The sequence below is a fragment of the Rhinoraja longicauda genome, chromosome 43, assembly GCF_053455715.1.
Source record: "Rhinoraja longicauda isolate Sanriku21f chromosome 43, sRhiLon1.1, whole genome shotgun sequence".
Classification (NCBI taxonomy): Eukaryota; Metazoa; Chordata; class Chondrichthyes; order Rajiformes; family Arhynchobatidae; genus Rhinoraja; species Rhinoraja longicauda.
The window spans coordinates 2685249-2757337 of record NC_135995.1 but is presented as its reverse complement, the minus strand read 5'-3'; the positions used below and the strand labels follow the sequence as shown (position 1 = coordinate 2757337).

At 47.7% G+C, this 72089-nt stretch overlaps 1 protein-coding gene and 1 pseudogene across 1 annotated transcript; both read right to left on the bottom strand.

The window, feature by feature from the left end:
• Positions 1 to 10613: 10613 nt before the first annotated feature.
• Positions 10614 to 15464, bottom strand: LOC144612146 (protein FAM187B-like; annotated as a pseudogene).
• Positions 15465 to 25339: 9875 nt separating this feature from the next.
• Positions 25340 to 35199, bottom strand: LOC144612145 (sialic acid-binding Ig-like lectin 13). The gene is made up of 7 exons (XM_078431706.1): positions 35097 to 35199; positions 33493 to 33858; positions 31370 to 31663; positions 30387 to 30668; positions 27073 to 27196; positions 25998 to 26046; positions 25340 to 25444 (listed from the first exon to the last, which is right to left on the bottom strand). The coding sequence occupies exons 1-7, from the start codon at positions 35197 to 35199 to the stop codon at positions 25340 to 25342; spliced, it is 1323 nt and encodes a 440-aa protein (XP_078287832.1).
• Between the last annotated feature and the right edge of the window lie 36890 nt (positions 35200 to 72089).

The following is a 72089-nucleotide window of genomic DNA, read 5'->3' as shown; positions in this document are numbered from 1 at the left end:
CTGGACATTAACTCTGACCATCATCGTGCCCCCAGCCGCAGACTCCACACTCGGTGATCCGTGTGTAAACCACACCGTCCTGGATCAGCCCTGGAGGAGCACGGGTTGTACCAACACTGAGTGCACCAGTGGGCAGTGGAAGAATGATGACAACCACAGAGTGGGGTGGTACAGATTTAAGAGGTAAAACAAGGAGATGATTCTATTAGTCAATGATGTTGAGAAAGTATCGGAAATACAGGCCAGTGAGGTAAAATGGATAGAGACCAGGGCGATCAGTGGCAGTAATGTGCCAATGAGAAGATATAGAAACCCTGGGGTCACCAATGAGAGTAATGGACAGTGTGGATCATCAGTGACAGTAATGGACAGTGTGGATACAGGGAGACTGGGATCAACAGTGACAGTAAGGTTACAGGGAGAGTGGGATCATCAATGAGAGGAATGGGACAGGGAGTGGTTTATTATCCAGAACACACACCCAAATGATGAGATGCAATCAGTGCAAATATTATGTGTAAGGATCATTTAAATGGTCAAATAGGGAAAGCACAGAAGAATTTTGGTCCAAATACATGCAAATGGGATTTGACAAAAGAGTGAGCCTGGACATTGTTGGCTGAAGGGCCATTACTGCACTGTACAAGCTGCATGACTCTGAGGGGGCAATAAATGAATGAATCCCTGCGGTGAGTGAATATTGAGAGCGACCCCAATGCCAGTCTCTCTGGGTGAACAAACTCCCTCAGTTCAGGGGCTGACTATCTGATTGTTGTTTCAGTTCCGGCGGATGGAAGATTCCCGAGACTGTTGTTCCCACCCATCACTGCTCTGGGACCAGCCCGGGCTGGTTAAACGGTAGGGTCAGAGTTTGCAACTCTGGGGCTCGGGGATGGCCGGGGAGGGTCAGAAGAGGGGAGAGTGCCTCTGAAAGTGGCATTTCTTTCCACTGCTATGCCGATGACACTCAGCTTTACCTCCCCCTGAAACCCAACAACCAGTCAAATTTAAACAGCCTCTCACACTGCCTTGAGGACATAAAATGTTGGATGGCACAGAACTTCCTCCAATTAAATGAGAGCAAGTCTGAGGTCATCCTATTCGGCCCCCCCGACTCCATCAAATTGATAACAGGCAGTCTTGGAAGCCTATCCTGCCTAGTCAAACCGCATGTCAAAAACCTCGGCATGATATTTGACTCTGCATTAAAATTTGATAAGCAAGTCAATGCTGTGGTAAAAGCCAGCTTCTTCCAACTTCGAACCATAGCTAAAGTCAAACCTTTCCTCAAATTCGACGACACAGAAAAAATCATTCACGCTTTCATTTCCTCCCGCCTAGACTACTGCAACTCCCTATACACTGGGATCAGCCAATCTTCCCTGTCCCGCCTGCAACTGGTCCAAAACGCCGCAGCGAGACTCCTGACGGGTACCCGTAAAAGGGACCACATCACCCCGATTCTGGCCTCTCTCCACTGGCTCCCTGTACGGTTCAGAATCAACTTCAAGCTCCTCCTATTCACGTATAAAGCCCTAAATGGACACTCCCCCCCCTACATCAAAAATCTTCTAACCCCCCCTCTCTAACTCCAGGTCCCTCAGATCGGCCGACTTGGGGCTATTCACTATCCCACGGTCTAGGCTTAAACTCAGGGGTGACCGCGCTTTTGCGGTTGCAGCTCCTAGACTGTGAACAGCATCCCTCTCCCGATCAGAACTGCCCCCTCCATCGACTCCTTTAAGTCCAGGCTCAAAACATATTTCTACTCCCTAGCGTTTGAGGCTCATTGAGGAGGCGCTGTGAACTGTTTGCGTACTACTGTATGTTTTCATTTTTTTTTCTATTGGAACCTAATCAAATGTACAGCACTTTGGTCAACGTGGGTTGTTTTTAAATGTGCTATACAAATAAAATTGACTTGACTTGACTAGATGGGCACTGACAGATGAGGCCCCGCCCCTGATGGGTGCTGACAGATGAAGCCCCGCCCCTGATGGGTGCTGACAGGTGAAGGTCCGCCCAGGATGAGCACTGACAGATGAAGCCCCGCCCATGACGAGCACTGACAGATGAAGCCCCGCCCCTGATGGGCACTGACATGTGTAGCCCTGCCACTGATGGGTGCTGACAGATGAAGCCCTGCCCCTGATGGACACTGACAGATGAAGGCCCGCCCCTGATGGGTGCTGCCAGGTGAAGCCCCGCCCCTTGATGGGCACTGACAGATGAAGCCCCGCCCCTGACACATCGGCACCCATCATTGTGTTTCCCATCATAAGTTCATCAGTGATAGGAGCTGTATCAGTCCAATTGGCCGATCAAATCTCCTCCGCCTTTTAATCGTGGCTGATCTATATCTCCTTCCCAACCCTATTCTCCTGCCTTGTCCCCATAACGCCAGACCCGGCACCCCAGGGTGTCACCACCTGGAGCTGTTCTCAGTGCTGCTGTGGGGAGTGTGGGTGGGGAGGGTGAGGGCAGCAGCTCACCACTGACTGAGGCAGGTCAGACCGGACGGTGGGTTGTGATCACTCTGTTACACCGGCTCCAGATTCACATCCCATGCAGCACTGTGGGACTGGGTACATTTTACAATGTTTATATACCTCATTCCAGGTCCCCATCCCAGCGTGGGAGACGGGGAGGTGACCAGGACAGTCTGGTTCAACTGGCATGGAAAGCACTGTGAGACACAGCATGAGATCAAGGTGGAACCCACACTCTGCTGTAACAAGGTGTATTGTACAGGTACCTCGCAGTTCCCAGTAATGCATCTGAGAGGTTGTTGGGAAAATCCGGCAAGTGCTGAGTCGGCAATTTTCCAAACACTGGTGATCATCTCGGTTCACAGTCCCACACCGACTGTCTGAGCCAAACCACGGGGGCCTGACCCCCACCCCATCACTGACCCCAACACACGTGCAGGATGGCCGCTGTCCCAGCTCACCCACCCACCCATTGCCCCCACCCTGTCACTGGCCCACTCACCCATTGCCCCCACCCTGTCACTGACCCACCCACCCATTACCCCCACCCTGTCACTGACCCACCCACCCATTACCCCCACCCTGTCACTGACCCACCCACCCATTGCCCCCACCCTGTCACTGACCCACCTCACGTGCAAGATGTCCTCTGACCCAGCTCACCGACTCACTCAACAGTTCAACAGAGCTTTATTTGTCATTCGGCCAAGGTACCGAACGAAACTACATAGCAGTCACACAAAAAAGAAAAAGAACACAAGACACATGACCCCAACACAAACATCCATCACAGTGACTCCAAACACCCCCTCACTGTGATGGAGGCAACAAAACTTCCACTCTCTTCCCCACGCCCACGGACAGACAGCACGTCCCCGACCGACCCGCACAGTCCCCGCAAGGCGATGTTAGGTCCCGCGGTCGAGCCGCACCGGGCACTGTTAAGTCCAGCGGCCGAGCCGCACCGGGCACTGTTAAGTCCAGCGGCCGAGCCGCACCGGGCGATGGAAGGCCCCGCGGCTGAGCCGCGAGGAAGAGACCAAAAAAAGAAAGGTTTCCCCCGTCCCCCCCCACCCACCCACCCACACCACCACCCCCCACACATACACAACCAAAAAAAAACCAGAAACATCCCAACACCGACACACAACCAAAAAAAAAGGAAAAAAGACGAACAGACTGCTAGCGAGCCGCAGCCGTTAGGCGCCGCCACTTCCGCTTTTTGCCTCCATCCTTTATGAACAAGACAGTTCCCTCATTCCCCATTCACTCAGGTCCTAGCTGTCCCCTCCTCCCCCCCTCCCCCCCACCACCCCTTTGTAACCGTTCCCTGCCCCCTCCACTTCCGGGAATCAACCAAACCATGCTACTCCTCCCCAGGTCCCAGCTGATGCGTTTATTCCTGTACCCCGGCTGCTCTCTCAACCATCCCCTCCCCTCACCACCAACCGGGAATCAGCCGTCTCAACCCCCGACCCCTCCGGGACCCGCGGTCCCATCCCCTCCCCCTGGATCCATCGATTCCCTCCCACGTCCCATCCCATCCGTCCCTCCCCCCGACCCTCCTCCCACTCCCATCTATGGGTCCCAGTCATCCCGTCCACTCCCCCCACACCTCCCCCAGAACCCAGCTGTCCCCTCAGTCAGAGTCGGTGCCCAGTGTCACCCCGTGTGGTGCCCAGTCAGTCCCGTGGGCCGTGTCTGCTCCGACTGAGAACCACTGCCCTTGGGCATTCCACCATCACCCTCTGCTACCTTTTATTAAGTCCATTAAGTATCTCAATAGTATCCATTCCCTCGAACCCATGCCATCAAACCTTGCAGAATAATCTTCCACACAGCATCTTATTGAATGCCTTGCTGAAGCCCATACAGACTACGTACACTGCCCAATCATTATTCTCCTTTTTTACAGCTTCAGAAACTAAATAAAGTTTGTGGAACATGATCTCCCGCGCACTAAAGCTGTGTTTGCTGTCACTATTCAACCCCTATCTTTTCAAATGCATGTATTTTCTTAACCCTAAGAATCTCCTCAGTAACTTACCTACCACAGATTAGTTAGCTTTCTCGTTCATAGTTCCCAGGTTTTTCTTTGTCCCCCTACTGAAATAAAGAACAGCATCAGCCATCCACCATCTTGCGGCACCTCACTCTGGCTAACAACAATGCCTATCTCTCAGCCGGCTTTCTTCTCCGGCTTCCTCTGTGCTTTGAATATAGCAGATCAGCCTCAGGAGATCTATCTACCTTCATACATGACAACCAGCATCTATCTACCTTCATACATGACAACCGGCATCTATCTACCTTCATACATGACAACCAGCGCCTATTTCAGGCCGCACCGGACGGTGAAAAGTCCGTGGCGGGCCGACCCAAGCCCCGCAATTCGGGGCGGGCGAAGATGCTGCCACTGCCGGAGCTCCCGATGTCGGACCCACCCAGGGCAGGGGCTGCGAGCTTCCGACATCCCCACGGCCGGAGCTTCCACAGGCGAGTCCCAGGTGGAGGCCGTCAGCTCCAGGGGTTTGGCCGATGGTAGGCCGCAGCGTGAACACGGCCCAGAAACAAAAGGCAAAAGGTTGCGTCTCCGTTGGGAAGAGACAATTTTACATTTACAGTTCCCGCCACCCCCCCCCCCCCCCCCCCATAGTACACAACCCCAAAAAAACACATCACATTTACACCACAATCAAGACAAAAAAACAACATAAAAACACAAAGAAAGATGGACTGCAGGTAAGCTGCAGCTGCTAGGGCATCTGTCTCCAACACCAACCCTGGCAACACATGCCAGCCACCTACCACTATCTGTGTAACAACTCACTCCAATAAGAGTTTGCAGGCTACTGCCAAAACCATTGAAGTTCGCCGTACCTCAATTCTAACTTTAACGTGAGGACCAGTTCTGCCCGTTTCCATAATCATGTAAAAACTAATATAACTATGGTCACTGGTCTTAAAGTGCTCCCCAAATGACATCTCAGTCACTTCCCCTGTCCCATTTTCCAAGAGTGAGTCAAACTTTGATCTATCCCAATGGGGGGTCCTTATAAGTCAACTGGAGGACATTTGCTGAACACAGAGAAAGGGCTTCCATCTAAGCCCTTAGCATTTTGGCTCTGCTAGGCCGAGGAGAATGTTGGTGATGAAAATTGAGTGGGTCTGTGGTCGAGGAAGAAGCAGAGGGCTTTAAGACCTTTCTGGTGGGGGAGAGAGGTCCAGTGACTGAACATCCATATTAGAGATGAGGGAGTGGAGGACTGAAAAACGGAAGTCATAGAAGAGACGAAAGGTGTGCAGGGTGTCTTGGACGTAGGTCGGGAGGAATTAGACCAGGGGGGATAGGATGGAGTTGAGGTATGTGGAAAGTAATTCAGTGGGGCAGAAGCAAGCAGTAACAATGGGTGTGCCAGGGCAGTTTTGTTTAGCAGGCAGATAGCCTAAGTGATAAAATCAGAAATGGTCCGTGAGATTAGGACATGGTGCTCATCCCATCGTCCATGGATCAATAGAAGGAGGTGCCTGAGAGCTGTGAATACAGAGAATCAGGCAAAAGACAGGGTTTCAACAGTTAAGGCCAACTGAGGGTATGAGAGAATGTCTCACTCAAGTTGAATGGAGCAGGTTATTTGAGTGAAAAGGAAGATCAGCCAAGAGGGATGTTTTAAAAAGTGTTGACAAAAGCTCATGATATGCACGTCCCTGTTCGAGTGAAGGGTAAGGCAGTCAAATGTAAAGGAGCTTCGCTGACAAGAGAAATTGAGGCATTAGTCTAAAAATAAGAAGAAAGAATGGGATGGGTACAGGCAGCTGGGATCAAGTGTATCCCTGGAGGAGTTTTGGGAACTAAGGAGCAAAGTAAAAAAGGAAACCAGTTGGGTAAAAAGGGGCCAGGAGATAGCTCTGGCAGAAAGCATTAAGGACAATCCCAAGAGATATGATAAATACATAAGTGGGAAATGGGTAACGAGAGAAAGAGTGGGACCCCTCAGGAATCAAAGCGGCCAACTCTGGAGCCACAGGAGATGGGGAAGTTCCTGTATGAGTATTTCTCCTCTGTATTTACTGAGGAGAAAGACAGGAGGACGGAGAAACTTGGGGCAGTCAATGAAAATGGCTTGAGAGCAGTCAGTGTTATGGCCGAAGAGGTGCTGAAGGTACTATCATGTATGAAGGTAGACAAATCTCGAGGGCTTGTTTAGATATATCCGAGGGCATTGTGGGAAACCAATGAGGAAGTTGCGGGGGCACTGGTTGAGATTTACGAGTCGTCTGTTTCCAAGAGAGGTGCTGGAAGACTGGAGGGTGGCAAGTGTTGTGCCTCTATTCAAGAAGGGGATGCCGGGGAAATGCTGGGAACTATAGAAAGGTGAGCTGAACATCTGCAGTTGGAAACGTATTTTTGAGTATTCTGAGGAATATGATAAACAGGCATTTAGATGGGCAAGGGCTGATTAGGGACAGGTTGCAGAGCAGAACAGTCCAACGGGATACATGGGAGTCACGGTGACTTGGTTGTATGGATTCAGAACCAGCTTATTCATAGCAGACAGAGGGTTGTGGCATAAGGGAGATATTCTGGCTGCGTTTCTGTGACCAGTGGAATTTTGCAAGAATCTATGCTGCTGGGACCTCATATATAATATAATATACTTATAATAATAATAATAATAATGCATTACATTTATATAGCGCTTTTCTAAACACTCAAAGACGCTTTACAAGGTTTACTATAACATAGAGAAGAAAATAAATAGACAAATAAGTAAACGAACAGAAAAGGAAAAAGGTGAGGTGACGGTCAGTGGTTGAAGGCAGTGCGGAACAGGTGAGACTTCAGTGATGTTTTGAATGTGGTGAGTGAGGAGGAGTCTCTGATGGTCTGGGGTAGTGAGTTCCAGAGTGTGGGAGCAGCGATGGAGAAATCCCTGTCCCCCCAGGATCTGAGTTTGGTCCGGATGGGGGGGGACAGGAGGTTAGCAGCAGCAGAGCGGAGGGTGCGGGTGGGAGTGTGTCTGTGGAGGAGGTCAGTCAGGTAGGATGGGGCCAGGTTATGGAGGGCTTTGTAGGTCATGAGGAGGATTTTGTACTGGATTCTCTGGGGGATGGGGAGCCACTGGAGCTTGTAAAGGACGGGGGTGATATGGTCACGGATCGGGGAGTGGGTGAGTAAACGGGCAGCGGAGTTTTGGATGTATTGGAGTTTATTGATGATTTTTGAGGGTGAACCATAGGAGGAGGCTGTTGCAGTAGTCCAGACGGGAGGTGATGAAGGCGTGGATGAGGGTTTCTGCAGCTGTGGAGGAGAGGGATGGACGGAGACGGGCGATGTTTTTGAGGTGGAAGAAGGCTGTCTTGGTGATGTGTTTGTCGAAGGAGAGGGTTTGATCAAAGATGATTCCAAGATTCCGGATGTGAGGGGAGGTGGATACTGGGAAACCATCAATATTGAGGGTGAAGTTGTGGGTGGATTTGGTGAGGGTTTTTGGTCCAATGATGTCGATTTCAGATTTGTTGCAGTTGAGTTTGAGGAAATTGGATTGAAGCCAAGATTTTATTTCAGTGATGCAGTTTGTCAGGGTAGAGTGTGTGGTGGTGGAGATTGACTTGGTGGAGATGAGGAGCTGGATATCATCGGCGAAGCAGTGGAACTTGAGACCATGACGGCGGATTAATTGACCAAGGGGGAACAGGTACAGGATGAAGAAGAGGGGGTCGAGAACTGAACCTTGGGGGACATCTTGGGGGAGGGGAGCGGTGGGGGATTTGCAGTTATTAATGGAGATGAACTGGTGCCTGTCGGAGAGGTATGATTTGATCCAGGACAGGGCTGTGCCGGTGATGTTAAAGGTGGTTTCAAGTCGGGTGAGGAGGATGGAGTGATTTATGGTGTCAAAGGCGGCGCTGAGGTCAAGTAGGATGAGAATGTTGAGGTTGCCAGCGTCAGAGGAGAGGAAAAGGTCGTTGGTGATTTTGAGGAGTGCAGTTTCAGTACTGTGGTTGGAGCGGAATCCGGATTGGAATGTTTCATACAGGTTATTGGTAGAGAGGTGATGTTTGAGTTGAGAAGCTACAGCACGTTCCAAAACTTTGGACAGAAAGGGTAGGTTGGAGATTGGTCTGAAGTTGTTTGGGGTGTCAGGGTTGAGTCCAGGTTTTTTCAGAATAGGGGTGACAGCAGCGATTTTGAGGGATGGTGGGACGATGCCAGTGGACAGGGAGGAGTTTATTGTTGCAGTGATAAGTGGAGAGAGAGAGCAGGAAGGCAGGCCTTGACAAAGCTGGAGGGGATGGGGTCCAGAGAGCAGGTGGCAGTTTTCATTCCTGTGAAGAGGTCAGAGAGGTCGGTGGTGGAGACTGGGGAGAACTGAGACAGGGGTTGACAGGATAAGGGGGAGCAGGTGGTTTGAGGGGGAGCAGGTGCATTGGTGGTTAAGGTGCTGTAGATGCTGTCTATTTTGCTTTGGAAGAATGAAAGGAAAGAGGTGCATTTGTCGACTGAATGACTGGGAGATGGTGTCCAGGGGGCTGAGGAGTTTGTTTATTGCAGAGAAGAGTGCTCTTGGGTTTCCGGAGCCAGAGTGAATTATTTGAGAATAATAGGTGAAGTGGGTGCGGGAGAGGGCATCTTTGTAGTGCTGCAGGTGGTCTTTGTAGGCTTGGGAATGAATTGTGAGACCTGTTTTGTTGCGGAGTCTTTCAAGTTGGCGGGCATGGGTTTTCATCATGCGGAGTTCGGGGGTAAACCAGGGAGCAGAGTGGGTGAAGGAAACTGTTTTGGTTTTTATAGGTGCAAGCTGGTCGAGGCAGGAGGAGAGAGTGTGGTTGTAGTAGTCAGTGAGGTCAGAGGGGCTGTGGAGGTCAACGAAGGGAGAGGCGGACATTTTTTCAGAGAGGGAGGATGAGAGCGAGGTAGGTGAAACAGAGTTCAGCTTTCGGAAGTTGATTTTGCGTTTTTGCCTTGGAGTTGGGGTGGGAATGTTGACGGACATGGTGATAGCTAAGTGATCGGAGAGGGTGGGGTCTGAGCCAGAGAGGTGATGTAGATTTAGTCCAGTGGAGCAGACAAGGTCCAGAATGTGCCCACGGTTATGGGTGGGAAAATTGACATGTTGAGTGAGGTTAAAGCAGTTGAGTATTTCAGTGAAGTCAGCGGTTATTGTGGAGTCGGTGGAGTCCATGTGGATGTTGAAATCACCGAGGAGGAGGATTGAGGGGGAGAGAGAACAGAACTGGGTCAGAAAGTCGGAAAAGTCAGAAAGGAATGATGGGTGTGGTTTGGGAGGGCGGTAGACGACTGCCATGACTAATTGTGTGTGACCAGAGAGTTTAAAAGCCAGGTGTTCAAATGAAGGAGCAGATGAGATGAAGATGAGGCTGATCTTGAAGTCCTGTCAGTGTATTACGGCAATCCCACCACCTCGGCCCTCCGAGCGTGGTTTATTGATGTAGGAGTATCCGTTGGGTGTAGTGAGGTTGAGTGAGAGGTAGTCCAGAGGTTGTTGCCAGGTTTCAGTCAGACAGAGGAAGTCCAGTTTATTGTCCAGGATGAAGTCATTCAGAATGTGGCTTTTATTGTTAAGGGACCGGGTGTTGAACAGAGTGAGCTTCATATTGCTTTGTATGGTGTGGATGGACTCGGGTGATTTTGCCAGGGCTTGCAGACAGGGGGCATGCTCGTGTGCGTTGTTGTGATGACGTCATCGACGAGTGGAAGTCCGCTCAGCTGACCAGAGTGCGGGGATGGAGTGACCGGTCTGGGAGTAAACAAACTTGCGACCGGAGCCTCTGTGGATGTATCCGGGTCGTCGTAGAAGTCCGTGGTTTTTGATGGCAGAGATGCATGGCGGAGTGGAGTGGTTGTTGAGTTGGAGCAGCCTCGCGGCGAAGTACCTCAGTGCCATGCCAGGCAGGAGCGAAGGAGCGCAGAGCCCGGAGAAGTTAGCCGGCAGCCGCGGGCTAGCTGACCAAAGCGTCAGGCACAACAGGCTGATCCAGAGCATGGCCTATGAGGAGGACCGAGGAAGCTGAGCAGCCTGAGGGTTAATAGGGAGCTGAGGACGTGCAGGCAGAGGAGGCAGCCGGGCAGCAGCTAGCGTTAGCAGCTAGCGTTAGCAGCTAGCGAGTATCCTGCAGCTCGATGACTGCAGCGGTGGCTAGCAGGGAGCTAGCTAGCTGTCCAGGTAACCCACAGGAGAGCAGTCCAAGCCAGCAAAGACAGGAGTGAGATGTCCAGGGGTGGGTTTGGAGGCAGCGGTGGAAGAGCTGGGCAGATGAAGCCGGGAGGATCTAGCAGAAGGATTAATCCAAGCAGAAGGATTAATCCAAACAGAGAAGATTAATCCAAAAACAGAAAGATTAATCCAAACAGAGAAGTGGTGAGAAGCGGCGAACAAACAACGCCAGCGTCCTCTCACGCCACTACTTTAATATATATATTAAAAACTTGGATGTGGATGGGTAGGAAGTCAGTGTTGTTGGTATGGGAGATTGTGCCTTACAAAATGTAATTGTTATTTCAAGAAGTAACCCAGAAGGTTGGTGATGCAAAACCATAGATGTTGTCTATATGGACTTCAGCAAGACTTTGCATTAGGTTTGGCTTGGTAGGCTACTCTGGAAGCTCAGGTCACATGAGAACCAGGGAGAATTAGCAATCTGGATACAGAATTAACTTCATGGAGGGAAGTGGCTTCATGGAAGGAAGGTGGTGGACGGGTGGTTTTCCAGATTGAAGGGCAATGACTAGTGGTGTGCCTCAGAGATTAGTGCTGGGCTCATTGTTGTTTGTGATTTGTATTTTGTGGTTAACTATATGGATTAAAATGCATAAGATTTGATTGATAAGTTTACATGTGACACTGAAGTATGTTATATTGTAGTTTGAAGACGAGTAACAAAAAATACAGCAAGCTCTTGATCAGCTGGACAAGTGGCCTGAGGAATGGTTCATGGGGTTTAATATAGAAAAGTGCGATGCATTGCATTTTGCCAAAGTCAAACCATGGCAGGGCCTTCACAGTGAATGGTGAGGCCCCGTGGAGGGTTATAGAGCAGAGGGATCGAGTACAGGTGCACAGTTCTCTGAAGATTGTGTCACAGGTAAAGAGGATGGTAAAGAATGCCTTTGGTACATTGACCTACACCAGTCAGTGGTATTTATTCACAAAATGCTGGAGTAACTCAGCAGGTCAGGCAGCATCTCAGGAGAGAAGGAATGGGTGACGTTTCGGGTCGAGACCCTTTTTCAGACTGACGTTCACCAGTCAGTGAATTGAGTTTCGAAGATGGGACACTGTTACAGTCGGTGAGGCCACTTTTGGGGTCCACTTTTCAATTTTAATCACCCTGCCCGAGGAAGGATGTCATTAATCTGGAAAGATGCAGAGAATATGTCTAAGGATGTTGCCAGGACTGGAAAGGTTGGGTTGGCGAGGACTTTATTCCTTGAAGCGGAGAAGGGAGGATCTCACAGAGCTGTACACAATTATGATAGGGTCTTTTTACCCAGAGTAGGGGAATAAAAAAAAACAGAGCCCATAGGTTAAAGTGAGAGAAGCAAGATTTGATCGAATCTGACAGACAGGTTTTTCATTCAGAGGGTGGATATATAGAACAAGCTGCTAAAAGAGGAAGTTGTGTCTGGTACTATAACAACATTTAAAAGGTACACGGATCGAAAAGCTTTAGAGGGATATGGGCCAAACATGTGCAAAAAGAATGAAGGAAGATGAGGCATCTTGACTGGCATAGGTGAGTTGAGCCCAAGAGCCTGTTTCCGTGCTGCATGACTCGGAATCGTTTGCCTTCAATGCGACCCACCAGAGTGCTAGTCCTGTCGCCACCAGTCCAGAACAGCTTCTAAATCAGTTTGTGTGCCAATGCATTTCAGCACAATTGATATTTGATGCAGTCTCGCAGCACTGACAGTGTACTCACTGTCCACCTGAGGTTCCTGTCCACCTCAGGAACTTTTTAAAGAGAGGTTCTACCAATCCCATTCCAAATTTGGAATATTAAATACTCCCCGCTGCATCTTTAATGCAATGTTTGGAATATACATCAGTTCTACCACAGCTCGGTCCCTCAGGTGGAGTATAGGTCTTCCAATGTAGCTGACTTTGTACGTAGCGAATTCAGTGTTGCCAATGCAGGTGTTTTTCACTGCAACCAGGCAAAACGCAACAATGGGCCTGGTAGCATCTCTCGAGGAAAGGAATCAAAAAGGAAATCTGAAGAAGGATCTTGACCCGAAGCATCACCTATTAAGGCAGAGTCGCGTTGCCAGGACACGGGCGTATGCACTGAAGTGCCTGGGCAGGTCAAACGGGGATCGTCGTGTACATTGAACAGCACCAACTCCAACAACAGCGAACGAGGCACCAGCCAGTCCAAAGCAGTCTCTCGACCCCACCACCACCAATCCCCGGCCGTCTCCACGGTGCCCCTCCTCTCCACCGCCCCTTCATCCTTCCCGCACGCCCGCAGGCAGATCTCGCCGTGGCAAGGCCTGTCCCAAGTGCTGTTTGTCAGGCCACAGGGCAAGGTTTCTCCTTCCTCCTGTTCCTCCTCTTCATCCTCTCCGCCTAACGTGGCATAACAGAAGCCCACCCTTTTCCATTTTCCCACTGCCCGCATCGGTCGCAGTCCTGCCAGAGTCCCAAGTGGAAGTGCAGCTGGATGATGCCTTGATCCCAGCATAGAGCCCGGGGAAAACCTCAGGCTTTTGTTCACCTGCGTAGACTAGCTCAACTCCCAGTGGGAGACGTGAATCTGTGATGAGTCCTGCACATCCACTCGGTAAGCGGCCAGGATTTGCAGATGTACAGACCCGGATCAGATGTCTGGGCCTGGGATTAAGTCAAGGAGCCGCCCTATAGGGTGGGGTGAATGCCCAGCTTACCTAGTGGGCCACGGTTGACTCTCACGCCTCGGGGTCCAGCGAAGGTGCAGGGTTCGACTTGAGCTTGGCTGAGGTCGAGATATTGCCAGTAAACTGTGCCTTCCTCTGCTTCGGACAAAGCCGGGCAGTGCATGTTGAGCGGGGTGTGAGACAGGAAAGCTTGGGAGCAGGTGGCCGAGCCTGAACAACGGGCCCCATCCTGCCTCAGGAAACGGGTCAACCACCAGACGGGCCAACAGGCCCAGTATCAGCAGCGGGGACGAGTCTGCACATCTTGCTTCTGTAATGTCGTCACAGCAACTGCAGGCAGGAGCAGGGCTGCTCGTCAACTCAGCAATGGGGCCTGTGACCTCAACAGTGGGGCTCCGTGACCTCAACATTGATGCCGTCACCTGTAAGGAAGAGAAAGCATCACATCATGGGAGGGGCAGTGTGGATGGTGCATTGTGCCACGGGTGGGAACGTGGGAAAGGCAGTGAGGAGGGAATGCTGCTCTGTGGGAGGGGCAGTGAGCAGGGAATGCTGATCTGTGCGAGGGGCAGTGAGGAGGGATCACCACAGTGTGTGGGAGGGGCGATGAGGAGGGAGCACCTTGCTGTCAGAGGGGTGCTGAGGACGAGTTTTCCTAACTTCCCTCTAATTTCACCCGAGCGTTTTCTACATTCTTTTTGGCTTTCTGCACCGTTGAGTTTTCAGTGTCTGACAGAAACTTTGCGTTCACTCACCCTCTGAACGCCGCGTCACTCATGAAGCCCCTCCTGTTTCTTCTCGGAAACATGTTTACTCTGACCCCACTGAACCTCCTCTCCTCTCTCCCAATGCTCTGAAGTGGATTCATTTTCAGCTCATAGTTTCTCCCGACATTTGCACAAGTTTCTCATATTGTCAAATACCTCGGCTCAATTCAGCACTTTTCATCCTATTTACCCAGAACGATGGCAAGTCTTACATTCACTCTTTTCCCCACAGATGTTCTCCCTTCCCCCTAGCTCATTTCCCATCCCTCCTAGCTCTCCTTAGACCCTTCTCTCACCCAGATCCTCATCTCTTCCCCCTTGTGCCCTGCTCACTAAGAACCTGCCCTATCGCACCTTCATAGCCTACTTCCTTCCCCTCTAACACCTTCCCGCACCTCAGTCCCTCCTCCTCACCATTCAGATTCTCCTCGCTTCCCCTCAGAACAAATCAACTCAGACGCTTGTCCCCTCAATCCCTCGCAACTTAGATTCTCCTCCCTATGGTCCCATACAACTCCCATCCTCCTCACAGCTCAGTCCCTCCTCACAGCTCATTCCCTCCTCACAACGCAGTCACTCCTCACAACGTAGTCCCTCCTCGCAGCTCAGTCCATCCTCAAAGCTCAGTCCCTCCTCACAGCACAGTCCCTCCTCACAACTCAGTCCCTCCTCACAACTCAGTCCCTCCTCCTCTCAGCCACTCACAACTCAGACCCTTCTCTCACTCATATCCTCATCTCCTTTTCCTTCGACGCTCCTCACTCAAAAACTGCCCTACACCCTCACTGCCCTCCTTCCTTCCCCTCACTCTTCCCTTCTTAACTTCTCTCAATCATTTCCAGAGAAGTATCAACTCAGAACGTCCTCCCACTTCTTAGTTCCTCATAGTTCAGATCATCCTCCCCTCAGTCCCTCGCAACCCAGCCCCTCTCCTCCTCGGTCCCTCACAACTCAGACCCTCCTTCCCTCATATCATATCATATCATATCATATCATATATATACAGCCGGAAACAGGCCTTTATCGGCCCTCCAAGTCCGTGCCGCCCAACGATCCCCGTACATTAACACTATCCAACACCCACTAGGGACAATTTTTAAAAATTTTTTTTTTACATTTACCCAGCCAATTAACCTACATACCTGTACGTCTTTGGAGTGTGGGAGGAAACCGAAGATCTCGGAGAAAACCCACGCAGGTCACGGGGAGAACATACAAACTCCTTACAGTGCAGCACCCGTAGTCAGGATCGAACCTGAGTCTCCGGCACTGCATTCCCTCGGTCCTTCTTCTTTTCGGATCCTCTTCTCCTTGGACGCTCCTCCCCATGGTCACTCACAAATCAGACCCAGTTCTTCTCAGTCCCTAACGTTTCAGTCCCTAACGTTTCAGACCCTCCAACTCCAAATCTCTCACAACTAAGACCCCTCCCCCCCTCTCAGTCCCTCACAACTCAGACCCTCCTCTCGCCCAGAACCTCTTCTCCTTTCCCTCAGGTCCTCCTCTCAAAGTCTGCCCCACAGCCCTCCTTTCTCCCCTTCAAAGCCTCATTCCTTCCCCTCTCGCCCCTCCTCCATTCCTCTCCATTCAGACTCCCTTTCCCTCAGAACCTCTCAACTCAGACCTACTCCCTCCCGCTCAGACCCTCTGCTCCTCGGTCGCTCACAACTCAGGGCCTCCTCCCCTCACAACTTAGCCCCTCCCACTCACTACAGCCCCTCCCCCTCACAACTCATCCCCTCCTCCCCTCACAACGCAACCCTCCCCCGTCACAACTCAGCCCCTTCTCCACTCACAACTCAGCGCCTCCTCCCTCAGAACTCAACCCTCCTCCCCTCACATCTCAGACCCTCCTCCCCTCACAACTTAGCCCCTCCCACTCACTACAGCCCCTCCCCCATCACAACAGCCCCTCCTCCCCTCACAACTCAGCGCCTCCTCCCCACAACTCAGCCCCTCCTCCCCTCACAACCGAGCTCCTCCTCCCCGCGCGCGGTGACGGTTGGAAGCCACTGTTCGCAGGCGCACAATCTCCAGTCAACCGCGGTGCGCAGTCACCGAGTCTCGAGTGCGCGTGCGCTACTTTTCCAACCGTCACCGCGCGAGGGCGACGCTCCCGGCTCCGCGCGCGGGAGAGAGCGTGTGCGCGTGCGCGGGCGGCTGACGGCGTGCGATCGCCGGGGGGGGGGGGGTGGAGGAGAGAGGAGGGAGGAAGCGACTGAGCTGTGAGGGACCGAGGGGAGGAGGGTCTGAGTTGTGAGGGACCGAGGGGAGGAGGGTCTGTGGTGTGCCCGTCATGCAGCGACCCTCTGTGGCTCCGGTTTCAACATACTAGGAGCATGGAGAACCAGCTGGGAACAGACATCGCGACCTCTGTCCCACCGAACACCACAGCCCCACCCGGCACGGACACGCCCCGCAAAGAGTGCGTCGCCCTGAACCGTCTCCGCACAGGGGTCGGATGGTTCAATGCCAACATGCATCGTTGGGGGTTGCGTCCATCAGTAGCCTTCGTGTGTGGAGCAGACCAGCAAACAGCTCCGTCCCCAACTATCCTCCGTCCCCCTGGTGGAGGGGTTGACCTCACGGCCCTTGACAACAGCACATTGCACTGGCGACAGCGACTGGAGGGCATTACATAATTTCTGCTGCCTCAAACGCAAGAAGAAGAGATTATAACACAGGAGTATTAAAGGGTAGAATCTCTGGACACGGATAAATCTTCAAGCCCAGTTGAAATTGATACCACCCTGTTTGAAGAACGAAGAAAGGAAATTGTGAGGACTCAGACGTTTTGCAATTCCCCCTGGTGCATGAATATTCCCAGAAAGAAACAGGAGATGCTTCTTGGGTGTCAAGGTGTATGGATGGAGAGAGAATACGGATGGAAGCTTCTGTCAGGCACTGATAATTCAACACTGCAGAAAGGCTGAAGGGATGTAGAAAGTGTCAGGGTGAAATTAACGGGATGTTGGGAAAGCACAGAGAGCCAAGGAAATAATATTGGTAATAACATTGAATGTGGGTTGAGATATTTTACAAGTAGATTAAGATGAAGAGGATAACTAAGGAACGAATAAGGTATGTATGGATGTTGCCAGAACGAGAAAACATTTGTTGTGAGGAAAGGTGTTGGTGTTCTCTTTGGAACTGGAAGACTGGGTCAGAATGAATTGAGAGGTTATGAATTATGGGGAGGTTAAATTGGAAAGAGCGATATTCCCACAGCAGAAATGTCAGAAACGAGGAGATTTAAAATAATTGTTTGAATGATTGCGGGGGGGGGGGGGGGGGGGGGTGGTTGGAGATGATGTTTTTCATTTAGAGGGTGGGATGGTGTCTGCAATTGCCCATCTGAAGGAATTGCAGAGGCAGAAACTCATTGAATCAACATCTGGACACATTCCTCCAATGGCCTCGTCGTTGCTGTAAATTTTCAGCAATTCTATGCATGCGGGGTGAAGTGTTTGTGTGGGACAAACTGCACGGCACTGTTGGCATCTCGAAGGTAGATACAAAATGCTGGAATAACTCAGCGGGACAGGCAGCATCTCTGGAGAGAAGGAAAGGGTGACGTTTCGGGTCGAGACCCTTCTTCAGACAGCATGCTCCTGTTTCTCTTGGTACAGGTTTCAGAAAAGGAAAAGCTTAATTTGATTGCATGAGGAATTAGACAAAGCCATTGTCAACATGGAAACCTCACATTTACATTGTCATATTTCTCTCTTCCTGTTCCGGCTCAACAACGTTAAGCTGCCGTCCACCGTCGCATGGGCTCTGGGCACGAAGGAAACACACAATGAACCATTGCCCTATGGGTGAACACTGGGGGAGGGTGAGGGGCAATGGGGGGAAACCTGGGCTTTCATATCCAACACATTGCTCTGCTCATTCCCATCCTGCGAGAAGGGTTGATGCAGCAATTCCACTGATTTGTGGCCATCGCAGGCAAATTACAGCAGGGTATAATGACGTGATGGTCCATGTTATATAACAAGGAAGGGTCAGCGTGATTTAGTGATAGAGAAAATTACATTTAACAAACCTAATGGAGCAGGTAACTGGAGAGTCGACGCATTTGCTTTCACGGCGAATGGGTTCCATGTTATTTTTGTGTTATGAACTTCCTCCTGAACAACGATCAGGCTCTTGAACACTGCACAACACCAACCACTACAGCAACAGTTATGTGGGCTTTGTTTTGGTTGCACTATGGACTTTGGTTTTGCACTATGATGCTCCTGACACCTGGTATAACTGAACATTAATTGATTTTGATATATTATTGATTATTGTAGATTTATTTGTTATATTAGTGTGGTAATTGAGTTGTAAAGCTGCAGCAAGTAAGAATTTCATTGTTCTGTTGCAAGTCCACATGACAATGAAACACTCTTGACTCATGAATGATCAATTTGGTTTATCAGTGACAGATCAATTGCAAATAAATATGTACTTTCTACACTGACCTAGTTGATCATTTTAAAGACTAGGTTGAGGAATGATAGCACCTAGAGAAAAGAGTTTAAGCCAGTTCTATCATTCTTGACAGGTACAATTTCTCTGATCGTATATTTTAATAAATCTTTTACTACTTATCCCCTAATTCTATTATTGATATTCCCTTTGTCCTCTCCCTCTCCCACCTCTCTGCAACTTAAAACTAATTTGTTTTTTGGTCCATTCCCAGTTTCCTGACATGCTAAGCCTTTCCAGCATTCTATTTTTTCTCCCTGGTCTACTAACAAAACGACCCAGAAAGGATGTGCAAACTCTACACAGACTGTTCTGTGCATTGAACCCGTGTCCCTGGAGCTGTGTGGGAGCAGCATAACATGAAGTGAAAGGGTGAGGGAATGGAGAGTGAGGGAAGGGATGTCTGAACACAAATGGGAATTTTTAAATGGCTGCCTGTCACTGACACAATTGGGTCAGTAATGAACAGGTTTGATGTGTGACCAGAACAGTGTTTTAGATATGCTGTCCACGCATGCCTTGGTTAGATGAACTCTGAACTTCAGCAGCACGCAACAAAACTTTTCACAGTACCTCGGTACAGGTGACAATAAACTAAAACTGAAAACTGAACTGCATTCCCTCTGAACCCTGTGTACTCAAAACATGATCAATACTGACAGAATTTCCCTCTCATCCTTATTGTTGAACTTCTTGTTGACCAAATGCAAACAATATTACAACACTTCATTCTGACCAGTAAAACAACATTTAATTTGATATTTCTATCATTATTTGATGCTTTGTGTGGGAGCTGACAGTTGTGTGGGAGCTGAGGTTAAATCTCTCTATCCTGTGGCTGATTTCCACAGCTCTTTTAAATCTATTATTATGGATATTGGTTTTGATGGACACGTACTAAGTTGCAGTGAAAACCTTTGTGTGCTATCCAGTCAAATCACACAGTACTTCAGTGCAATCAAGCCATACACAAGTACAACAGGAACAAAAAGTACTGGAATATATAATATGGTTTTATGGTGTTATTGTAGTGCGTCCAAAAACGAGCGTTATTATCAAAAGACTTTATTCTTAGTAAAAACCGTAACAAGGCGCAACGCACTTACTTTGGACACACACTACTTAACTGCTAGGATAATCTAATCTAATCTCTCCAGTTTGGCGCCAGACACAACTATATCTCGCGCTCCCGCACCACGTGACCCATTAGCCCAACCGAGGGTTCGAGACCCCCCCGCTAATCCGTATGTCCCTACATGACCCCCCCCCCAGAACCCTCGAAACCATACCTCACGGGTGCCCGGACCTCCCTCCCGGAACGCGTACAGAGGGGAGAAACCGATACCGCCAATGTGACGGGAGGCGGGGAGGCCGCCGCCGCCGGAGGCGATGGAGGGGCCACGGCAGCGGAGGGCGTAGGTGACGGACAGCGCTTGATCGGGAACGGCGGCCCGGGCCCAACCATAGGCGGCGGGGGACTGAGAGGTGGCAAACAAGGCGCCGCTGGCGGGACCAGTGGGGCGGCCATAGGCCGGCCCCTGCGCGGCGGCTGGGCCACCGACACAGGGAGGTCCTTGTCCAAATGGGCCGGTTTCAGCCGGGATACCGAAACGAGCTCCTGGCGATTACCCACCTGCAAGGTGAAAGTAACAGCCCCTCTCTTAAGTACCTGGAACGGGCCCTGATAAACCGGCCGAAGAGGGGGGCGGTGGGAATCTTTCGGAAGGAACACGAAATCGCAGTCCCGCAAGTCCGACGGGACGTGGACTGCCGTGCTTCCGTGCCTGGAGGTCGGGACTGGAGCCAGAGAACCCACCCATGCCCGGAGGGAACCCAACACCGACGTAACGGGCGGCGGCAAAGCGGGGGCGGAAGGGAGGATGTCACCTGGTACCCGCAGGGGCGAACCGTAGACGAGCTCGGCCGAGGATGTGCCTAGCTCGGCCTTTGGGGCCGTACGAATGCCGAGGAGGACCCAAGGCAGCTGGTCAACCCAATCGTGGCCGGTCAGTCGGGCACAGAGGGACGCTTTCAGCTGCCGATGGAAGCGCTCAACCAGCCCGTTGGATTGGGGATGGTAGGCGGTGGTCTGCTGTAAACGGGACCCATACAACTGTGCCAGCGCGGCCCAGAGGGAGGAGGTGAACTGGGCTCCCCGATCTGTGGTGGCGATAGCCGGTACGCCGAAACGGGCCACTGAATGCAACGCCAGGGCCCGTGCACAGGAGGCCGCCGAGGTGTCCGACAATAGGAGCGCCTCCGGCCAACGTGTAAACCGATCCACCACCGTCAGCAGATGAGTATGACCCCTGGAATAGGGCAATGGACCCACCAAATCCACGTGGATGTGGAAAAAACGGACTGGGGGAACCTTGAATCTCTGTTATGGGGGCTGGACATGGCGATGAACCTTGGAGGTTTGGCACGGAATACAGGCCCGTGCCCAGGCCGCCACCTGCTTGTGCAGGCCGTGCCTGACAAAACCGGGCGGCCACCATGGCCGAAGTCGCCCTGATGGACGGATGTGCCAGGCCATGAATGGCCTCAAAAACCTTACGCCGCAGGGCGGCAGGCACCACCGGGCGAGGGCGTGGAAGGGAAACGTCACACCACAACTTGGTACCTGTGGGGCCACACGCCACCTGCTCCAAACGCAGTCCCGAGGTTGTGGAGGCGTACATCCCGGCCATTTTTTCCGGGCGCTGAGCCTCCGCTAGCTCCTGGAAATCCACCTGTCCGCCTACCACGGCCACGGAGGGAATGGCCGGCCGGGACAGGGCATCAGCAACAGCATTAAGCCTACCCGCAATATGACGGACATCGGTGGTGAACTCCGAAATTAGGGTGAGGTGCCGCTGCTGGCGAGCCGACCACGGATCAGAAACCTTAGCAAAAGCGAATGTCAGAGGTTTGTGGTCCATGTAGGCCACAAAAGAACGGCCTTCCAAAAAATAACGGAAGTGGCGGACTGCTAAATAGAGGGCCAGGAGCTCCCTATCAAACGCACTATATTTGAGCTCGACTCGCGAGAGCTGCCGGCTGAAAAATGCCAGGGGCTGCCATTGACCTTCGACCTGCTGCTCCAAAACCCCACCCACCGCCACGTCTGAGGCGTCCACCGTCAGAGCCGTGGGGGCGGAGGAGCGCGGGTGCACCAGCATGGTGGCGTTGGCGAGGGCCTGTTTGACCGCGACAAAAGCCGTCTCTGCAGCTGCGGACCATACCAACTCAGCGGGGTTACCCGCGAGGCATTGAAAAAGGGGGCGCATGACCCGAGCTGCTGCAGGCACGAACCGGTGATAAAAGTTCACTATGCCCACGAATTCCTGCAAACCCTTGATGGTAGTAGGGCGTGGAAAAGAGCGGACCGCCTCCACCTTAGCTGGCAATGGGGTGGCACCGGCCGATGTAACCCGGTGACCCAAAAAATCTACCACTGACAGGCCGAATTGGCATTTGTCCGGGTGCAGGATCAGGCCGTGGTCCTGCAGCCTCTGGAATATAGTGCGGAGGTGGACTAAGTGCTCCTGGGCCAAACGGCTGGCAATCAAAATGTCATCGAGGTAAATAAACACGAACGGCAAACCTCGACCCACCCGGTCCATGAGACGCTAGAATGCCTGAGCTACGTTTTTACGGCCGAAAGGCATGCGCAACCACTCAAACAACCCGAACGGAGTAATGGTAGCCGTCTTTGGGATGTCTGGCGGGTGGACCGGGATCTGATGGTATCCCCGCACTAAATCGATCTTTGAAAAAATTGTAGCCCCCTCCAGGCAAGCCGAGAAGTCCTGTATGTGCGGAATCGGGTAGCGGTCCGGCCGTGTTGCCGCGTTAAGTCGTCGGAAATCCCCTCATGGTCTCCACCCCCCAGATGCTTTGGAAACCATATGCAAGGGGGAGGCCCACGGACTACTTGAAGGCCGAACAATTCCCAGCCTCTCCAAGTTCAAGAACTCCTCTCGAGCCATGGCCAGCTTTTCGGGTGGGAGGCGCCGTGCTCGGGCAAAAACCGGCGGCCCCTCGGTCGGAATGAAATGCACCACCCCATGCTTTTCGGAAGGTGCATCAAACCGCTGAACGAGGAGCTGCGGGAAATCCGCCAGGACCGCATCGAACTGACCGGGGGCCGTGGTAATGGCCTGGATCGCTGAACTGGGTGGGGCAGCACTTGGAGGGGCCGCAGCCCCGTACTTCGGGGCCGTACACCGGCCGAGGGCTGCAGGCCGCTACCGCAGACGTCTACGACCAACGAAACGCCCATAGAAAATCCGCACCCAAAATGGCCTGGCCCACATCCGCCACGATGCAATCCCAACGGTAGGTCCTGGACTCAAAGGACAGGGCCATAGTCCTCTTACCGTAAGTGCGGATGGGGCTACCGTTCACCGCAATAAGGGGCGGCCCCTTCCCCCCCGCTTGAACTTCACAGTCGTAGGGGGGCACAATACTCACAACCGCTCCCGTATCCACTAGGAAAACGATCCCGGTACCTTGGTCCGTCGCGTGGAGGCGTCAATTACGGCCAATCGAAACTGCCTCTACATTCGATCAGCCCAGGCATTTCCCGGAAACGCACACGGGGCTCTGCAGCTTCGGGCGTCACCGCCCCACCGCCGATGGAAGAAACACCAGCCGCGCCTATTCTGCCGTGTTGCTTGTGCCCGTGACCAATAAACATGTTCCGCAGTTCCCTCTTGGCTGGCAGACTGCGAAACAGCGGCCGATCCGTCACTCCTCTCGGGTGTGTCGCTCCCTGACGATCGCGTCGGCTTTCTCGGCGAACGCTCCCGGGTCTTCAAACGAGACGTCGGCCAACACTAGCCTGATGTCCCGGGGTAGCTTCTCCCGAAATGCCGCTTCAAAAAGCATACACGGCTGATGGTCGCCCACCAAGGTCAGCATCTCAGTCATCAACTCCGACGGCAGCCGCTGCTCCAGCTCTGGTAAATGGAGTAGCTTCAGAGCCCGCTGGTTCTGGCTCCAGCCGAAAGTCCTCAGTAGGAGCCTCTTGAGCCCCACGTACTGCTCCGTTTGGGGTGGACTGGTCAGATATTGACTGACCCGCGCAGCCACCTCCGCCTGCAGACAGCTCACCAGGTGGTGGAACTTCTGGTCGCTCTCCACCTTCTTGATATGGAACTGTGATTCCGCCTGCACAAACCACAGGTGCGGCTGATGGGCCCAGAACGGCGGTAGGTGAACCTCGCCCGCGCTCGCTCCCACCTGTGACATTCTGCGTGTTCGCTTCAGATCTTACGTTCGGGGTCACCAATGTAGTGAGTCCAAAAACGAGCGTTATTATCAAAAGACTTTATTCTTAGTAAAAACCGTAACAAGGCGCAACGCACTTACTTTGGACACACACTACTTAACTGCTAGCATAATCTAATCTAATCTCTCCAGTTTGGCGCCAGACACAACTATATCTCGCGCTCCCGCACCACGTGACCCGTTAGCCCAACCGAGGGTTCGAGACCCCCCCGCTAATCCGTATGTCCCTACATTATAGTGACAGAGAAAAAATCCCAAGTCTTGACAGGATCTTGATCGATTGGCTCGGTGGGCTGAGGAATGGTTGATGGAATTTAATACAGAGAAATGTGAGGTGTAGCATTTTGGGAGGTCTAATATGGGCAGTGCCTATATAGTGAACGGTAGGGCTCTGGGGAGTGTTGTCGAGCAGAGGAGTCGAGGAGTGCAGGTGCATGGTTCCATGAAGGTGGGGGTGCAGGTAGATAGAGTGGTCAAAAGGGCTTTTGGCATATTGGCCTTAATCAGTCAGCGTATTGAGTATAGAAGTTGGGAGGTCATATTGCAGGTGTATATTGTATAAGGTGTAGGCGAGGCCGCATTTTAGTATTGTGTTCATTTCTGGGCACCATGTTATCGGAAAGATATTGTTAGGTTGGAGAGGGTACAGAGATGATTTACAAGGATGTTGCCAGGACTTGAGGGTCTGAGCTATAGGGAGAGGTTGGTCAGGCGGGGACTCTATTCCTTGAAGGGCAGGAGTATGAGGGCTGATGTAAACAGTTAGATAGTTAGAGAGAGAGAGGGGGTGGGAGGGGGAGGGGGAATATTCACAAGACTTCAGAGGAGTGAGAGAGAACCTAATTGCAACTATAAAATTCCAAAGACATTGAGCAGACCAGATGCAGGAAGATTGTTCCTGATGGTGGGTAGACCAGAGCCAGGAGTCACATTTCAGGATAACTCAAGATGGAGTTTGATTTTGTAATGGAGACACAAGAGACTGAAGTTGCTAGAAACTGAAGCTGAAAAAAAGTGTTGACGGAGCTCAGTGGGTGAAGCAGCATCTCTGGAGGGAACGGACAGACAATGTTCTTCAGGACACTTCTTCAGGCTGATGGAGTCGACAGGAATAGAAATGTGCGGGTGGGACAAAGAATAGGTGGACATTCAGGGGGGGGGGGGATTGGCTGACGGGTGTGAAGTAAATCACAAAGGCTAATGGTGAAAAAGAGACTGAAGCGTGTCAAATAAGGAGAAGAGGAGATGCGAGGCCAGAAGGAGGGATATGGGTGGAAGAGGCCAGGGAGAGAGGCAAAGGGAAATATGAGACTTAGGAAAAGGAGATGAGTGTATGAATTTCCCAAGGATTAATTTGCGGTGTTAATTCCTGCGGTTTCTCAGAAGATGTTGGAATTCTAGGCAGTCCTTTCTTGTTCCATTCACAGAACACACGTTTCCTATTCCTTATCCAATTATACATTCTCGTATATGGAATCTTCTATTTGGCAGTTTTCATAAATATCTTCATGAAGTTGATTCATGTTCAATGCAGTTTGGGGATGCTTCTGAGCTTTATCCTGTGACAGGAATGGAAAAAGACAGAGTGACAATTAGCAGCACTGGGACATGCTATATACAGGTCCTGGGAGAATACACCCACAATAAATATTGTCGATTATCGATCAATAGTTGGTTTGATTTTATGATTTCAGTCTGAAGGTGACAGGTGGGATCACATGGGAGTGCAATCCCACCTCTCTGAGAGGAGGTTCTGGGTTTAAGAACCACCTGCCGTGCCTTTAACACAGAAACAAAGGCAGACACTCGCAGGGCAGTACCGAGGGATTGTCGCTGTGGTAGGCATTGCTGAGGGAGTGTCAAACTGCTGGAGGGGCTGTAGATCCCAAGCTGTTTGGGTTTGACTGTTTAGTGCGGTCACTGGAGCTGTGTTGGGAAGAGTGGAGCGATGTTGTACCAGTGTCCACATTGCTCGTGTCTCAGTGGCCTGTTTGTCCAATGAGGAAGGAATAATTGTGACACAGGCACCACTGCTGTTACCTGGGCTGTTTCAGAGCGTGTGTGGAACATTTTATAATGTTCCTCCTGCATCTATCTCTCTTTTATCCTCACCATCCTCTGTTTATCCTCTGTCATCGGTCCCAATGCATCCACTGGAGGTCTAAGAACAGAGATGAAGGCTTTGTTAAAACACAGTTACAGAAGTGTTCCTTGTCTGAGGGGAAAGTATTGATAATTGTACATGTATTTGTGTGTTATTGTGTGTAGTTAATGGGCCTGTAAAGCTGCAGCGGATAAAACTTTCATTATTTCATTGCCGGTCCATATGACAATTAAGCATTCATGGGTATGGACTGAAAATTCTCTTCCATGGAGAGGTTTGGGGATCTAGATGGGATTCATGATATTCTGATTTCACTGTTACTGAGTGTAGAGTCTGCCCCAATTCCAGTCTGATGCCATATTTGAATTTAATTCCTCAACCACGGTGGTGAGACATGATCTTGTATCTGTAAGTCAGTAGCGCAGAACTTTGGCTGCTACCCTTTACAAGTGCAAAAAGGTTTGGACTAAGTGTTGGCCCTAAGGGGGAGTGGGGGGTGTTCACCAAAGAAGCAGGTGGAGAGGATGGAGAATACTGTTCGGCTCCCAGGCTAGTGAACTGAACATCTTAGGCACAGCCCATCCTCCTCCCCTCCATCAAAAACATCTACATGAGCGCTGCCTCATGAAGGCCAAATCTATTGTTAACGAATCCCCACCTTCCAGGCAATGCCCTCTTCTCGCTGCTGGCATTGGGCAGGAGGTACAGAAGCCTGAAGTCCCGTACCACCAGGTTCGGGAACAGCTACTTTCTTCCAACCATCAGGTTCTTGAACTGACTTGCACAACACTCATACTACCTCAACAACAGACCACTACAGCCCACCTATTGCACGACCATGGACTTTTTTTCAATTCCAATTATGTCCTTGCACTAAGGGTTGTTTTTTTTTCATCGTCTTTTTTCTTTTCAAATGTTATATGTATAATTTGTTTTTATGTGTTTGTTTATGATCCTTACTTGTGTGCATGACAATAAACTTGAAGGTACTGAATGGCTCGAATTGGGAGGGAGAGGGAGAGGGAGTGGGAGAGATCCCAGGGAGAGAGATCTCAGGGAGAGAGACCATGCTCAACCACCCACCTGTCTGTTCTAGGTCGCGATTTGAGAATGAGGCAAATCACAGCCGATAGGATGATCAGGAACGCAACCACAGCTGCAGAAGCCAATGGGATGACTGGTAACCTCTGCTCCTCTGTTGCAGAAACTGAGGCCAAAGAGATAGTTATTAGTGACGGTGTTCACAACTCCATTAACTCACTGTCAAAAAGACCCACCTCTCTTCTGCTCAGCCTTGAGCAACCCCTGATCAATGTTTTGTTTGTGTGCTATCCAAGCAAATCGTACTGAGTACATTGTACATGAGTACATCAAGCCATACATAAATCCAACAGTTGGCGAAAAAAGAAAAGTACCAACGTTTAGAATACAGCGTAACAGTGTTATTGCATTGCAGTTCCAGAGGAAAAATTCCAAGGCCATAATGGGGTAGGTTGGAAGATTGTAACGTCATACCAGCTTCACACTCGATGACCGTTCAGTTCAGAATCAGATTGGGGGCTAATTACATGCAGATAATTAAAACTTGATAACTGTATAAGATGGGTAGAGTACAAAATCTCTTCAGGATTCCACCTACCTATCTAATACGTTTCTTGACAGAATTTCTGAGTAAAAAGAGCAGGATGTGATTAAAATAAACTGAAAAGTTTGTTCCTTAAACAAACAAACCTCAGAACATGTCTAACATTATCTGTTTTCTCCACAAAGGAGACAATGCAGACAATTAGACTCATAGCGTCTAATTGTCTGCATTGCTCGTGGAGGTGGGACAACTTTTCCAGGTACCACTGAGCTCAGTGCTCTTCCCCACTTCCACAACACTTCAGTGAAAATTGATGACATAGGAGGATTGGGTTGAGAACGGGGAGTTTCCAGCTGAACGCGGAAGGGAGAGCCCTGAGAGTGGGCTTTGTGTCAATTGATTGTCACAGACGTTATGCTTTTGTATTGAGCAGGGGAATCTGAAGGGGAAGCTGTGTTGTTTTGCAGAAGAACGACATACAGGTCTGATCAACATGTACACCAGGAGAGCAACACCAGGGTGAGTTTATATTGGAATTGGTTTATTTTTATCACGTGTATCATGTATACAGCAAAAAGGTTTGTGTGGATTCCAGTTAAATTATACTGTGCTTGAGTACAATCAAACCATACACAAGTACAACAGGTGGTATAAAGAGAAAAATACCAGAGAGCAAAATAATTTTTGATGGAGACACAAGGGACTACAGGCACTTGAATACTGAATAAAAAGGAAACTGCTGGAAGAACTCAGCAGATCAGGCAGGATCTGTGATGGGAATGGTCAGATTACATTTTTGGACAGGACCTTTCACACTTTTAATACTATGTCACCCAGTCTCTTGTACTATGTTCTGTTACATTGTTTGTTGTATTTTAAGTGATATAGGTTGTAATGTTCATTACTTTAAATGAACTTAAGAGTTCTGAAGAGAGCAATACAGCGTTGATACAGGCCCTTTGCCCATTTCATTCATGTTAACCAAGATGTCCCATCTAAGCTTGTCCCATTTGCCTTAAACATTTCTTAACCATGTACCTGCCCAAATGTCTATTAAAAATTGCTTTTGTATATGCCTCAACTACAGTACTTCCCCTGGCAGCGCAGTCCATATACCTACCACCCTCTTTGTGGAAAACATTGCCCCTCGGGTTCCAATAAAATCTTTCTCCTATCATCGTAAACCCAGGCCCCCTCGTCCTTGATTCTGTTACCCTGGGGGAAAAAGCACTGAATATTTACCCAATCTGTTCCCCTCATGATTTTATGCAGCCCCATAAAATCACCCCTTAGCCTCCTGCGCTCCAAGGAATAAATCCTTAACATGCCTTCCTCTCCCAATAGCGCAGGCACCTGAATCCTGGCAACATCCTCATAAAACCTCGTAAAAGCATTTTATTAGCTTAATGGCATTGTTTCTATAGCAGACTGGCCAAAATAAATGCAATACTACATGTGTGCCCACATCTATGCCTTGTACAGCTGTAACATGACATACCAACGTCTATACCCAATAATACTCAATATATTGTGTGTGTGAGTGTGTGTGTTCTCGTGATGTCATGCATCGCACTGTCCTGAATGTTTCCCTTTATCCCTTTTCATTCACAGACGCGGGTATTGCTATAAGCCAAGCATTGGCAGTCCTAACCCCAGGAGTAAATTCAGAATGGCCTCTCTAACAGCTGCTGTAGCGGCCAGCTTCTCGTCTATCAGTTAGCTCCCAAGCTGCCACTTGCATAGATCGGGTGAAACGATAAGCTTAAATGACTCGATCTAATCAATAACAGAGACCTTCTCGACATATGAGTCAGTTAGACGTTTTATTTGAAGTCGCAAGAAAAATATTGGCTTATCTCTTATCACCCCCGTCCTTTACAAGCTCCACTGGCTCCCCATCCCCCAGAGAATCCAGTACAAAATCCTCCTCATGACCTACAAAGCCCTCCATAACCTGGCCCCATCCTACCTGACTGACCTCCTCCACAGACACACTCCAACCCGTAACCTCCGCTCTGCTGCTGTTAACCTCCTGTCCCCCCCCATCCGGACCAAACTCAGATCCTGGGGGGACAGAGCTTTCTCCATCGCTGCTCCCACACTCTGGAACTCACTACCCCAAACCGTCAGAGACTCCTCCTCACTCACCACATTCAAAACATCACTGAAGTCTCACCTGTTCAGCACTGCCTTCAATCACTGACCGTCACCTCACCTTCTTTTTCCTTTTCTGTTCGTTTACTTATTTATCTATTTATTTTCTTTTATGTTTTAGTAAACCTTGTAAAGCGTCTTTGAGTGTTTAGAAAAGTGCTATATAAATGTAATGCATTATTATTATTATCTCTTGTCATCGACTGGTTATTGATTTGCTAGGTAAAATTCCATATCTTACCACAGTCTATGTGATCGATACGAACTGCCAGATATAACTTTGGTGGACATCTGTATTAATCTTCTTGTCAATAAGATCTATAACTGATTACATCTTGGCTAATGAATCTTTTGGCGGAACCTTTGGCTGAACCTCTGTCTGCACCTTCTCGGCTCACACTGGCAGCACGTACCAACCCCCGTAACTCTAGCTCCACCCAGCCCATACGTAAGCATCGCATTAAATCAATAGTGTCCAAACTACAGCAGGATACAGGGTAATAATAATAATATGCAAAAATAACTAATAAACACAAAATAGCTCCTACAGCTGCTGTCAGTGGCTATAATGAACAGCTTAGGCCAAAAGCACTGGGTAATTTTGAGGGCTTCCTCTGTGTTTCTATTTAGAGGGATTTGTCAGTGTGTGTCCACTCACGTTCCACGGTGAGGGTCACGGCTCTCTCCGCTGTCCCATGTTCATTCTCAGCCACACACTGATAGGCCCCAGCGAGCCGCGGTGTCACCTGAGATAACTCTAACCACAGCTCGTTGCTGGATCTTGTTCTGTTCAGGGTGACACCGAGATGTCTCCACGTCAGGTTGGATGCTGGGAAACTCTGGACGGAGCAGAGGATCGCTGTAGAGTTCCCGTTCTTTACACTGATTGAGGAATTGTTCACGTTGCTGGGGAATGTGATAGTGAGATTCTGTGGGGAATCTAAAGACAAATACAGATCAGTCATTGTACACCAGTTGTGAGGCAACATCAGCGATCTCTGGGAGAAAAGGGTCTGATATCCTTTCTGTCACACCTCGGGCTACTGAGGGAATTGCTATAAGGTAGGAAGGACATAATGCAACACTGGGAGGGGAAATGCTGAGAAAGCACTATACTGTGCCAGGGAAGTCAAGTCAAGTCAAGTCAATTTTATTTGTATAGCACATTTAAAAACAACCCAGGGAAGTACCGAGGGAGCTCCATACTGTTAGAATGGCAGAGCTGAGGGAGCACAGGGAGGAGCCTTGCTAAAAGGGTGCTACGCTGGGAAAATAGCAGTACAGAACGCTGCACTGTGGGAGAGTCAGTACCGAGGGAGCTCCACACTGTGGGAGTGACAGTACTGTGGGTGTGCAACACTGAGGGAGTGTCAGGACCGAGGAAGTGCCGCGTGGTGGGATGGTCAGTACTGAGGAAGCATGCTGCAGTATATGGAGAGCAGTACTGAGGGAGTATCAAGTATAGAGAGGGGCAATATTGAAGGAGCCCTGCTCAGAAGGAGGGGTGGTGCAGTGGGAGTGTCTCATTTGCAGGAGAGAGGAATGTCCCCAGTGTCCTGATCAGATCTTTCTGTCAGTTGTACCGTGCTGTTGTGGGTGGAACATTGGTGTTCGTGAACAATATATAATCCCCATACTTACATTGCACAGTCAGTGTGAGGGTCTGCTCCGATGAAACTGTTGGGTACCTGACACCGCAGATTAATTTTTGGCCGTGATGTTTGAGCGCTGGGGTCAGGATCAGAACAGAAGAATATGTCAGCGTGTCACCCCACTGAGTTATGCTGTGTGAGACTGAAGATGGTTTATCAGCGGGGGTGACCCAGGATAAGGTGGGTGCCGTTCCATTACACGTGGTGTTGAAGGTGCAGATTACAGTTACAGGCTTTCCTTCCACCATTTCAGCAGAGAATATCGAGGGTTTATCAGTGAAATCTAATAAAGGGAGAAATGGATCAGTTTAGTTAGTTAAATATTGCCCTGTGAACGAACAGCAGAGCTGGCTGTTTGCTTGTTGTTAATCTGTGATGGTCCTGATAAATCCAGTGGGGAATTCATGAAAAAATCCTCTCTCCTGTCGAAGGAACGCAGACCTCATTACCATTATAAGGTGCTGTGAAAAAATGGGGAGGAACCAGCCGAACACTGATGAGAGAGAGAGAAAAGAATCTGAAGATGTGTTGATGATAGAAATGGAAAGTGGCACATTGGAGTTGCCATACCAGGCCATAATGCAACCAGTCTGGATACTTTCTACAATGTATCTGTGGATGATTGTTAAAAGTGTTCAGAGACATACTGAATCTCGTTAAACTTCTCAGAAAGTAGAGGTGCCGATATGTCTTCTCCATGATTTTAATCTATGTGCTGTGCCCAGAGCAGGTCATCCAAGATATTCACACCCAGGAGTTTGAAGCTGTTAACTCTCTCCCCATCGACTCACCAATAAAATCTGGCGAATGGTTTCCGGACTTCCCCTTTCTGAATTCAACAATCAGTTTCTTGGTCTTGTGGACCTTAAGCTAGAGGTGGTAGTTGTGGAACCAATCAACCAGCCTTGTGTGGACCAGGAACACTGCACAGAGCTCATTTTGAAGACCCCAACTCTTTAAACAGAAGTAGTTCTCTCTTCTTGCTCCAAGAAGTGAAATAGATCACAGCTTTGAGTTATTCCTTCAGTCAATTTGCCCAATTTTACTTAACATATGTGCAGCAGAAATCATCCTCGGCATCCTTCTGCGCTCTCAGCACCCTTCACTACTCCATATAGGGGAGGCGGAGGGTGTGGAGTGGTGAATGGATCAATCAGGCTGCGTAGAGTCATAGAGCTGTACAACTCGGAAACAGGCCCTTCAGCTCATCATGTCCAAGTCAACCATGTTGGTATTCTGGGCTCGTATTATTTGTCTTCAAATGGTCTTCATCTCCCATCAAACCCTTCCCATCTGTATATCTGTCCAAATGCCTTTTAAAAGTTGTAATTGTATTCATTTCTATAGCTTCCTCTGGCAGCTCTTTCCTCGATCCTCTGAATTTAAAAAATGTTGCCCCTGAGGCTATCCATGTCTGGCCAAATTTTGGATCCGAAACGTCACCCATTCTTTCTCTCCAGAGATGCTGTCTGGCCCGCTGAGTTAATCCAGCATTTTGTAGCTAATACCTCCTAATCCAGTGTAAAAGTCTGGTGAACCACCGCTGCACCTATTCCAAAGCCACCACATCCTTCCCATAATGGGATGACTAGAACTGCACGTAATGTTCCAAATGTAGCCTAACCAAAGTCCAATAAAGCTGCATCTTGACATCCTGTCTCTCATACTCAATGCCCTGGCTGATGAAAGCAAACATAGTTTTGTCTTCTTTACCACACTATTTACTGCGTTGCCACTTTCAGGAAGCTATGATCTTAGACCCCAAGATCACTCTGTACATTTTGATTGGTTATAAAGCATATTGTAACATCCTAAGCTTATGGAAAGTGATTTGCAAATTGGAATCCTCTTTGCTCTTAAAATTACCCGAACAACATGTGATTAGCAACATTTAGCCAGTAACAGAGCTGGATGTCATGCTGATGTTTTACTGATGAATATGGAAGTAGTGTCAACATTGTGATGAGATTGGGATAGAGGGCGATGCCAGACTTTAACAATGAAACACGGTTATGCTAAAGCAATAGTTTGTGTTCATTGGGCAACAACATAGTTTGTGTTACATCTTACTGCCTGAACATCAGTTGTTAACTGATTATACAGACCACTTACCAGAAACACTGAGCCGTGTTACAGAATGGAAGCTGTAACTATCTTTGTCATTGAATTCAATTCTGAAATGATAAGAACCTTCATCTTCCTGCATAATGTTGTCTATAACCAATGAACAGTTGCCATCTCTCAGGCCTCCAGACAGCCAGGTACGATGGTGAAATCTTGGCGATGCTTGACTAAAATCCCCGGAGTGGAAGGCTATAGACTGAGGATTCTTGTTCTTATCATAATTCCAAATTCCAGTCCGTGGTTTATTGATCAGATGCGACGGGTAATTGTAGTTGCATGGAATCCGGGCACACAAACCATTCTGCGCTGTCACCTCTGGTGGAATGCTGATTCTCCACACTTCTGACACTGCGACTAAGGAGAGAAGGAACAACATGATGCATTGGGGGGCTTGTGGATCCGCCAGATTCCATTATGCATGATTGGATCCTGAACATTATGAGCACTAATGGACTGCTGCAGAGAACATTAGATCGGATGTGAGAACAGGAAAATGCAGAAACTGGAACGACCTTGCTTCAAGAGATTGTTAGCAAGATTTGCTCTTTGTGAAATGGTGGATGAAGTCATATTCTTATGGGAAGGAGCAGAAACAAAATTAATTTGAGGGTATTATTGTAAAAGAGATACAAGAATGGAGTGATCTGGAAGTATACATGCGCACTTTGCGGAACGTGGCTTGATTTGTTGAGGTAATGTTTAAAAATATGTCAGGCGTCTGGATTCTATAGAGATGCAAGAAACTGCAGGTACTGGTTTACAAAAAAAAGGACACAAATTGTTGGAGTGTGAAATAAGGATAGAAGAAGTGAGGATTGTGAAGCCAGAGGAAGGAGTATGAGTGGAAGGAGAGGGTGAGAGAGGGAAAGGGAAAAATGGGTGCAAGTCGCAGTGGGACCCAGGAAAGTGAGGTGGGGGGAGGTGAAGGTTGTTTATTATACCTAAAATTTAATATCTGAAATTGGAGTATACAATGTTCACACTGAAGATAGACACAAAATGCTGGAGAAGCTCAGAGGGTCAGGCATCTCTGGAAAAAAAGGAATAGATGACATTTCGGATCGAGACCCTTCTTTAGACCCTCCTTCCCACAATCAATGTTCATACTGTTAGGTTGTAAGCTACCTAAGCAGAATATGTGGTGTTCTTTCTCCAGTTTGCATGTGACCTCACTCTGGCATTGAAGGAGGCCCTGGACAGATTGGTCACAGTAGAAATGGTAGTGAAAATGGTTAGCAACTGGGAGATCCCACAGACCATGGTGGGCTGAATGTAACTGTGAGCTGAATCAGTGGCCTCACCAATGTAAATGAGGCCACATTGCGAACATTGGATGTAGTAGATATGGTTACGGGAGGTGCATGCCTCACCTGGAAGAATCGAGCGGGTCCCTGGTTGGATGTGAAGGACGAGGAAAAGGGACAGGTGTAACCTGAAAGGACCTTTCGGATCTCTGGATGGATGTGATGAATGAGGTATCAGGAAAAATTGCATCTTGTCCAGTCTCTTCTGCCCTACATCGGGGATACCTCACAGGCCCCTTGATTCTTCAAAAACTTTCAATCCCTAAGCCCACATTGCCTCATCTGTACCACGGGCTTTGAACATTCCTTGTTCCCAACATACACTAACACCATCTCCCAATTCTTTCTCCGCTATATTGATGACTTCATCGAGGCTGCCTCCTATAACCATGTGGAACTCGTTGATTTTATTAACTTTGCCACTATGTTCCACCCTCACCTCAAATTCACTTGGACTATCTCTGACAGTCCTCTTCCCTTTCTTGATCTCTGTCTCCACCGCAGGGAACAGACAGGGGGTGCTGACATCAACGACAAAACCACCAACTCCTACTGTTAAATGGATGACACCACCTCCATCCTGCATCTTACAAAGATGCTATCCCTGACTCTCAATTTCTCTGTCTCTGCCGCAACTGCTCTCAAGATGAGGCTTTCCATTCTAGGACATTCAAAATATCCTCTTTCTTTAGTAAACATGGTTTCCACCTGCTATCATAAGATCCCTCATACATGTCTCCTGTGTTGCATAATTCTGCTGTCGCTCCCCCTCCCCCTCCCCCAAACTAAACAAGGATATTCCCCTTGTCCTTACTGTTCACCATCACCAACCTCCACATTCAACACATCATTCTCTGACAAACAGCCACATCCAACATGATCCCACCACCAGTCACATGTCCCTTCTCCACCCCTTTCCGCCTTCCACAGAGATGAATGTATCTCTCTCTGCAACACCTTGGTTCACTCTTCCCTTCCCACGCAAATCATGCCCTCCCCAGGTACTTTCCCCTGCATCTCAGGAGATGTAACAACTATCCCTATAGTTCCTTTCTCACATCCATCCCGGGACCCCAGCAGTCCTTCTAGATCAGTTGTACCTCTCTAGCATTATCTACAACATTGGGTGTTCCCAATGTGATCTCCTTTACATTGGCGAGACTAAGTGTAGACTAGGTGACCATTTCGATGAACAAATGCGATCGGTCCACCAAGGACTGCTAAATCTCCCATTTGCAAGCTATTTTCATTCCCGTTCCCATACTGACATTTCTGTCCTGGGTCTCCTCCATTGCCAGAGTTGTGTGACACACAACCTCGAGGAAAAGCACCTCATGTTTCACTTAGGTGGCTTGAACCTAATGGCATGAACATTGAATTCTTCAATTTTAGGTAAATAACCCACAAACAACCCCCACCACCCATATTTCCTCCAACATTTTCGACCCTCTCTTCCCTTAGAAACAGAATTGGCACCCATTTCTCCCTGCTCCTCCCCGCCCCCATCCTTTCCACCTATATTCTTTCATAATTTACATCTCCTCTATGCTTATCTCACATGTTTTGTCTTTACATCTCCAGCCTTTGTCCAACCATCTGCCAGGTTTTGTTCTGCCTCCACTAGTCTTTAAGCTCCCCCCCTCATCCCCAGACCCACCCGCCTGCCTCTTCCACAATCAGCCAGAAGAAGAATCCTGTCACCTATGCATGTCCCCTAGAGGTCTGTCTGACCTATTGTGTTACTCCAGCACTTTGTGTCTTTTTCCTGGATGTTATAACTAGGCAGAGAATACATGAGCAAGGAAGTCACAGTGAATATTCATAAAAGATCACTGTGGCATAACTGGACTTCTGTGTCTATTTCCAGGCATCGCACTTTAGGAAAGATCTACAACTCTCTTTAAACTGGGTTTTACTGAGATAGAGAGACATAGGGCCATGAGATATCATAAAGTCAGTATAAAGTCAAGGTGTTTTGAACTGTGATCTGATGGAGGTCAGTAATGAGCAGGGGTGGTGGTGACAGGGTCTCAGTGTAAGTTAGTTCATTGGGTCTCCGCTGAAATCAGTTCCCATCACAGCACACTGAGAATAGTCTTGTGCACAGACTGCCGACCGTAAACACATCCAGGTTGTTGCTGACGGTACCTTGGAGAAGTGACAGGAGGAAGTACGATATCCTGATCATTGTTGGTCCTGGATATCCTGTCGGTTTCCGGCTCTCCTGGACTGGAAGAGAGAACAGTTAATGGGATCTCTCCTCCCGCCCGGCTGTTCCCGAGAGATTCCAACTGCTACTAGACAGTGCGGCCAATCTCCCCCCGACCCCAGACTGCTGCTGTCTGCGCTTGGACCCCGTTGTCGCCTCTAGAATGGTCCGGGTACATGGGGTGGGGGTAGCTTCCAGTGCTGTGTCCTACGACAGCCCAAGGCTTCTCCCAGTGTCAGTGACTGCTGCACTCACAGAATGGCTTTGTTAGATAGGGAGATCTGGCCCCAGATAGACCCAAAATGCTGGAGTAACTCAGTGGGACAGGCGGCATCTCTGGATAGAAGGAATGAGTGATGATTCCGGTCAAGCCCCTTCTGCACTCCAAAGAAGAGTCTCGACCTGAAACATCACCCGTTCCTTCTATCCAGAGATGCTGCTTGACCCGCTGAGTTACTCCAACATTTTGTGTCTATCTTCATTTTGAACCAGCATCTGCAGTTCCTTCCGACACCGACCTGCTCCCAGTCACACTGCGTGTCTAAACTGACGCTGAATAATATGTGGAAACTATTGATATAAAGTCTACAAATGATCATACAAAAGTGAAATTGTACATCGCCGCAGCAGAATGCCACCCTGGCTTGCTGGTGGCACAGATGATGCCTCACATCTACAGAAGCACAGGTCAGTCGTGATGTGGAACCATAAAAGAAGCACACCAGCGCCTCCACTTTCTTAGAGGTTTACCATGTCACCAATACCCTAGCCATCTTCTATCGAAGCACCAATTGGTGGCATCATGGCCTGGCAAATCCAATGCACAGGAACCCAAGAAGTTGCAAAGAGTGGTGTATTTAACCTAAACCATCTCAGGCACAGCCCTCCCTCCACCTAAAGCATGTGATGCTGCCTCAAGAAGGCTGCTTCTATCATCTTGGATCCCCACCGTGCGAACATGCCTTTGTCTTACTGCTACTGTCAGGCAGGGGATACAGAGGCACGTTGTCCCAAACCACCAGTTTCAGCAACAGCTACTTACTGTACCTACAACCACCAGGCTCTTAGGCAGATGTGCACAACCTTAATTCTAACTCATCCTAGCTCTAACCTTAATCCTCATCTTGATTATTCTTAATCCTTACCAAGAATAAGTATTCATGAAATTCGAGTTTTTGAAGATACAAAAATTCTTGTGGAGCTTGGCAGGGTGGGTGTGGGGATGTTGATTTTCCCAGGAGTGTATCTTGAACTAAAGATCACAATCTGAAAACAAACAACAGATTTTCAGGAATGAGAGAAGCAACAATTTCACAAAGGGCGAGAGACCCTGGAATTCTCTCCCCAGGTGGACTCAGTTGATGAGTTTATTGAAGACAAAGATTGATGAGCTTTTCAATATTAAAGGAACTTGGGAATTTGGGTTAACTGGTGGGAAGGGGCACTGTGATCAGAGATCAGCTGTGATATTACAGAGTGACCAACTCCTGGTTTTATTTCTTAACTGGCAAAGAGTGAAGGAGAGATTCACAAGGATGTTAATGGGCTTCAGTATCAGAAGAGGTTGAATAGGTTGGAACTTTTTTCTTTGGAATGGAGGGGGCTGAGGGGTGATCTTATTAAGGTGGAGAAGATAATGAAAGTCATGGATAAAGTGAATCTAATAGTTTCCACTAATACATCCAACCTCTCTGAACAGCTAATTTCTTCCATTCCAGGCAGCATTCTCATATACCCCTTCTGCACCCTTTTCAAAGCTTCCACATCCTTCCTGGAGTGACCAGAACTGCACACAATATTCCAAATGCTGCCAACCCAAAGTTATATACAGCTGCAACATGAGCTTTTATATAATTTTACTAGAGTGGAAATGGCAAATATTACCGACCAGAGCTGCAAGGTCAGAGAAGGGAAGTGTAAACAAGGTGTGGAGAACAAGATTTTGCACAGAGACCTGTGGGTGATTGGATCGTATTGCCTTGGGTGATGCGATGATGGTATTCTAGATGCTTTAGGATAGGCATGTGGATGGATGTGCAGGGAATGGAGGAATATGGATCACATGTAGGCAGAGGGGATTAGTTTTGTATGATCAGCCTCCACCAGCATAGGATTTTACGGGAATAATTCTCATGGCTAAGCCGAGTCATTTTATCTATCGCACAACCTTATTTGCTGCTGCCAAGGAGTGAATTGTTATTCACAGCTCTTCTTTGTTTATCTCAATGGTGACAGGTTTTAGTACTCCATATTCCTTAATATTGAGATTGTGTTTGAAGGACAGCAATCTTATCACCTGAAAGAGGTCACTTCAGATGCCAAACAAAATCCCAAAGTTGAGCAATCAAGAAAACTGACTGTGAACCTCACTGGGCTCCCGAGACTGTGAAGGGGGCTGGAGAAATGCTCAACTTTCTCACCACAGCAGAGAACCACCGTCACACAGTGACTAATCCAGGCAGACCTTGTCCACCAGCAGTTTTGGTCTCCCCAGAGCTGCCGGCTAGGTGAAGAGGTTTCATAGAGTAATGGAATCATACAGCAAGGGAACACGCCCTTCGGCCCAACCTATCCATGCTGATCAAGATGCCCCATAGCCCCCTTCTAGGGGATAGTGGAATCAAGGGATATGGGAAGAAAGCAGGCATGGGTTATTGATTGTGGATGATCAGCCATGATCACAATGAATGGCGGTGCTGGCTCGAAGAGCCGAATGACCTCCTTCCACACCTATTTTCTATGTTTCTATGTTAGACGCTGGTCCCATAAATCCGGGTTTAATCTATATCCCCCAAAATGTTCCCATGCGTGTACCTGTTCAAATGGTGGACAAACATACTTGCATTCTCTTTCAGACCCAGAGAACAGAAATCTGACAGGATATCTAGGATTAGACAATGATCGGAAAATCGTACTTCCTCCTGTTGTCATTTCTCCAAAGGTAACAGTATCAGCAACTTGTGCGTACCTTATCAATAATGTTGATAACAAGCTCCAGGGGCTTGCGGAATCAGGGAGATGGGAAGAAGGCAGGCACGGATTACTGATTGTGGATGATCAGCCATGATCACAATGAATGGCGGTGCTGGCTCGAAGGACCAAATGGCCTCCCCCTGCACCTATTTGCTATGTTTTCTATGTTTTTCTATGTTTTTTAAAAGACAGGTTCCAACAAGATGCAGTACAGAACGCCACAGGAGATCCTTTCCCTCTGTGGCTATGAAACTGTACAACTCCCCATTCTGCCATGGGGTAGTCTGAGACCACTCCACTCCCTCCCCCCACCCCCCCCCCACTCCCTCCTCAATCTTTCCACATCCCCTTGCGTTATTGGAAGAGGTTGAATAGTTTGGAACTTTTTCTTTGGAATGCAGGGTGCTGTGGGATGACCTTATTGAGGTGTTGAAGATCATGAAAGGCATGAATAAAGTGAATCCAATAGTTTCCACTAGTTCATCCAACTTCTCCTTACAGCTAATTCCCTCTATTCCAGGCAGCATTTTCATATACCCCTTCTGCACCCTTCTCAAGCCACATACTTCCTGTAATGGAGTGACCAGAACTGCATTCAATACTCCAAATGCAGCCAACCCCAGGTTTTATAAAGCTGCAACATGAGTTATTACACCATTTTTCCAGAGTAGAAATGTCAAATATTACAGACTAGAGCTGCCAGGTCAGAGGAGGAAAGTGTAAACAAGGTGTGGAAAACAAGATTTTGTACAGAGACCTGAGGGTGTTTGGATCGCGTTGCCATGGGTGATGCGATGGGGGCATTTAAGAGGCTTTAGGATGGGCACATAGATGTGCAGGGAATAGAGGGATATGGATCACATGCAGGCAGGATTCCTTTAATATAATCAGCCTCCACCACTGCAGGATTATACAGGAATAATTCACATGGCTAAGCCGAGTCATTTTATCTGTAGCACAACCTTTTGCTGCTGCCAAGGAATGAACTGTTATTCGCAGCTCTTCTTTGTTTATCTCAATGGTGACAGGTTTTAGTACTCCATTTTCCTTAATATTGAGATCGTGTTTGAAGGACAGCAATCTTATCACCTGAAAGAGGTCACTTCAGATGCCAAATAAAATCCCAAAGTTGAGCAATCGAGAAAACCGACTGAACCTCACTGGGGTCCCGAGACTGAAGGAAGCTGGAGAAATGCTCGACTTTGCCACCATAGCAGAGAACCACCATCACACAGTGACTAATCCAGATAGACCTTGTCCACCAGCAGTTTTAGTCTCCCCAGAGCTGTCGGCTAGGTGAAGAGGTCTCAAAGAGTCATCGAGTAATACAGCACGGAAACAGGCCGATCAAGCAGCCGATCAAGAAGCCCCCAAACACACTGATCCCACAAATCCGGGTTTAATCCATATCCCCAGAAATATTGCCATGCATGTACCTGCTCAAATGGTGGACATACATTCTTCCATTCTCTTTCAGACCCAGAGAACAGGAATGTGACAGGATATCTGGGATTGGAAAATGATCGGGTTATCATACTGCCTCCTGTTTTAATTTTCCCAAGGTAACACCCTCAGCAGCTTTTGCGTAACTCATTAATAATCTTGAAAACAATCACTGAGTTGGGATGGGGAAAAATTTATGCGTAGGTCAGCAGTGCAGTGTTCTCTCAGTCCTCTCTCATCGCTTCCTCAGTACTGCTGTTCTAATTGTACAGAACACCTTCAGTACTTTAAAAGTCCAGTCCGTCCTACAAAGGGTGTGGTCTCTCAGTACTGCCACATTGACCAAAGAGCTTCTTAGGCACTGTCCTTGCGGCTGTGTGGCCAGTTGTACCACTGTGACAAATCCCCCCTTTCCCGTTACTACCCGTTACTATGCAACTGACTGGTTAAATCAAGGCCTGGTTCACTACCTCAACATCGAGGATCTCTCAGGTGTGGCACATTCAGAGCGAGAGGGGTAGCAGCCTTTCTCCGACAACAGTTGGCGTAAAACCCTGCGCTGTACTTACTCATGGTGGTAAGGTACTGGGATAGCCACAATTGTGGTCCACTGACCAGACACTTGAATCTGAATGTCAGGATGGAAGCTGAGGAGTTGTGGAGTCCTACAACACAGAAACTGGCCCTCCGACCCAACTCGTCCCTATCGATCAAGATGCCAAATCTACGTTGGTCCCATCTGCCCATGTCTGTGCCATATCCCTTTAAACATTTTTGATCAATTTACTTGTCCAAATGTCTTTTAAATGTTGTCATTGAACCTGCCTCAACTACCTCTTTGCATAGCTCGTTCAATATACCCACCACCCTCTGTGTGAACAAGTTATCCTCACGTTCCTCTTAAACATTTCCATCCTCACCTGAAAACATGCCCTCTTGATTCCCCTACCTTGCGAAAAAAAATGTGCATTCACCATATCTGTTTCCCTCATGATTTTATACCAACTCATCTCACAAAAAAACAAAGAGTATCTGAGCAGGTCACGCAGTATCTTTTGAGGATGTGCATCGGCGACATTTCAGGTTTGGACCCTTCTCTGACTGATTAAGGGTCTAGACCCGAAATGCTGCCTATTCCATGCTCTCCAGAGATGCTACCTGACTTGCTGAGTTATTCCAGCAGTTTGTGTTCTACGCAAGGTTCCAGCATCTGCAGTTCCTTGTGTCTCAGTGTTTTGTAAAGGTTGTAAGTTAGCTCTCGTTCAGAAAACGGTTGTCAAACAGGAAGCATTGAACATGGTTGGTCACAGGCGAACCAGCTTTCCTCTCCGTGGCCAGGCAGGACGGGGTTCGGGAGTGGGCTGAGTCTCAGCCTGGAACGCTGCTGATCTGTCTGAGTGGCTGCGTATTCTGGGCAGGGGCGGGGTAGGAAATGGGTGGTTTCTGACTTGTGACTTATTTATCCACGTTCAGATGCACCAGCGCTGTACCTTGGTTAAAAAAACTGCAAGTTATACTTCACATCACAGAGGAGATGAACCTTTTCACTTTGTGAATGGTCCAAGAGTTAGAGATATGGAGAGTGAAACAGCTCTTGTTCAACTCTACCACAGAGGATCTGAGGGAAGCATTGATCAGCCATGATCATACTGAACAGTGGGGCAGGATTGGTATTGATATTGGTTTATTATTATCATGTGTGATGAGGTCTGGAACATAGAACAGTACACACAGAAACAGATTAGGTCTTTGGCGCAATATCTGTGTTGAACACAATGGCAAGTTGTACTAATCTCTGCCTGCGCATGATCCATATCCTTCCATTCCTGACATATTCGTGTGCATGTACAAAAACCTTTCAAATGCCACAATTGTATGTGCTTCCACTTCCATTGATCAGGTTATTGGTGCATTCGGTGCGACATAAGAGGTCTGTCTAAAACACCTGTCAGTCTACTGATGAAAATTGCCTGGGTGGTAATTTTCAAAATGACATTTGTCCTGCTTTTCCTAAACATATCTGGGCAATTGGTTCTGAAGCACATATCCTCAGCTCGGAAGTTGTACATAATGTATGTTTTCACTTCATGAATTTTAGTTAAGACGAATGATAAATCAGGGAACATTATTTGTATTACACGAGCTAAAATGGTCATAGCGGGATTTTGATTGAGAACTAGAGAATCACTTAAAAGTTGTCTTGGAAAATGGCAAGCTGAAAAAAAAGCTGTTTTATTTGAAACAGTCCATGGGGGAAAACGACTGTTTCCATGTAACCGGCCCGCAGTAAACAGATTCATTTGACTCTTTAAAAATGTAGGCTGTCAGTTTCACCGTGGGAGTTCATGGAAATTGACAAGCAATTGCTGCCACTGACACTGTGCAATGATATTCTATTAAACAACGTGACATACAGACAGTAGTATTTTTAGCTATTGAAACAACATTTAATTTTGAAAATCATGTGGGAGAAATAACTTTGTTATTGCAAGTCTGAAACTCTCTAGCACCAACTTTCAAACTTTCAAACCAGTGACACATTCATACATGAAATGCATTTTTCCACAATACGATGTTTCTAAGGAAGGCAACAATGGCGTTCCAGCAGAACTACCTGTACTACAGTTGGGGTGGCATTCAGTCCAATTACCCTGCTGCATTTGATGTTCTTGGCTGTTTCTTGATATCTTCAGCAGTGAATCCCAGTGGCTACTCTGGCTTCTGTGACCATCCATCACGGAGAAGGTGAGGACGTACTTAATGATAGCAGTATACAATTGGACCATCATTGCCTGTGACAGATTGTGTTTCCTCAGCTGCCGCAGGAAGTACATCCTCTGTTGGGCCTTTTTGACTGTGGAGTCAATGGTGGCCCCCCATTTAAGGTCCCTGGAGATGATGGTTCCAAGGAACTCAAACGACTCCACAGATGTGACTATGGTGTTGTTGATGGTGAGTGGGGGGAGGGGAGGGGGAGCTCTTTGAAAGTCTACAATTAGTTTCACTGTCTTAAGAGCATGGAGCTCCAGGTTGCTGTGATGGCACCAGGACGCCAGCTGTGTCACTTCCCTTCTGCAGGCAGATTCCTCCCCATCCTGGATCACTCCAATCAGGGTCGTGTCATCCGCAAACTTGAGGAGCTTGACAGTCTGTGGAGGTGCAGTCGTTGATGTAGGGGGTAAAGGAGAGGGGAGAGTACGCAGACTTTCAGTGCTCCTATGTTGAGGGTCTGCGGGTCCGAGATGTGCTTTCCCAGCCTCACATATGCTGCTTGTGAATACAGTGAATATGTGAATACAATCAAGCCACACACAAGTAAAACAGGCTGTGCAGTGCAGAATATAGTGTTACAGTCTGAGAGCACTAAAGAGAAAGTGGTGATTAAAAAGTGCAATGCCTGCAGTGAGGTAGGTTGGGAGATCAGTACGACACCCTGCCATAAGTGAGAATCATTCAGTTATCATATAACAGAAGTGAAGAAGATGTTCCTCAATTTAGTGGTACGTGCTTTCAAGCTTTTATATCTTCTGCTCGAAGGGAGAGGGGAGAAGTGAAAATGACTGAGATGAAATAGGTCCTTGACTATGGTGGCAGTTTTCCCGAGGCAGCGTAAAGTGTAAATGGAGTCAAAGGTGGGGAAGCTGGTCTGGGTGATAGGCTGGGCTACATCCAAAACTCACAGTAATTTTTTTATGGTTTTGGACAGAGGTCTCGTCAAGCCAGTTGCTCTATATTCTGGCATTGACACACTGTACTAGATGGTCTCATTGTGCACTGCAGGGGAATATCATATCATATCATATCATATATATACAGCCGGAAACAGGCCTTTTTGGCCCTCCAAGTCCGTGCCGCCCAGCGATCCCCGCACATTAACACTATCCTACACCCACTACGGACAATTTTTACATTTACCCAGCCAATTAACCTACATACCTGTACGTATTTGGAGTGTGGGAGGAAACCGAAGATCTCGGAGAAAACCCACGCAGGTCACGGGGAGAACGTACAAACTCCTTACAGTGCAGCACCCGTAGTCAGGATCGAACCTGAGTCTCCGGCGCTGCATTCGCTGTAAAGCAGCAACTGTACCGCTGCGCTACCGTGCCGCCCATGGAATTTGGACTCCTGCCATCTGCAGAAGTTTTTGGATGACTCTGCAATTGTGGGCGTCATCAGTGAGGGGAGGGAAGCTGAATATAGAGGTGTAGTCAACGACATTGTTCAGTGGTGTGGGCTGAACCACCTGCAGCTCAACATCGATAAGACTAAGGGGTCAGTGGTAGACTTAGGGAGGAGAGGAACACCTCTGTCCCCTGTCTCCATCAAGGGTGTGGATGTGCAGTTTACCAAGGAGTACAAGTACCTTGGAGTTTACCTGGACAGTAAACTGGACAGGTCCAGGAATGCTGAGGCACTGTATAAGACCGGACAGAGCCTTCTATACTTTATGAAGAGGCTCCACTCTTTCAATGTCTGCAGGAAGTTGCTGCAGATGTTCTATCTATTCCTTCTCTCTTGAGATGCTGCCTGACCTGCTGAGTTCAGCATTTTGTGAATAAATACCTTCTATCTATCAGTGGTGGATAGTGCCAAACATCTTCGCTGTTGTATGCTGGGGTAGCAGAGCAAAGGCAGCGAATGCCAACAGAATTAACAAGCTCATCAGGAAGGCTGGTTCTATGCTGGGGGTGGAGTTGGATTCATTGGAGGTGGTCTTGGCGGGGAAGGTGCTCCTTAAACTACGGAGCATCTTGGACAATACAGCTCCCCCCTCTATAACACACTGGTGAACCAGAGGAGTACCTTCAGCAACAGATTGGTTCTACCAAGACGCAACACAGAACGCCACAGGACATCCTATTTCCCTATGGCTATCAAACTGTACAACTCCTGCCCTTTCTGTTGTGGGGTGGATTGACTCCCCCCCCCCTCCCTCCCTCCCCAGTCTTTGCACATCCCCAATCCTGGACTTTCCACACGTCAATTTAATTTCATGTTTCATGTATCTTGTTTTGTTTTATGACTATTGGCAGGCCAATTCCCTCCTGGGATAAATAAAGTTCTATCATATATTGTAAGTCTATTAAGACTAATGTCAATGGGAATTAATGAGGCCTCACTCCAACGGTTGGAGGTGGCTGTGGTTGTTGAAGATGAGCCATCCCAGCTCCAAGACCTCATTGGAGGAGTTCCTCAGTCCAGTGTCCTGGGGCCACTATCTGGAGAGTCCCCGACAGAACGTACCCAGGCAGCCTAAGGAAAATGGCACTGAGCATGTTGGAAATACTGATATTGGCAGTTTTCCTTCAAAATAACTCGCCATCTTGATTTGAAGTAAATTGGAAATTTAAGAAAAGCACATATGAGCAGTGATTTCTCCACTTTCAAATATATCCCACTTTTCTTCTCCCCCTACTGCCCCCTTCCAGGTGTGCACATATTTCCTACACTATATTTCCTCCAACATCTCCCACCAGCATTTACAGAAGCCAATTAACCTACAAACTTTCACATCTTTGTAATGTGGGAGGAAACCGGAGCAATCGGAAGAAACCCACGTGATCATTGGGTGAATGTCCAAACTCCACACAAACAGCACCCGTTGTCAAGATCAAACCCGGGTCTCTGGCACTGTAAGGCAGAACCTCCACTGTTTGGCCATTGTGCCGCCCACATAGGAACTTGAGATTCAACATTTGCACTCACAGGGTGGTGGGTATATGAAACAGCATTGAAAATGCACTTAGACAGGGTCATGAATAGGAAAATTTCAGAAGGATATGGGCCAAACAATAGACAATAGATGCAGGAGGAGGCCATTCAGCCCGTCGAGCCAGCTCCGCCATTCAATGTGATCATGGCTGATCATTCTCAATCAGTACCCCGTTCCTGCCTCTCCCCATACCTCCTGACTCCGCTATCCTTAAGAGCTCTATCTAGCTCTCTCTTGAATGCATTCAGAGAATTGGCCTCCACTGCCTTCTGAGGCAGAGAATTCCACAGATTCACAACTCTCTGACTGAAAAACATTTTCTTCGTCTCAGTTCTAAATGGCCTACCCCTTATTCTTAAACTGTGGCCCCTTGTTCTGGACTCCCCCAACATTGGGAACATGTTTCCTGCCTCATACCTATCCAACCCCTTAATAATCTTATACGTTTCGATAAGATCCCCTCTCATCCTTCTAAATTCCAGTGTATACAAGCCTAGTCGCTCCAGTCTTTCAACATATGACAGTCCCGCCATTCCGGGAATTAACCTAGTAAACCTACGCAGCATGCCCTCAATAGCAAGAATATCCTTCCTCAAATTTGGAGACCAAAACTGCACACAATACTCCAGGTGCGGTCTCACTAGGGCCCTGTACAACTGCAGAAGGACCTCTTTGCTCCTATACTCAACTCCTCTTGTTATGAAGGCCAACATTCCATTGGCTTTCTTCACTGCCTGATGTACCTGCATGCTTCCTTTCAGTGACTGATGCACTAGGACACCCAGATCACGTTGCACGTCCCCTTTTCCTAACTTGACACCATTCAGATAATACTCTGCCTTCCTATTCTTACCACCAAAATGGATAACCTCACACTTATCCACATTAAACTGCATCTGCCATGCATCTGCCCACTCACACGATCCTGTCCAAGTCACCCTGCAACCTCATAGCATCTTCCTCACAGTTCACACTACCACCCAGCTTTGTATCATCTGCAAATTTGCTAATGGTACTTTTAATCCCTTCATCCAAGTCAGTACTCTTAATCCCTTCATCCAAGTCAGATGTCAAGCTTGGTGTAAATGGGACTTTTAGGGCATCTTAGTCGGCATGGACGGGTTGGGCCTGAGGTTCTGTTTCCATGCTTTATGATTCTTTCTATCCCCAGTCTCACATTTCCCTTTTATTCCCTGCTCTTTCCCCTCCCCCTTACCCCTTCCACATTATCCCTTCGTCTGGCTTTATAGTTTACTCTTCCTTTCCTTATCTGATACATTTTTATCTTCTTTGCACCTCGAACATTTGTCATATCTCCACCAATTATCCCTCCCTATCTACAAATCACCACACATCTGCCAATCTCCCTTCCTCACCTTAATCCACCACTACTTGCCAGGGTTTGCTCTATCCCCACCTCCCTTTCCCACCCCCTGCTCCATTAGTGTGAAAAAATGTCCCGACCTGAAATAGCATCCGCTCATTCCCTCTGTAGATGCTACCTGAATCACTGAGCTCCCCCAGCATTTTATTCTTAACTCGGGAATGCATTAGGTTTTCTTTCATTGCTGGTGGGTCTAAATTTTGGAACTCTCTCCCCAACTACATTGATAATACCTTAACCAGAAGGACATGTAGGTTAATTGGCTGGGTAAATGTAAAAATTGTCCCTAGTGGGTGTAGGATAGTGTTAATGTACGGGGATCGCTGGGCGGCACGGACTTGGTGGGCCGAAAAGGCCTGTTTCCGGCTGTAATGATATGATATGATATGATATGACAGTAAACGTTCAAGGTGGCAACTCACACTAACCTGCTAAAGAGGTGATGGTGACTCATCAGATAAAAATACACCTGAAAGCGTGACATAGACATAGTTTGTTGAACCCACCCAAACCACAATTTCAACCTCAGGAAGTGTTGTTTGGTAAAAATACAGGGATAGAGACATGACTTTTGCTGAACCTAATGAAACCACAGTTTCCATCTCAGGGGATGGCAGCTGTGTGTTTGTGCTCTGGTTGGTCAGAGCACATTGCAACTAAAGTGTGTGGTTGAACAGAGTGTAGTTCCACCGCTGTTCAAGAATGCAGACCGCCACTGCCCCAAATAAGAACAAAGGACATTGCATTAACAGCACCTCAACTTCCTGAGCAGAATGAGGAGATTCGGTATGTTTACGAATACGCTCTTGAACGTCTACTGCTTTATGGTACAGACCGGTTGCATCATGGCCTGGTTGCATCATGGCCTGGTTCGGCAACTCAAATGCCCAAGGTTGAAGGGAGATGCAGAAAGTGGTGGACATTGCCCACTCCATCACAGGTACTGACCTCCCCACTATCGAAGGGATATACAGGAGGCACTCCTTAAAAAGAAAGCCAACATCACCAAAGACCCTCACCACCCTAGATGTGCTCTCATTTCACTTCTACCATCGGGAAGACAGTACAGGAGCCTGAAAACTGTGACCACCACATTGAAAAACAGCTTCTTCCCAGCAACTATCAGGTTCTTGAATACAACACCACACTAACCACAACCCTACCTCAACAACTTTGATCTTCTCTGGACTTTATCTTTGATTGCATTTTATACTTTGGTTTGCACTATTATGGTTACCTAATATTATGGTTATAAATATATTGTATTGTTGATTATTATATATTTATCTATGTGCTTTGTGTTAATGGGCCTGTAAAGCTTCAGCAAGTAAACATTTCATTGTTCTACTGCTGGTACATGCAATTAAACACTCTTGACTCTGGAGATATCTCTCTCTACTATTTCCTCAAATGTCCTCATGAGACTTACCTACAAACACATTCTTCATTACCGATTTCAGGAGAGAATGAAATTACCTTCAGATACTGCTCTAAGGAACTCTTACAATGATATCCGGGCGGTGTTAAACTATCAACAACAACAGCCCTGTTACTGTGCGTGAGATCTGACTCTAACCATTGGAGAGTTTTCCCCGTTATGTCGATTGAGTTCCTTTTTATTGGGGTTCATTGATGTGACACACTGTGCTGAGGCTGCTTTGATATTAAGGGCAGTTCTCAGGGCAAGTCAAGTTCATTGTCATCTCAAGTTCAGTAAGGGGCAGTTCAAATGAAAATATTTCCTGTAGCAGCATCACAGCACATAGACACAGAAAAACACACAGAAATAAAAATTTAAAAATAAATTTCACATGAATTCTCCAAGACAGTGAAAAGAAAAAGACGGCGAAAAGAAAGACATTGGTAACAAAAATACACAATTAGAAAAACAAATCCGCAGCTGTGCAAGAGGTGGTCCGCAGTGTTCCATTACTGAGGTGGGATTAGGGTTGTACTGGTCACTTCATGTACCTGATGGTTGCAGGAAAATCAGTTCATAAATTGACAGAGCAGAATCATGCCTTTCAGCCCATCTAATCTACTCCGCTGTTCAATCATGGCTGATCTACCTTTCCCTCTCAATCCCATTCTCCTGCCTTCTCCCCATAACCCCCGACACCCGTACTAATCAACCAAAGTAGCTGTTCCTGAATCTTTTTAGAGTACTGGGTGTATGTAAAATCACTCTGAACTTTTATGAAAATAAAAGTGCTGGTGCATCTTGTTGTGATTGCATCTATATGCTGGCTCAGTTCAAATCATCCTAGTGGTAGTTTAGTTTCTACTTTAGTTTCGAGATGCAGTCCACAAACAGGCCCTTCGGCCCTTCGAGGCTGTGCCGACCACATTAACACATATTCTACACAGACCAGGGACAATTTACATTTATACCAAGTCAATTAACCTACAAACCTGTACATCTTTGGAGTGTGGGAGGAAACAAAAGAACTCGGAGGAAACCTACGCGATCACGGGGACAAAGTACAAACTCTATTCAGGCACTGTAAGTGCTGTAAGGCAGTAACTCTACCGCTGTGTCACCCTGCCGCCCAAGGTAATGCCAGGAACTGAGACTGCTAACTTTGCTGAATGATTGGGTTGTCATGATTAATATTGCATCTGTCCAATTCTTGAGCAATTTCTTACATTGTTGAGTGGATGTTAGTGTTGTAACTGTACTGGGACAGCTTGGTGATACGTGCACTCAAATCTGGAGCACAGATCCCTGTTCTGTGGTTGGGGTGTGAACTGGTCCAATTGCCGTGGCTGCAACCACTGCTCTTGGCTGCTCCATGATAGGGTAGACTGTCAGAACCCTTTCTCCAGGTGGATTGTTTTCTCTGGAGGGAAGATTTGGAGATTTGGGGGTGGTGATAGAATCAGATTCAATAGGCTTTTTGATAGGTACATGGACAGGCAAGAAATGAAGCGATATAGATCATGTACAGGCAGAGGAGATTAGTTTAACTGAACATAATCATTGCCATAGTCACTGTGGCCAAGGGCATGTTTTTATGCTGTACTGTTCTATGTTTTATGTACAGAAATCCATTTTGGTCTCCCTGATGCATTCCTTCCTCTTCAATTTAAAATAAGTTTAAAGTCTCAATAGATTGGATGTGGGGAGGATGTTTGTTTCAGAATTTGAAATCAGCTATTTTTAACTGGAATTAGAAATGTCTTCATGCATTGCAAGTTAAATTTTTGTAATTATCTATCCTGAACAGCTGTTGAAGCTCAGTCATGAAGTTCAATTAAAACGGGGATTAATATATTTCTGGGCATTCGACTAATCACGGGCTATCGAAATAGCACAAGAACATGTAAGTAAAGAATTAGCCACAAACTTGAAGAATGGCAAAGCAAGCTCCAAGGAATAAATAGGCTCCTGTTATTTCTCGTATCATATGTTTGTGTTCCTGACCAGCTTGTAATATTAATATTTTGTCCTCCACCGAAGTTGCCCGTCCTCCTGAATATTTACTTCATTGTCAATTTTGATTCAACTGCTACCCTGTCTCTGCTACCCCAACTGACTCCTGTAGTACCCATCAGTGAGGGTAGAGGGGAGCTTTAATGGTGAGCACCCATCAATGAGGGTAGAGGGGAACTTTAAGGGTGAGCCCCCGTCAGTGAAGGTAGAGGGGAACTCAATGAGTGAGCACACATCAGTGAAGGTAGGGGGAACTCTAAGGGTGAGTACACATCAGTAAGGCTAGAGAGGAACTTTAAGGGTGAGCACCTATCAATGAAACTAAACTTTTATTAACACAGTGCAGCACTCCCTCTCTATCCCCCCTTACCAACTGCGGCACTCCCTCATTTACTGACCCTGGAACAACAACATGGAGATACAATTCTGCTGGGCATTCAGGAGTGTCAGAGGTGGGAGGGTTAACTCCCAGACCCACTGTACAGTTAGTGCGGCGAGTACAGCTGCAGTCATAGTGCGGGGGAGTAAGATGGAGAGTGAGGTTAACCTGCCTGAGCAGTGAGGCCTGTGACAGGCCAGGCCCTGGTGTGAACTGCTGACTCCATCCAGCTCGTCCATCATCGGCCTGTCACTAGCAGACGTGATCATCAAGTATGGTTCTCTGCGGGGCTCTGACTGTGAGATGCTGCTCGTCACAGCTGACAATATCTGGAATGATTCAGGTCTGGATGGTGCTGGTGATGCCAGCAATTATTGCCCATCCCTGCTGTCAGGAACAGGGAGCCACCAGAGCCACATGGACTGCGCACCCCTTGGAATGTCACAGGTTTGCATGCTCTGATCAGACGGAAGTAGTCTGTGACAGAAACAAAATAGTCACAGCTTTTTGACAAATTGACTGCTTCTGTACTAAATAAAGGTTTAGGTTTCATCGTTAATTGTGTTTGGTTTTTACACCCAAGTTAATCTAATTGTGCAGGTTTTCACTCCTTCCACCATCCCAAGACACAGGGAGGAGCCTGAAGACTGGTCAATGAGAAAAGCTCTGTCCCTGTTCAGAAAGGAATGAGGGACTTGACAAAAGGTACAGCACAATAGTAATAATACTGAATCCTCCAGTTTCAAGTAATACACTCTGCGACCCTCCTCTTTTTCCCCAGCCCCCAACTAATCCTGCTATGCACATATCTCTACCAGCATCTCTCATCACCCTGCTCCCCCTCCTTCTTTCCCCTCCTCGGCATGTTCACCATCCCATCCCTCAGTCCAAAGTTCCCCATTTATCCCCCTTCTTGTCTCTCCCATCCACTCTTATCCCTCCCTCCAGCTTTACATTTCACTCCTCATCTCCGCTGTCCCAAAAGATTAAGTTGCACAGGTTCCATTCTGACTTCGTTGTTTGGATTCAGAACTGACTTACTAGAGTCAGAACTACTAGAAGACAGAGGGTTGTGGTGGAAGGGCATTATTCTGTCTGGAGGTCTGTAACCACTGCAGTTCGGCAGGATCTGTGCAGGGACCTCTTGTTGTTTCGAATATATATAGATATATATATATAAACAACTCAAATGTACATGTAGATGGGTTGATTAGCAAATTTGCACTCTACCACGAATGCTAGAGTTGTACACTGTCAAAGTGTGCAGATACAGATCAGCGACAATAATAGGCTGAGAAATGGCAGGTGGACGTTAATACCAGCAAATGTGAGGTGTTGCACTTTGGGGGGCGGTCGAATGCAAGGGGAAAATATACAATTAATGGCAAGATGCTTAACGCTTAACTGTATTGATGTATAGCGGGATCTTGTGGTCCAAGTCCATAACTCCTTGTAAGTAATAACATAAGATAGTGTGGTAAACAAGGCTTGCCGTTCTTGTTCGGGGCATTGAGCATAATTGTCAGGAAGTCATGATGTAGCTTTAAAGGACTTTGGTTAGGCTGCATTCGGATTACTCGTTGTCCCGAGTGTAAGAGGGATGTGGAGGCTTTGGAAAGGGCATGTATTTACCAGAATCCGTTGATCCCTTATTGTTCTCGACGGCTTGCCGCTGCAACCCACCTTTGTCCTCGACGGTCCAACTCGCTCTATTTTCTCTCCTTGGCGGCGCGAGTCCCATTGACAGCAGTGGCTCAGGACCAAACTCGGAGTCAGCACTGATGAGCCAGACCTACCTCCTCGATCTGCGGCGGGCGATCCTCAGTCCTCTAACCCTGGCGAGTGAGTCCACCATCCGTGGAGGGCGATCCTCGCTCCTCGGAACATGTGAGCAAGTCGTCGGTCCTCGGTGGCGGGTCCTCCATAGTCGGACCACAGCGAACGATCCTCTCTTGTGAATCTGTGGGATTCTCTGGCTCAGAAGGCAGTGGAGGCCAATTCTCTGAATGCATTCAAGAGAGAGCTGGATAGAGCTCTTAAGGATAGCGGAGTCAGGGGGTATGGGGAGAAGGCAGGAACGGGGTACTGATTGAGAATGATCAGCCATGATCACATTGAATGGCGGTGCTGGCTCGAAGGGCCGAATGGCCTCCTCCTGCACCTATTGTCTATTGTCTTCTCTGACCACGGCGATTCTTCTGTCCTCCGCTGTTGTCTGTGGCGGTCAGGTCACGGCGAGCAGGTCCTTGGTCCGTGGCGGGCGATCCTTGGTCCGCGGCGGATGGATTCTTCGTCGTCGGTCCACGGCTGTGAGTTGGGTTTGCTTGCCGGGATCCTCCCAGCGAGCTGCTTGCTGGGACCCGACCAGAACCGTCATCTGTGATTTCCCTCCACAAATGCTGCATGACCCGCTGGGTTCTTCCATCACTTTATTATTTTTTACCCAAGTTTCTAGCATCTGCAGTCTCCTGTGATAATTTTCAAACTTGTTATTCGTACCTGTTTTCCAGGATCTGTGACTATGGTAGGCAGCTCCATCAATAGGCAAAGCAATTCTGTAACTTTAGTATTTTAGTTTAGAGGTACAGCGCGGAAACAGGCCCTTTCGGCCCACCGTGTCCGCGCCGACCAGCGATCCCAGCACATTAACACTATCCTACACCCACTAGGGACAATTGTTTAAAAACATTTACCAAGCCAATTAACATACAAATCTGCACGTCTTTGGAGTGTGGGAGGAAACCGAGGATCTCGGAGAAAACCCACACAGGTCACGGGGAGAACGTACAAACTCCGTACAGACAGAACCTGCAGTCGGGATGGAACCCGGGTCTCTGGCGCTGCATTCGCTGTATGGCAGCAACTCTACCGCTGTGCCACCCCATCGCTCACGTGGTCCGACGAGCGAGGATCGCCCGCTGCTGACCGACGACAATGAACTCGCCCTCCACCGACGTAGGACTTGCCCGCCAGGGTCAGAGGACTGAGGATCACCCGCCGCAGACCGAGGAGGTAGTGTGGCTCATGACCGCAGACTCCGAGTTTGGTCCTGAGTCACTGCTGCAATGGGACCCGCGCCGCCAAGGAGAAAACTTAGAACGAGGTGGACCATCGAGGACAAAGGTGGGGTGCAGCGGCAAGCCACCGAGAACGACAGGGGAATCAACGGATTCTGGTAAGTACACGCCCTTTCCAAAGCCTCTACATCCTTCTTACACTCGGGGCAACTAGTAATCCGAATGCAGCCCAACCAAAGCCCTTTAAAGCTCAAAATGACTTCCTGACAATTATGCTCAATGCCCCGAACAAGAACGAGAAGCATTTATTTACCACACTATCTTGTGTTGTTATTTGCAGAGAGTTATGGATTTGGATCACAAGATCCCTCTGTACATCAGTACTGTTAAGCGTTAAGCGTCTTGCCATTAATTGTATATTTTCCCCTTGCATTCGACCTCCCCCAAAGTGCAACACCTCACATGTGCTGGTATTAAAGTCCCCCTGCCATTTCTCAGCCCATTGCTGCAGCTGATCTGTATCTGCACACTTTGACAGCCTCCCTCACAGTTTGCAACTCTTGCAATCTTGGTAGAGTCTGCAAATTTGCTAACCAACCCATCTACATGGACATTTGAGTTGTTTATACATATGTATATATATATATATATTCGAAACAACAGAGGTCTCTGCACAGATCCTGCGGAACTGCAGTGGTTACAGACCTCCAGCCAGAATAATGCCCTTCCACCACAACCCTCTGTCTTCTATGAGTAAGTCAGTTCTGAATCCAAACAACGAAGTCAGAATGGAACCTGTGCAACTTAATCTTCTGGGGCAGCCGAGATGAGGAGTGAAATGTAAAGCTGGAGGGAGGGAGAAGGGCGGATGGGACGGGGAGGTGGGGGAGGGGCAAGACAGAAGATATATGGGGAAATACTGGACTGAGGGATGGGATGTGAGCATGCCGAGGAGGGGAAAGAAGGAGGGGGAGCAGGGTGATGATAGATGGTGGTAGAAATATGTGCATAGCAGGATTAGTTGGGGCTAGGGAAAAAGAGGAAGGTCGCGGAGTGTATTACTTGAAACTGGAGGATTCAGTATTATTACTATTGTGCTGTACTTATTGTCAAGTCCCTCATTCCTTTCTGAACAGGCACAGTTCTTTTCTCGTTGTCCAGTCTTTAGGCTCCTCCCTGTGTCCTGGGATGATGGAAGGAGTGAGAACCTGCACAATTAGATTAACTTGGGTGTAAAAAAACAAACACAATTAGCGATGAAACCTTTATTTACTACAGCAGCAGTCAATTTGTCAAAAAGCCATGACTATTTTGTTTCAGTCCCAGACTACTTCCGGCATGCAAACCTGTGACATTCCAAGGGGTGCAGGAGTGCATCAGCTATGGTGGCTCCCTGTTCCTGACAGCAGGGATGGGCAATAATTGCTGGCATCACCAGCACCACCCAGACCTGAATCATTCCAGATATTATAAGAAAATAACTGCAGATGCTGGTACAAATCGATTTATTCACAAAATGCTCGAGTAACTCAGCAGGTCAGGCAGCATCTCGGGAGAGAAGGAATGGGTGACGTTTCGGGTCGAGACCCTTCTTCAGACTGATGTCAGGGGGGCGGGACAAAGGAAGGATATAAGTGGAGACAGGAAGAAAGAGGGAGATCTGTGAAGGAGGAGGGGAAGGGATGGACAGAGGAGCTATTTGAAGTTGGAGAAGTCGACGTTCATACCACCGGGCCGCAAACTGCCCAGGCGAAATATGAGGTACTGCTCCTCCAATTTCCGGCGGGCCTCACTATGGCACTGGAGGAGGCCCATGACAGAAAGGTCAGACTGAGAATGGGAGGGGGAGTTAAAGTGCTGGGCCACCGGGAGATCAGTTTTGTTAATGCGGACCGAGCGCAGGTGTTCAGCGAAGCGATCGCCGAGCCTGCGCTTGGTTTCGCCGATATAAATAAGTTGACATCTAGAGCAGTGGATGCAATAGATGAGGTTGGAGGAGGTGCAGGTGAACCTTTGTCTCACCTGGAAAGACTGTTTGGGTCCTTGGATGGAGTTGAGGGGGGAGGTAAAGGGACAGGTGTTGCATCTCGTGCGGTTGCAGGGGAAAGTGCCCAGGGTTGGGGTGGTTTGGGTAGGAAGGGACGAGTGGACCAGGGAGTTACGGAGGGAACGGTCTCTGCGGAACGCAGAGAGGGGAGGGGATGGGAAGATATGGCCAGTGGTGGGGTCCCGTTGTAGGTGACGGAAATGTTGGTGGATGATATGTTGGATCCGCTGGCTGGTGGGGTGGAAGGTGAGAACGAGAGGGATTCTGTCCTTGGTGCGAGTGGGGGGAGGGGGAGCAAGAGTGGAGCTGCGGGATGTAGAAGAGACCCTAGTGAGAGCCTCATCTATAATGGAATTCCAGATATTGTCAGCTGTGATCAGCAGCATCTCAGTCAGAGCCCCGCAGAGAACCATTCTTCATGATCTTATCGAAACGTATAAGATTATTAAAGGGTTGGACACGTTAGAGGCAGGAAACATTTTCCCAATGTTGGGGGAGTCCAGAACCAGGGGCCACAGTTTAAGAATAAGGGGTAGGCCATTTAGAACGGAGATGAGAAAAAACCTTTTCAATCAGAGAGTTGTGAATCTGTGGAATTCTCTGCCTCAGAAGGCAGTGGAGGCCAATTCTCTGAATGCATTCAAGAGAGAGCTAGATAGAGCTCTTAAGGATAGCGGAGCCAGGGGGTATAGAGAGAAGGCAGGAACGGGGCACTGATTGAGAATGATCAGCCATGATCACATTGAATGGCGGTGCTGGCTCGAAGGGCCGAATGGCCTACTCCTGCACCTATTGTCTATTATCATGTCTGCTAGTGACGGGCCGATGATGGACGAGCTGAATGGAGTCGGCAGTTCACACCAGGGCCTGGCCTGTCACTGCTCAAGCAGGTTAATCTCACTCTCCATCTCACACCCCCGCACTCTGGCTGCAGCTGTACTCACCGCACTAACAGTACAGTGGGTCTGGGAGTTAACCCTCCCAGTTCTGAAACTCTTGAATGCCCAGCAGATTTTTAACTCCATGTTGTTGTTCCAGGGTCAGTAAATGAGGGAGTGCCGCAGTTGGGAAGGGGGAGTGCTGCACTGTGTTAATAAAGGTTTAGTTTCATTGATAGGTGCTCACCCTTAAAGTTCCCCTCTAGCCTTACTGATGTGTACTCACCCTTAGAGTTCCCCCTACCTTCACTGATGGGTTCTCACTCATTGAGTTCCCCTCTACCTTCACTGACGGGGGCTCACCCTTAAAGTTCGCCTCTACCCTCATTGATGGGTGCTCACCATTAAAGTTCCCCTCTACCCTCGCGGAGTCAGTTGGGGTAGCACAGGGCGGGGTGTAGCAGTTGGAGGGATAAACAGAGACAGGGAAGGGTGCAGGGTTTGGCAGAGGTTGAGAGGATGTTTGGAAGCAGAAAACAAACTGAGTCATGGCTCAGTTCAGAATAGGTCTGGTGTGTGAATGGAATGGTTGTGTTCAGCCAATCCATTCAGGAGGTCCTTGACAGATGATCCCAAAGTCAGTTTTTTTAACACTTGGAACATTCTTCAAACCGTGGGTACTCTCCACACAATAAGCAAAACAGGAATATCATTAAATCAAAGCAAAAAGATTGCAGATGCTGAAATTCTGAATCAAAATTGACAATGAAATAAATACTCAGCAGGTCAGGCAACTTCTGTGGAGGACAAAATATTAATATTACAAGCTGGTCAAAATCACGAACATGTGATACGAGGAATAACAGGAGCCTATTTGTGCCTTGGAGCATGCTTTGCCATTCTTCAAGTTTGTGGCTAATTATTTACTTACATGTTCTTGTGCTTTCTCTATACCCCGTGATTAGTCGAATGTCCAGAAATATATTAATCCCTGTTTTAATCGAACTCCATGACTGAGCTTCCACAGCTGTTCAGGATAGATAATTACAAAAATTAACTTGCTCTGCCTGAAGACATTTCTAATTCCAGTTAAAATATAGCTGATTTCAAATTCTGAGACAAACATCCTCCCAAAATCCAATCTATTTAAACTTATTTTAAATTGAAGAGGAAGGAGTGCATCAGGGAGACCAAAATGGATTTCTGTGGATAAAACATAGAACAGTACAGCATAAAAACAGGCCCTTGGCCCACAGTGACTATGGCAATACTAATGCTCAGTTAAACTAATCTCCTCTGCCTGCACATGATCTATATCTCTTCATTTCCTGCCTGTCCATGTACCTATCAAAAAGCCTCTTCAACACAACTATAATAATAATAATAATAATAATACATTTTATTTATATAGCGCTTTTCATATACTCAAAGACGCTTTACAGAGATTTTGAGAACATAGGGAAATTGACTATTGTATCTGATTCACATTCAGTATTGCACATTCAGTAGCACAGTCCAGGTCAGTAGTACATTACAGGCACTGACCACTCTTTGTGAAATAAAAACCTTCCCTGCACATCTCTGGTAAACTCTGGGAACTTTTCTCTTCCTCACGGCGCGGGGTGCGGCTCGGCTGCGGGGCCTAACATCGCCCGCCGCGGCTCGGCCGCTGGACTTTACATCACCCGGTGCGGCTTGGCCGCTGGACTTTACATCCCGGTGCGGCTTGGCCGCTGGACTTAACAGTGCTCGGTGCAGCTCGGCTGCGGGGCTTAACATCGCCCGGTGCAGCTCGGCTGCGGGGCTTAACATCGCCCGGTGCAGCTCGGCTGCGGGACTTTTCACCGCTGGTGCAGCTCGGCTGCGGGGCTTAACATCGCCCGGTGCGGCTCGGCCGCGGGGCTTAACATCGCCCGGTGCAGCTCGGCTGCGGGGCTTTTCATCGCTGGTGCGGCTCGGCTGCGGACTTGACATCGCCCGGTGCGGCTCGACCACGGGACTTAGCTGCGCAAGGCTTGGTCGCGGGCCTTTCATCGCCCGGTTCGGCCGCGAGACGTTTCAGCGCCCCGTGCGGGGACTGTGCGGGTCGGTCGGGGACGAGCTGTCTGTCCGTGGGCGTGGGGAAGAGAGTGGAAGTTTTGTTGCCTCCATCACAGTGAGGGGGTGTTTGGAGTCACTGTGATGGAGGTTTGTGTTGGGGTTATGTGTCTTGTGTTCTTTTTTTTTCTATGACTGCTATGTAGTTTCGTTCGGTACTTCGGTATCGAACGACAAATAAAGCTCTGTTATACCTGTTATACCTGTTATCTCCCCTCCAGAGAAAACAATCCACCTGGAGAAAGGGTTCTGACAGTCTACGCTATCATGGAACAGCCAAGAGCAGTGGATGCAGCCACGGCAATTGGACCAGATGACATCCCAACCACAAAACAAGGACCTGTGCTCCAGATCTGAGTGCACGTATCACTAAGCTGTTCAAGTACAGTTACAACACTAACATCTACGCAACAAAGTAAGAAATCGCTCAAGAATTGGACAGATGCAATATTAATCATGACAACCCAATCATTCAACAAGTTAGCAGTCTACATTCCTGGGCATTACCTTGGGCAGCAGGGTGTCGCAGCGGTAGAGTTACTGCCTAACAACGCTCACTGTGCCAGAGACCTGGGCTCGGGTCCGAATGGACTTTGTACTTTGTCCCCGTGTTCGCACAGGTTTCCTCCAAGATCTTTTGTTTCCTCCCACACTCCAAAGATGTACAGGTTTGTAGGTTAATTGGCTTGGTATAAATGTAAATAGTCCCTGGCCTGTGTAGAATAAGTGTTAATGTGCAGGGATTGCTGGTCGGCACGGACTCGGTGGGCCGAAGGATCTGTTTGTGGACTGTATCTCGAAACTAAAAAATAACCTAAACTACCACTGGGATGATTTGTACTGAGCCCTGCATATAGATGCAATCACAAGTGCACCAGCACTTTTATTTTCATAAAAGTTCAGAGTGATTTTGCATACATCCAGTACTCTAAAAAAATTAAGGACAGCTACTTTGGTTGATTAGTACGGGTGTCGGGGGTTATGGGGAGAAGGCAGGAGAATGGGATTGAGAGGGAAAGGTAGATCAGCCATGATTGAACAGCGGAGTAGATTAGATGGGCTGAAAGGCATGATTCTGCTCTGTCAATTTATGAACTGATTTTCCTGCAACCATCAGGTGCTTGAAGTGACCAGTACAACCCTAATCCCACCTCAGTAATGGAACACTGCGGACCACCTCTTGCACAGCTGCGGATTTGTTTTTCTAATTGTGTATTTTTGTTACCAATGTCTTTCTTTTAGCCGTCTTTTTCTTTTCACTGTCTTGGAGAATTCTTATTTTTATTTCTGTGTGTTTTTCTGTGTCTATGTGCTGTGATGCTGCTACAGGAAAGATTTTCATTTGAACTGTCCCTCACTGAACTTGAGATGACAATGAACTTGACTTGCCCCGAGAACTGCCCTTAATATCAAAGCAGCCTCAGCACAGTGTGTCGCATCAATGAACCCCAATAAAAAGGAAGTCAATCGACATAACGGGGAAAACTCTCCAAAGGGTAGAGTCAGATCTCACGCACAGTAAGAGGGTTGTAGTTGTTGATAGTTTAGCACTGCCCGGATATCATTGTAAGAGTTCCTTAGAGCAGTATCTGAAGGTAATTTCATTCTCTCCCAAAATCGGTAATGAAGAATGTGTTTGTAGGTAACCCTCAGAGGACATTTGAGGAAATAGTAGAAAGAGATATCTCCAGAATCAAGAGTGTTTAATTGCATGTACCAGCAGTAGAACAATGAAATGCTTACTTGCTGAAGCTTTACAGGCCCATTAACACAAAACACAGATAAATATATAATAATCAACAATACAATATATTTATAACAATAATATTAGGTAACCATAATAGTGCAAACCAAAGTATAAAATGCAATCAAAGATACAATCCAGAGAACATCAAAGTTGTTGAGTGAGGGTTGTGGTTAGTGTGATGTTGTATTCAAGAACCTGATAGTTGCTGGGAAGAAGCTGTTTTTGAATGTGGAGGTCACAGTTTTCAGGCTCCTGTACTGTCTTTGCGATGGTAGGAGTGAAATGAGAGCACATCTAGGGTGGTGAGGGTCTTTGGTGATGTTGGCTTTCTTTTTAAGGAGTGCCTCCTGTATATCCCTTCGAGAGTGGGGAGGTCAGTACCTGTGATGGAGTGGGCAATGTCCACCACTTTCTGCATCTCCCTTCAACCTTGGGCATTTGAGTTGCCGAACCAGGCCATAATGCAACCAGGCCATGATGCAACCGGTCTGTACCGTAAAGCAGTAGACGTTCAAGAGCGTATTCGTTAACATAGAAAATAGGTACAGGAGGAGGCCATTCGGCCCTTTGAGCCAGCACCGCCATTCATTGTGATCAAGGCTGATCATCCACAATCAATAACCCGTGCCTGCCTTCTCCCCATATCCCTTGATTCCACTAGCCCCTAGAGTTCAATCTAACTCTCTTTGAAATCCATCCAGTGATTTGGCCTCCACTGCCCTCTGTGGCCATGAATTCCACAAATTCACAACTCTCTGGGTGAAAAGGTTCCTTCTCACTTCAGTTTTAAATGGCGTCTCCTTTATTCTAAGACTGTGGCACCAGGTTCTGGACTCGCCCAACATTGGGAACATTTTTCCTGCATCTAGCTTGTCCAGTCCTTTGATAATTTTATATGTTTCTATAAGATCCCTTCTCATCCTTCGAAACTGCAGTGAATACAAGCCTATAATATAAGAAAATAACTGCAGATGCTGGTACAAATCGATTTATTCACAAAATGCTGGAGTAACTCAGCAGGTCAGGCAGCATCTCGGGAGAGAAGGAATGGGTGACGTTTCGGGTCGAGGCAAGAAGGTCTCGACCCGAAACGTCACCCATTCCTTCTCTCCCGAGATGCTGCCTGACCTGCTGAGTTACTCCAGCATTTTGTGAATAAATCGTGAATACAAGCCTTTTCTTTTCAATCTTTCCTCATATGACAGTCCCGCCATCCCAGGGGTCAATTTCGTGAACCTACGCTGCACTGCCTCAATTACAAGGATGTCCTTCCTCAAATTAGGAGACCAAAACTGTACACAATACTCCAGATGTGGTCTTATCAGGGCCCTATGCAACTGCAGAAGAACCTCTTCACTCCTATACTGAAATCCTCTCGTTATGAAGGCCAACATGCCATTAGCTGTCTGCTGTACCTGCACTCCAACTTTCAGTGACTGGTGTACAAGGACACCCAGATCTCGCTGCACTTCCCCCTTACCTAACCTAACACCATTGAGATAATAATCTGCCTCGTTTTTGCTGCCAAAGTGGATAACCTCACATTTATCTATATTATACTGCATCTGCCACGCATCTGCCCACTCACTCAACCTGTCCAGGTCACCCTGCAACCCCCTAACATCCTCTTCACAGTTCACACTGTTACCCAGCTTTGTGTCATCCGCAAACTTGCTAGTGTTGCTTCTAATTCCCCCATCCAAATCATTCATATATTTGGTAAACAGTTGCGGCCCCAACACCGAGCCTTGCTGCACTCACATACCGAATCTCCTCATTCTGCTCAGGAAGTTGAGGTGCTGTTAACGGAAAGTCCTTTGTTCTTATTTGGGGCAGTGGCAGTCTGCATTCTTGAACACGGTGGAACTGCACTCTGTTCAACCACACACTTTAGTTGCAATGTGCTCTGACCAACCAGAGCACAAACACACAGCTGCCATCCCCTGAGATGGAAACTGTGGTTTCATTAGGTTCAGCAAAAGTCATGTCTCTATCCCTGTATTTTTACCAAACAACACTTTGAGGTTGAAATTGTGGTTTGGGTGGGTTCAACAAACTCTGTCCATGTCACGCCTTCTATCTGATGAGTCACCATCATCTCTTTAGCAGGTTGGCTGTCAGTTGCCACCTTGAACTGTTGCAGCCCTTCTGGTTAAGGTATTATCAATGTAGTTGGGAAGAGAGTTCCAAAATTTAGACCCACCAGCAATGAACGAACCGAGTTAGGAACAAAATACTGCAGGAGCTCAGTGATTCAGGTAGCATCTATGGAGGGAATGAGCAGATGCTATTTCAGGTCGGGACATTTTTTCACACTAATGGAACAGGGGGTGGGAAAAGGAGGTGGGGTTAAAGCAAAGCCTGGCAAGTACTGGTGGATTAAGGTGAGGGAGGGAGATTGGCAGATGGGTGTTGATTTGTAGATAGGAGGGATAATTGGTGGAGATAGTGACAAATGTTCGAGGTGCAAAGAAGGTAAAAATACATCAGATAAGGAAGGAAGAGTAAATATAAAGCCAGACAAAGGGATAATGTGGAAGGAGTAAGGGGGAGGGGAAAGAGCAGGGAATAAAAGGGAAATGTGAGACTGGGGTTAGAAAGAATCATAAAGCATGGAAACAGGACCTCTGGCCCAACCCGTCCTGCATGCTTCCTTTCAGTGACTGATGCACTAGGACACCCAGATCTCGTTGTACGTTTCCTAACTTTAAAAATATATATATTTATTTTTATTGAAGGAAAGATACAATACGATTGACGTATTGCATTACATTCCCCTCCATTTTGTTTTTATATATAACAACAAAAATAACCCTCACCCACCCTCCCTGGACACCCCTTTGCAGCTGATGTGTTCACAATACATCATATCACAAATACAAATGCACAATTTGACAACAAAACCTCTACATTCTTCCAAGGCGCAGGCCCATACATATCTACATGTCAGATGGTTCACTCATTCATTATGCATCAGCCATCCTGTGAGGTAATCGGCACTTGTGTAAACAAAAATAAGTAAATAAAAATAAGACATAATTAAAGGCAAATCCCCAACTACAAACAAGTGCCCTCAGTCAATGGGTAGTTCTTTTAGTCTCTCAAAGTATGACAGAAAAGGTTCCCATTTTGAATTAAACTTTTTCACAGACCCCCTCAGTGTAAATTTGATCTTTTCTAGTTTTAGAAAAAACATTACGTCCTCTAGCCAAGGGCAGCAGATGGAGGAGTTGTAGATTTCCAGACCAGCAAAATTCTCCTACGGGCCAAAAGTGATGTCAATGCAATGATGTCAGATTGGTTTGCATTTAAACCCAAAGTTTCATCTGTTACACCAAATACAGCTACAAGCGGGCAAAGCCTCACTGTCACCCCAAGGACTTCACTGATGATTTTAAAAACCACTGCCCAGTAGTCACCAAGTTTGGGGCAGGACCAGAATGCGTGAGCTAGATTGGCTGGAGAGAAGGAGCACCTGTCACAGCCAGCGTCTGTCCCCGGATATATATATATTTTTTAGAGAAACAGGCCCTTCGGCCCACCGAGTCCGCGCCGCCCAGCGATCCCCGCACATTAACACTATCCTACACACACTAGGGACAATTTTTACATTTAACCAGTCAATTAACCTACATACCTGTACGTCTTTGGAATGTGGGAGGAAACCGAAGATCTCGGAGAAAACCCATGCAGGTCACGGGGAGAACGTACAAACTCCGTACAGACGGCGTCCGTAATCAGGATCGAACCTGAGTCTCCGGCGCTGCATTCGCTGTAAGGCAGCAACTCTACCGCTGCGCCACCGTGCCGTCAAGCCTGGGGTTTGGTTAAATATCGGCAAGCCTGGCTTTGCTTAAATGAACCCTGTGTAAAACTTTGAATTGTATGAGCCCCAATCTTGCACACGATGACGAGGAATAGACTCTTTTCAGTGCTTCTGTCCAGCATTCCTCAGACAGATCCATACCAAGGTCATCCTCCCACCTAGTTTTAATTTTGTTCAGGTTTTGATCTCCTAAAGACATCAATTGAGAATATAATACAGAGATCAGTCCTTTATTTGCAAAGGTAAGAGTGAGTTTATCCAACACTGTAACAGGCGGGAGATCGAGAAAAGAAGGACATTTTTTCATGGCAAAGTGGCGGATCTGAAGATATTTAAAGAAATTATTATTTGGGAGGCCATATTTTCTGCACAGGTTATCAAAACTATCAAATATGTTGTCAGTGTATAAATCCTTAATGCACTTAAGACCATTCAAACCCCATTGTCTAACGGTTGAATCAAGTGTAGAGGGGGGGAATAAATGGTTACTGTGAACGGGACCCAGAACTGAAGCTGATGTGAACTTATAGTGACAGCAAAATTGATTAAACATTTTGAGGGTGGATAGTACGACAGGTTTGGATGTGGGCGCCACCTGATGGAGGTTGCGTAGTAACCTGCCTCCCGGCCCGGGCAGCCGCCATTGGTGGAGCGGGAGCACGTGACCGCTGGCTGGGTGAGGTCACCTTGGGCAGAGGTGACGTCACATTTTGTTCCTTATTTGGGAGTGAGAAAGATGGCAACCCTAGTAGGATGGTTTGTGTGCGGGGATCGCTGGTCAGAGCGGACTCGGTGGGCTGAAGGGCCTGTTTCCACGTTGTATCTCTAAACTCAACATAGAACCAGTGTGTGAATGGGCGATCGATGGTCGACGCAGACTCATTGGGCCGAAGGGCCTGTTTCCACTCTGTATCTCTAAAACTAAAACTAAGAACTAAAACTATTGTGTAACGAGCCGGATTTGATCAGGGTGGTTCTTGGTTCTTGGACCTCCAAAATATTCCAAATGGAATTTAAACTGGAGGATGATTATGGTCAAAGAACTGTTCGGAGGTAGTGACCATAAAATGATTAAATGCTGATGCTTTATAACATGCTGGTCAGATCGCATATGGAGTTTTGGGAGCGGTTTTGGGCCCTATATATGAGGAGGGATGTACTGGAGAGGGTCCAGAGGTTTATGAGAATGATTGCTTTAACATATGATGAGCATATGTCGGCACAGGGCCTGTATTCGCTGGAGTTTAGAAGAATAAGGGGTAACCTCATTGAAATGTACCGAATAGTGAAAGGCTTGGATAGAGTGGGAGAGTGCACAACCTCAGAATTAGACATTCCTTTACAAAAGAGATGAGGAGGAATTTCTTTAGCCAGAGGGTGGTGAATCTGTGGAATTCTTTGCCACAGAAGGCTGTGGAGGCCAAGTCAATGGATATTTTTAAGGCAGAGATAGATAGATTCTTGATTAGTACAGGTGTCGGGGGTTATGGGGAAAAGGCAGGAGAATGGGGTTAGGAGGGAGAGAAGTTCAGACATGATTGAATGGCAGAGTGGACTTGATGGGCCGAGTGGCCTAATTCTGCTCCTCTCACCTATGACTCTAAAGGCAGTTGGGCATTTCTCCAGTGACTCACAGCAACCTCTCCACATGAACTGTGAAAGAACACTGTTGGGTTGCATCACACCTTGGTTTGACAGTAGCTCTGCCAAAGGCCACAAGAAATTGCTGTTAGCTTGGTTTAGAGATACGGTGCGGAAACAGGCCCACTGAGTACACGCCGACCAGCGATCACACATTCACACACTAGTTCCCTGTTTAGTTTAGCAATACAATGCAGAAACAGGCCCTTCAGCCCACCAAGTCCGCGCTGACCAGCGATCACCCGTTCACACACCAGTTCTGTGTTTAGTTTAGAGAGGCAGCATGGAACCTGACCCTTCGGCCCACCGAGTCCATGCTGACCAATGATCCCCGCACACTAGCACTATCCGACACCAACTAGGGACAATTTACAATTTTGGCAAGCCGATTAGCCTAGAAACCTGCACGTCTTTGGAATGTGGGAGGAAACCAGAGGAAACCCAAACAGGTCAAGAGCCCAGATTCAAGAATGTTTTATTGTCACATGTCCCAGATAGTACAATGAAATTCTTACTTGCAGCAGCACAAAACAAAATGTAAACAGGCAAACTCTGTACAGACAAACACCCGCAATCAGGATCGAACCCGGGTCTCTAGTGCTGTGAGGCAGCAACTCTACTGTTGCACCACCGTGCCCCCAACGTGGATATCACCCAGTCTATCACACAAAGCAGTCTCCCCACTCCACTCCCCGAAGGGCCCGTTAGAAAGCATTTTATCAGGATGCATCGCAGCTTGGTTGGGGAACAGTTCCATCCACACAGCAACAGGCTCTTCGGCCCACCACATCCATGCCAGCCCTTTTTTAGCCCATCTATTGGTACGGTTATACAATTACCATGTGTACCAGGATTCAGTGTTTGCCTGCAGCCCAGGCAAGTCGTACCATATAAGGTCATAAGTGATAGGAGCAGAATTAGGCCATTCGGCCCATCAAGTCTACCCCGCCATTCAATCATGACTGATCTATCTCTCCCTCCTAACCCCATTCTCCTGCCTACTCCCCATAACCTCTGACATCCATACTAATCAAGAATCCATCTATCTCTGCCTTAAATACATCCACTGACTTTGCCTCCTCAGATTCATCACCTTCTGACGAAAGATATTCCTCCTCATCTCCTTCCAACTGAATAATCCTACCACAACCAGAGAGCAGTGCTGAGCTACTAACTACCTCTTTGATGACGTTCGGACTGTCCTTGATCAGACTTTGCTGACTTTACCTTGCACTAAACGTTATTCCCTTATCATGTATCTGTACACTGTAAATGGAACAATTGTAATCATGTGTAGGAAGGAACTGCAGATGCTGGTTTAAACGGTAGATAGACACAAAATGCTGCGTAACTCAGCGGGGACAGGCAGCATCTCTGGATAGAAGGAATGGGTGACATTAAGGATTGAGACCCTTCTTCTTTCCAGAGATGCTGCCTGTCCCACTGAGTTACTCCAGCATTTTGTGTCTATCATCGATTGTAATCATGTGTTGTCTTTCCACTGACTGGTTAGAAACATAGAAACATAGAAAATAGGTGCAGGAGTAGGCCATTCGGCCCTTCGAGCCTGCACCGCCATTCAATATGATCATGGCTGATCATCCAACTCAGTATCCCGTACCTGCCTTCTCTCCATAGCCCCTGATCCCCTTAGCCACAAGGGCCACATCTAACTCCCTCTTAAATATAGACAATGAACTGGCCTCAACTACCCTCTGTGGCAGAGAATTCCACAGACTCACCACTCTGTGAAAAAAAACGTTCTCATCTCGGTCCTAAAAGACTTCCCCCTTATCCTTAAACTGTGACCCCTTGTTCTGGACTTCCCCAACATCGGGAACAATCTTCCTGCATCTAGCCTGTCCAACCCCATAAGAATTTTGTAAGTTTCTATAAGATCCCCCCTCAATCTTCTAAATTCCAGCGAGTACAAGCCGAGTCTATCCAGTCTTTCTTCATATGAAAGTCCTGCCATCCCAGGAATCAATCTGGTGAACCTTCTCTGTACTCCTTCTATGGCAAGAATGTCTTTCCTCAGATTAGGAGACCAAAATTGTACACAATACTCCGGGTGTGGTCTCACCAATGCCCTGTACAACTGCAGCAGAACTTCCCTAATCCCATACTCAAATCGCCTCGCTGGGGATGAATGCCAACATACCATTCACTTTCTTCACTGCCTGCTGCACCTGCATGCCTACTTTCAATGACTGGTGTACCACGACACCCAGGTCTCGTTGCATCTCCCCTTTTCCTAATCGGCCACCATTCAGATAATAGTCTGCTTTCCTGTTCTTGCCACCAAAGTGGATAACCTCACATTTATCCACATTATACTGCATCTGCCATGCATTTGCCCACTCACCTAACCTATCCAAGTCACCTTGCAGCCTCCTAGCATCCTCCTCACAGCTAACACTGCCCCCCAGCTTCGTGTCATCCGCAAACTTGGAGGTGTTGCATTCAATTTCCTCGTCCAAATCATTAATATATATTGTAAATAGCTAGGGTCCAGCACTGAGCCTTGCAGTACCGCACTAGTCACTGCCTGCCATTCTGAAAAGAGCCCGTTTATTCCTACTCTTTGCTTCCTGTCTGCCAGCCAGTTCTCTATCCACATCAATACTGAACCCACAATACCATGTGCTTTAAGTTTGCATACTAATCTCTTATGTGGGACCTTGTCGAAAGCCTTCTGGAAGTCCAGATATAACACATCGACTGGTTCTCCCTTATCCACTCTACTAGTTACATCCTCGAAAAATTCTATAAGATTCGTCAGACATGATTTACCTTTCATAAATCCATGCTGACTTTGTCCAATGATTTCACCACTTTCCAAATGTGCTGCTTTCCCATCTTTAATAACTGACTCTAGCATTTCTCCCACTACCGATGTTAGACTAACTGGTCTGTAATTCCCCATTTCTCTCTCCCTCCCTTTTTGAAAAGTGGGGTTACATTAGTTACCCTCCAATCCTCAGGAACTACTCCAGAATCTAAAAAGTTTTGAAAAATTATCCTCATGATCAATTCACCTGTTTCTGACTGGAAGGGACCTACATTTGTTTTAACTAATCTTTTTCTCTTCACATATCTATAAAAGCTTTTGCAGTCAGTTTTTATGTTCCCTGCCAGTTTTCTTTCATAATATATTTTCCCTTTCCTAATTAAGCCCTTTTGCTGGACTCTGAATTTCTCCCAGTCCTCTGGTAGGCTGCTTTTTCTTGCTAATTTGTATACTTCATCTTTTGTTTTGATACTATCCCTAATTTCCTTTGTTAGCCGCAGATGCACTACCTTCCCTGATTTATTCTTTTGCCAAACTGGGATGAACAATTGTTGTAGTTCAGCCATGCGTTCTTTAAATGCCTTCCATTGCATATCCACCGTCAACCCTTTAAGAATCAATTGCCAGTTTATCTTGGCCAATTTACGTCTCATACCCTCAAAGTTACCTTTCTTTAAGTTCAGAACCGTTGTTTCTGAATTAACTATGTCACTCTCCATCCTAATGAGGAACTCAACCATATTATGGTCACTCCTGCCCAAGGGGCCACGCACATCAAGACTGCTGACTAACCCTTCCTCATTACTCAATACCCAGTCTAGAATAGCCTGCTCTCTCGTTGGTTCCTCTACATGTTGGTTTAGAAAACTATCCCGCATACATTCCAAGAAATCCGCTTCCTCAGCACCTCTGCCAATTTGATTCACCCAATCGATATGTAGATTGAAGTCACCCATTATAACTGCTGCACCTTTGTTGCACGCATTTCTAATTTCCTGTTTGATGCCATCCCCAACTCTACTACTACTGTTAGGTGGCCTGTACACAACTCCCACTAGCGTTTTCTGCCCTTAGAGTTTTGCAGCTCTACCCATATCGATTCCACATCCTCCAAGCTAATGTCCTTCCTTTCTATTGCGTTAATCTCCTCTCTAACCAGCAACGCTACCCCGCCTCCTTTTCCTTTCTGTCTATCCCTCCTGAATATTGAATATCCCTGGATGTTCAGCTCCCAGCCTTGGTCACCCTGGAGCCATGTCTCCGTAATCCCAACTATATCATATTCATTAATAACTATCTGCACATTCAACTAGAATAATAGAAAATAGGTGCAGGAGTAGGCCATTCGGCCCTTCGAACCAGCACCGCTATTCAATATGATCATGGCAGATCATCCAAAAGCAGTAATCCGTTCGTGCTTTCTCCCCATATCCCTCGATTCTGGTAGTCCAAAGAGCTAAATCTATCTCTCTCTTGAAAGCATCCAGTGAATTGCCATCCACTGCCTTCTGTGGCAGAGAATTTCACATATTCACAACTCTCTGGGTGAAAATGTTTTTCCTCATCTCAGTCCTAAATGGCCTACCCCTAATTCTTAAACTGTGACCCCTAGTTCTGGACTCCCCCAACATCGGGAATATTTTTCCTGCATCTAGCCTGTCCAATCCCTTCAGAATTTTATATGTTTCCATAAGATTCCC

Excerpts from the sequence above, each read along its gene's own strand:
- LOC144612145 (XM_078431706.1), bottom strand. The coding sequence starts at position 35,199 with ATGGTTATAGGAGGCAGCCTCGATGAAGTCATCAATATAGCGGAGAAA. Across the intron at positions 33,859-35,096 it reads AGGAATGTTCAAAGCCCGTG|TCGCAGTGTCAGAAGTGTGG; the intron begins GTACAGATGAGG and ends TTCTCTCCTTAG. Across the intron at positions 27,197-30,386 it reads CGTGACCCTCACCGTGGAAC|TTTCTGCAACAGAGGAGCAG; the intron begins GTGAGTGGACAC and ends CTTTGGCCTCAG.